This window comes from Haliotis asinina, chromosome 12, assembly GCF_037392515.1.
Source record: "Haliotis asinina isolate JCU_RB_2024 chromosome 12, JCU_Hal_asi_v2, whole genome shotgun sequence".
Taxonomy (NCBI): Eukaryota; Metazoa; Mollusca; class Gastropoda; order Lepetellida; family Haliotidae; genus Haliotis; species Haliotis asinina.
In genome coordinates this window covers 31747681-31819769 of record NC_090291.1, presented here as the reverse complement: position 1 = coordinate 31819769, position 72089 = coordinate 31747681, and the positions used below count along the sequence as shown (strand labels likewise).

Below are 72089 nucleotides of genomic sequence, written 5' to 3'. Positions count from 1 at the left end.
GGGCTGGGAACTTGAAATATTACCACAGGGCTGCTAACATTTCGGCTGGTAACTTGAAATGTTACCACAGGGCTGGTAACTTGAAATGTTACCATGGGGCTGGTAACTTGAAATGTTACCACGGGGCTGGTAACTTGAAATGTTACCACGGGGCTGGTAACTTGAAATGTTACCACAGGGCTGCTAACATTTCGGCTGGTAACTTGAAATGTTACCACAGGGCTGGTTCAACACTGCTTTAGCAATATACCACCAATATCATGGATGGGGACGCCAGAAATGGGTTTACATTATTGTACCTATGTGGGGCATTGAACCCGGGTTATCAGCATGATGAGCCTAAGATTTAACCACTAGACTATCCCATCACCCCAATCATCTTGTAGAGGTTCCTTGTATAACTGGCCCTTTTAACCTCCTTAGGGTTCTTGGACAGAGTCAGTTCCCAGTACTGACTTGTTTCTCCATAAGGATTTGAAACTTACATGACTTACTTGCTTGCACGCTCACTCGGCCATCCTCCGATCCACTCACTCGCTTACTCTCCAGTTGGATATTTGTTCACTCACTCACTCACTCACTCACTCACACACTCACTCACTCAAACATGTAGAGCATCTCTTTATCTGAGTAAACACACTTGGAGTACCTTATGTCTATGCATGTATTATAAACAGCATCATAAATTCTTACTGTTTTGCACTTAAACTGAGCGCTGTTGTAACATTTCCTATTTCTTTCGAACTTTTCATGGAATGTTGAAGCAAGCACTGCTCATTAATTTTCTACAAGGCTCTGCTCTGAATAAACTTTTTTTGATGTCAAAAATAATTGTATTGCAATCTCCCACTGTGCAGCACATTGAGAAAATTTGCCACATGTGGAGGAGTTGTAACAATTGTTCATTTTTTATTAACATTATACAAACAAAACCACAAAAAATGACAGTCTGACTGTCTTCAAGATTGTTAACGCCAGGAAGCTATATGGATGATGTACGTCATGTTGTGAAATTCATGAAAACCTAACGAGAAGAATGAATGTTTCAATTTACTTTTTAAAGTGAAATGTAGTTTTCAGTAGCTTGGATATACTTGTGCAAGTATTAGTCAGCTGATCATCTCTCTCACTTCTAAGAGTAAGTGAGTGAGTGAGTGAGTTTACTTTTATGCCAGCTGTAGCAATATTTTGTAAATATCATGGCATCAGACACCAGAACTCACTACCATGACGAGAGAGTGAGTTTAGTTATATGTCACTTTCAGCAATAAAAAGATATGTATATCTTTTAGGCATTTTTAGCAAAAACAAGACTGTGAGGGACACCAGAAAGGGGGCTTCATGGTTCCTTTTAGGAACTGAACCCAAGCCCCAGGCATGACAAGCTGCACCATCAACCACAGACCTATGGGTCACCCCCTCTTCCTAGATTTAGTTTTGGTAATTATCACTGAATACGTTTAAGGAGAACTCTTTGGTAGGGTAGTATATTCACTCAGTATTGATAAATTGTTCACTGACAACAAACCTGGGTCCACAGAGACATCTAAGTACTATTGCAAGTGAGTTTAGTTTTATGCTTAATATTTCAGCAATATCATGGCTGGAGACACCACAAATGGGCTTCACATACTGTACCCATAAGGGACTCAAAAGCCAGGACTTCAGTGTGAGACCACAAGGCTACCCTGCTGTCGCTTCTACTGAGAGGTGTGCTGTGAAGCATCAACATATCTCAGACTTTCATAACTTGAGATATGTCTGATATTAGTGACCACATATGAGGACATACTCATAATTATGTATCAAAATCTCATGCAAAAGGGGCATAGATCACCAGTTAAATAACCAAATCAGTATTCTACAGAGTTATGTCCCTTTGTCAAGTCAGAATTCGATGAGCATGGGTTTGAACTCAAATTCACCCAATGTTTCTGTCACATAACCAGGCTCATATACTTCAGTAAGGTGATAAACTGTAAATCTTCAAAAGACATGATGGTTGTTTGGGGGAGTTCTGCAAAGAGTGAGTATGATTTTTCACCGCATTTACAATATTCCAGGAATATCAAGGCAGGGAGCACCAGAAATGGGCTTCACACATTGTACCCATGTCGGGAATCAAACCTTCATCCTCAGTGTGATAAGCAAGTGCTTTAACCACGAGGCTAACTCATCATTCCAGTTCAGCAAAGAGCCAGTTTCACAAAGGACACGAATTATAATTTTATTTACATGAACATAGTAACAATAGCTGGAAATACCACAGAGCCTGTACAACACTCTGGGGTCCCAAGCTCAGAAATAACTTTGTGTGGAAAGTTTAAACCCGACTGCCAGTCATCGTTGTTTTCTACAAATTTAACAGAAATGTAAACATTATTTGATGATTTGCTACTGCAAAATAATTGGAAGTGATTTACAAGTGGTGAATTATTGTTTCATCGTTATTCTAAAAGTTGGTGAGACAATGATAAACCATACAACTTTGTTCATAACCGGTTGTTTTTTATTGCATAGAGTGATGTTTCTGAGTAGAATCTTACACTGTTTTCATGCTGCATTGTAGGTTTGCCAGTTTTCAGAATGTGGGAAAAAAATATAAGTTAATAAGACATCTACATGGAGATATGACAGTCAACAGCATCAACAGATTGAAAATGATGCCTGAAATCTACACACAAACATCACATTGTGCAATAAACAAGAAGTTGTTATCCATATACTTGTATACGTTATAAATGATGAATGGCTAGACAAAAGGTGTACTTGAGCTGCTCACTGAATTGCCACTAATCTAGTTAATAGCATTACTAGATGCCTGGAAGAAGATTGTGATATATACAATATACATGCCTGTATTGGGGCTAACTCTAAATGAGTCTAGATTGAAGTATTACCTCACTGACATCCTAATAAAGGTGGTGAAAGGTTTACATATAGATAAAAGACCAGGGCAATTTATTTAATTATGTAGCTTTTGCTACAATGGGATGGTCTACAAGTGTATGTTAAACAGTGTAGACAAATGTTTGTCCTTTTGAATACACAGAAGGGTTCCTGTACCTTAGACTAGTACTTTATCTATTTGTCTACTAATGAAGATCCAAGTTAGAACTGGTCGTCAGCAACCCATGCTAAGTAAGAGGCAACTAATGGGATCTGGTTACGTCAGGCTTGCTGACTTGGTGAACACATGTCATTATACCCCAGTCAATGCTGAGATGCTATGGATCACTGGATTGTCCAGTCTAGACTCAAATATTTACTGCTCACTGCATTTGTCTGGGAATATTGGTGAATGTGGCATTTAACATTGACGAAACCAAACAAAAATCTGTTTATCACTAAGCTGAACTTAAAGAAACTATTTTTGGTAAACCCTCGCTCCCCGCCCCTCACCACCATCACCATGATATCTTAATGTTAATATGTCCTTTATTATGAATTCAATTTTCATTGTTTAACGATGAAATTTGTATAAATGTAATGTTACTCACTCACTCATGCCATGCTACTTAAAAGAATTTATGGCAGCATGATAAAATCAAATATTCATTCTTTTTCATTTAAATATTTTTTGAAAATCCCTGTGTAATCAGCACCAACATAATATTTCATTATGTCAAATTAATACATGAAAAAATATTTTTTGAAGTTGAACCATATGAATAAATTAAATGTTGCATAATTTTTTAATAATATAATATGTACTTTATGAACTCATTATCACCTACAGTGTATATTTCACACAAACGTATGGTGTTCAACACGCTGGCGATTTACCTGTTATGCCTATGTCGAGTTAAGCTACTTTCAGGTGGCTTATACAATTAATCAACACGTTATTACCCAGATGTGCACACAGTAAGTAGATCAGAGACACAGAGCTGAGAGGCTAACCCGTAAGGCAGTTTATGTTGAGCAGTCATAGACAGCCAGATACAGCTATAGCACAGGAACTGGATGCGTGTAGCCCTCTAACAGGATTATTTAGATGAGGGATATTTCTGTGAGTATTTTCTTTCATGTTTGAAATGACTTTGCTAAAGGTTTTCCAGCATTTAGGTAAATTTATACTTTGGTGTTGTTACCAGTAGATTTTAGTCTGAAATATTTTAACTTGAAATTCAGCAGTATAAAGAATTTGAATGTGAGATAATATTGGTTGAAGAGTCTAAATCATACAGTTTGTTTCCTATCAATATAACTGAAATTTAAACAATGAAAAGATGAGTTGTTTCAGAGGCATTTAGAAAACACCTCACCTGAAGAAGAGACTAGAATCTGTCTCGAAACGTTGTGACCTTGTATAATAAAGAAGTTGAACCATAAAGCACTTTTAGAATAAAAAGATGATTCAGTAGTTGCTACATAATTGGATGTGATCTACAACAGATCATGAATGATTGTTTGGTCAGCGTTCTACAAGTTCTTGAGTAAAAAAGAAACACATGATTTTATGGAACAGTTTCTTGTTTATTGTATATAACATTATGTTTCAGTGTAATACAATATCATGGAATGCTAAAATAAAGTTAAACAACAACCAGTCGTATTAGTATCATAGAATCACGCATTCATTAATTTCATTTAAGCTGTAAATATTTTTAGGTTATCAGCCATGATATAGGAACAAGTCATTATGTGAAATAGATACATTAACATGAAAATACATTTTCCTTAATTATAGTTAAACAAAATGAATAAATTAAACATTATATGATGTTCTTAATGATTAAATGTTTACATCATTACCCCATACATAATCAACAAGGTGTATATCATACAAATACATGGTTTTCATCAGACTGGAGATTTACTTGTTTATTAATGGCCATATTAAGTTAAGCTTCTCTCAGTGTTATTACCAGTAGACTTTAGTATTTGTTAGTGGATTTGTATTACCTGATGCTGAAGGACAAGAAGGAACTTGGTACCAGACCTCTTGTCTTGAGGCTTGAGACCTCTGGATAAAGGTACAGAGGGTTTAATGGTCATCTTAGTAATAATTGAGACCAAGGTGAATTCTTGATTGGAGCACCCAGTTGATTAGCCTCTTAACTTAAAAGCATTAGCATGTTCACTTACATTATTTTTGTTTGTTTGTTTGTTTGTTTGTTGTTTAACACTCAGCAGTAGTTCAGTTATATGACAGTAGACTGTAAATAAGTAAATCTAGAACAGACAAACCAATGGTTGACATCACGAGCATCTGTCATTACATTTGGACTGAAATATAGCACTGAAAGAGTAAAGAAGTTTAAATCTGTAAGAATGTTTGTGAGTGTGCGTATGAGTGTGTGAGTGTGCATGTGCATGCATGCATGCATGCTTGTTATATGCTGGTTTTTCTGTATATAACATCAGTGGGGTTAACCTCAGACATAGAAGCTTGCATAATGAGGTGTGATATTTCCTTCCTTTCTGCTGGTGTTGGTCATGTCAAATGGGGTGGCAAAACCCATGACATAGTACATTTTGTACAGGAAGATAATCAGACAAAATATATTAACTGACCTGCTCCTTTGGCAGAAACTCTGCCCTTGAAGCAGATGATGTTTATCAAAACATTTATTTTAGGTTGCATTTAGCACTAGCAAGACCATGAGGAACACCATCAAGAGGCCTCTATGTACCTTTTAAGGAACTGAACCGAAGCCCCAGGCATGACAGAGATATGGGTCACCCCCTTCTCTCTAGATTTATTTTAGATCATTATCACTGAATATTTGTAAGCAGAACTCTTTGTTATGGCAGTATATTCACTCAATATTGATACATTGCTTACTGACAACAAACCTGGGTCCACAAAGACATCTAAGTGCTATTGGTTGTGAGTTTAGTTTTAAACTTAATATTCAAGCAATACCAGAAATGGGCTTCACACATTGTACCCATGTGAGAAATTGAACCCATGTCTTCAGGGTGATGAGTGAATGCTTTCACCATGAGGCTACCCCACTAACAGTTAAAGCACTTTGTGTAAGTGGAGCCAGAATTATATCATGTGTTTTTTAATAGTAAATATCCTGCATTTGGAGCAAACATTGTATTAAGCATGCCTTTACTCAGCTTTTTAGCCATAGTGAGTGATTGATTGAGTGAGTGAGTGAGGGGAGTTTAGTTTTATGTCGCACTCAGCAATATTCCAGCTACATGGTGGCAGTCTGTAAATAATCGAGCCTGGACCAGACAATCCAGTGACCAGCAACATGAGCTTCGATCTGCACAATTGGGAACTGATGACATGTGTCAACAGACTGTAACATAAGCTATTAGGCATGCACATCTGTTACATTACTGTAAGCAAGCAGTGACTATGGAGGTATTATACAAGACATTGTTTTGATTTGGTTGTTGTTTAATGCCAGACTCAACAATATTCCAGCATGATGATGGTGATCTGTAAATATCAACCCTACACCCAATCCAGTGATCAAACAGCATGGGCATCAATCTACGTAATTGGGATATGATGACATGTGTCAGCCAAGTCAGCAAACCCCCATCTGTCCACCCTGGTAGCTGCCCTTTACAACAAGCATGGGTTACTGAAGATCAAATCTTACCTTGTTCTGAAGACACTGACCATGCTACATTCCAAACACTTAGGAGTCAGGTGTAAACCAAACTTGCCAGACATTTTATAATTCCCCCAGGGAGTGGGGAATGAATCGAGAACATACTGATCAATTGACCACAGTGAGAATGATATAGCAACATGAACAATCACTTAGCTTATTGAATTTGGTGGATCATAACTGCACACAATATAGAGCCCAGGGTGCTGTTGTACAAGGCAGCCTTAGCACTATGACATTTTTAGGTCTATGTTAATGACCCATGAAGGTCCGGGTTAGAATATTTGCCTTCAGTAACCCATGCTTATCGTTAGAGTTGACTAACAGGATCAGGTGGTCAGTCTCACTGTGACTTGGTTGACACATGTCATCAGTTCACAACTGCTCAGATTGATACTCATGCTATTGATCACTGGATTGTCTGGCCTAGACTTGATTCTTTAAAGACTGGTTCCATATAGCTGGACTATTGCTGAGTGCAGAATAAAACTAAACTCACTCACTATGTTAAGGTATGAGAGTTGCGTTCACCTTAGCCCTATATTATACAGTGGTACCTAGGTTACAAATCATTTGAAATTAACCAAAATTGGTCACAGACAGTCCTTGGATGGGTGACCATGTTTGACAGCTTGGCTCCTTAGTGTTTCTAGGACTTCTGTTCTGACCTACAGCAAGCACACAGTACATGTGGTCTCACCTTAAACAAGTGAGCTTGTTCATAAATTGCCTCTGTTCACCCAGCAGTGAAAGGGTACCCAATGGGATAAGTCATATGACCTTCTAGCACCTCACAGGGGAGCTGGTCTATCCATGGTAATTTGTTAATGCTTTGAGCATGCACCAATGTGTGGAAATAGGCACTTTATAAATAGCCTTTATCGTTATTATCAATTATTAAATGTTTAACAGAATATGCAAAGAGACACATTTTATCTCCTACATGACATTGGGTGGTGGGGTAGCCCAGTGGTTAAAGCACTGGCTCATCATGCTATAGACCTAGGTTAGATTAACTAGTTGGGTAAAATGTGTGAAGCCCATTTCTGGTGTTTCCTGCCATGGTATTGCTGCAATATTTCTAACAGCAGCATAAAACCATATTCACTCACTCTTAAATGACCTACACTGGTACCATAGAACAGATCATCTTGGTTTGAGTCCATCTGATTCTATCCAGCTGTGCCTGCAGATATGGTTCTGTAGCAGAGTTCAGGTCTCATGTGGAGGACTGATTGATTGGGCTACATTCCTGTTGGTAATATATATCTTGGCCATTAATTTGTCATATGGCATAAAATCAATACAGTTTGACACATGTCATGAATTCTTTAAAAGCACTACCTGTTCTGGAATTTTGATCACCTTCAGGAACTGAAACAATGCCACTCTACATTGAGAGAATTAAGTGGACACTGTTTATGGAATTTCCAGAAAGGGACTGTATTCTTGGAAAAGATTTTGCTGACTGCAAGAGTAGAGGTGCTGCCATTCATAGTATAGAGTTATCTCCCTCAGGAATGACAGGATTCTGATATTGAGTTTGAATCACTTAATGTGTGAAAGTGAGGATTTGTTTTATTTTATTTCTTCACACTCACTGGATGCAATGTAAGACCATATTGACCGAAGGTCGTGCTGCCAAGTGGGTCGGTAAGGTAGCCTGCTGGTTAATGTGCTGTTTTGTCACGCTGAAGATCTGGGTTCAATTCCACACATGGGTACAATGTGTGAAGTCCATTTCTGGTGTCCCCCTGCCATGATATTGCTGGAATATTGCTGAAAGCATGAAATCATACTTACTCATTCATCATGCTATGAATATTGCTCATACTTTCATCCACTGGTTTGCTTGTCCCAGACTGGATTGTTTACAGGTTTTCATTATGTAGCTGAATATTGTTAACAGCCAAATAAAATAACATTCACTCATGCAAAAACACTAGTTTTAGTTGATCAGGTGACTTTCCTTTGCATGTGTTAACAACTGGTTTGAATCATGATAGCATTTGTATTTTATCACAAATTCATGACATGAAATCAGTTTAATTCAAACTCAAGTACAATTTTTCAGTTACCGGAATGCTTTTTTTGATTGTTTGCTGTCAAATGTTGCTAGATGTATCCAAGCGAATAATTCTTCATTGTGACATTTGCTTTTTTGTGGTAACAACATTATGAGGTCATGCTGGTAATGTGAGACCAAAATATACCAATGTCCAACTAATGGACAAGCATGAAACAATGAAGACAAAATCCTGTAGTTTCAGCATGACCTGTATTTACATGTGACCTGTTTTGGGATTGATTGTGGTCACACAGATTTAGCATAAATCAGAGTTATGATCCTCTACCACATTGTTTATTACATGCCTGGGGAAATAGTCGACGCCTTGTTTGTATGTCCGTCCGTCCATCCATCCGTCCGTGTGTACGTAATCATTTTGTTTCCGCAGCATAACTCAGAAATCGTTCAATATTTTTAGACCATAATTGATAGATATAATAATGATAGACTGAACCAATGGTTGTGCCGTTTGCTATTTACAGATTTTTGGCATTTTTATTTTTTTTATTTTTCCATGGAATGTTTTGGTTGTAGTCTAATGGTGGGGTGGGCTTCATTTCCGGAGCAGAACTCAAAAACTGTTTAACTTCTTTCAGCAAAACTTGGTAGATATGTGTGGTAAACCCTAAAGTGGTGCCTTTTGCTACTTACATGATTTTGTGATTTATCATTTTTTTTGGTTTCCATGGAAACATTTAGGACTTAGTCTCAAAATGGACGGATGACTTTCGTTTCTGGATCATAAGTCAAAACCTTCTTAATATTTTTCAAGAAAACTTGGTAGATTTGTGAGGCAGAACCTAGAGTGGTGTCTTTAGCTATTTACAGGTTTTTGTGATTTATGATTTTCTCAGTATCCATGGAAACATTTCGGACTTTGTCTCAAAATGAAGTTATGGGCTTTGTTTCTGGAGCAGAACTAAAGAACCTTTCAATGTTTTTCGGCAAAACATGGTAGATATATCAGTCAGAACCTAAAACAGTGCCTTTTGCTATTAACAGGTTTTTGTGATTTATGATTTTCTTGTTTTCTGTGGAAACAAATTGACAGGTGGTTTTCGTTTCCAGAGCACAACTCAAAACCTTCCTAATATCAGTCAGCAAAAGTTGGTAGATATATGTGGCAGACCTCAACGTTGTGCCTTTTGATATTTGCAGGTGTTTGTGATTTATCGCTTTCTGGGTTTCCATGAAAACAATTCGGACTTAGTCTAAAAATGGAAGAATGGGCCTCATTTCCAGGGCACAACTCAAAAACTGGTTTATATCTTTCAGCAAAACTTGGCAAATATTTGAGGCAGACAACAAAATCATCCCTTTTGCTATTTACAAAGTTTTGGCATTTTTATTTTTCCTGGTTTCCATGGAAACAATTCGGACTTAGTCTTAAAATGGATGGATGGGCTTCATTTCTGGAGCACAACTTGAAAAGCACTTCATGTCTTTCAACAGATCTTGGCAGATATATGAGACAGATCTTGAAGTGGTGCCTTTTGCTGTTTACAGGTATATGACATTTATATTTTTTATGAATTCCATGGAAACAATTCAAACTTAGTCTAAAAATACCTTATGTAACTGTCCTTTGATGATTTGTCCTTTCAAACAAGAGCGGGCGGGGGATATGTCATCTTCTGATGACTCTTGTAACTCTGTGACCTTGACATTATCATCCAGTTGTGTTAATTTATGCTCATGATATCAATCACTAAGAATCCTAAGATATCTTGTATCATTCACATATATACTGCCTGTACAAACCATCTCATATAAGTGAAGATCTGGGTTGGAATTAGTCTTCAGCAATCTATGCTTGTCGTAAGATTCGACTAACGGGATTGTTTGGTCGGACTCACTGACTTGGTTACCACGTGTCATTATGTCTGAAGAGCATAGCTTGATGCTCATGATGTTGATCACTGGATTGTCCGGTCCACACTCGATTATCTACAGATCACATGATCACCTCCATACAGATGGAATATTGCTGCTGCAGCATTAAACAACAAATAAACAAACAAACAAACTGTCTATGTTTAGTGTCTCACTCTATTTATATGCGATGTCAGTTTAGTGCACATCCTTGTCTTCCTGACAAAACTAAATTTCTCTTTTAAAAAAGACTTTAAAAAAACAATATGTGGTATCATTTGTTTTAATTTTATAAAAAGATATGACCAGTTAAAATTTCTGTGGAAACAGATTTTTAAAACTAAATCATTCTCTGCAATGTCACTAAGAATTTTTCACCAACCACTAGAAGTTTCAGGTGTGAGAACTAGAACCGCAGACGGAAATTTCATCTCAATTTCCAATAATAATTTCCTTTATCAGAATAAAATGTTTACACATATTGTACACACATAATGTATTCGCCAATAAAATATTTGAAACAAAAAACAAGATTAGTATAATCTATGTTTCAACGTTTGGATGGACTCTGTAAACTCATTATCAGAAATTCTTGGTAATCTCCCTTTGATTCTGCAGAGATGGGCAGCACTTGGTTTGGTTAGAAAATGACACTTATGACAGTGTGGATACATATACTGTACAATATGACGGACATGAATTTCTCCCAAATGTTGAACCATGAGTACACTATGTCCATTACAGGCATTAAAATAACATCTAATATATAAAGACCCGTGAGTACCTGCTTCAGTCGCTCATGCTTGTCATAAGAGGTGACTAATGCTTGACAATGACCTTTAACCCCAATATGACCTTAAATGTAATTTTTGATATACATGTATACTTTAAAAATATAGGGGAACCTGAACTTTGAAGTCTGGAAGAAAGAAAACTCATTGAGGAAGATTATTTCACAGCATCATTTGACGTTATCTACCATCACTGCAGACCATTTTTTAAAATAATTTTCTTGCATCTGTGCATGGTGAGGGTTTTCAGGGTGAAATCACACACTACTGAATGAAAAGTGTAAACCTGAAAGTTTCATGTCCTACTCCAGTCACCTAACAAGGGGGATAACTGAACGATCAGCTTTGCTTTGAATGAAATCCATGTGGTGATGCATTCCCAAAACATCCATTATTATTGCATCAACATTGATTCAGTCCCATATATCTCCCAATTTCGACAATCGTACATTGAAAGTACAGTTCCCCTACATTTTTTGAAGAGTATATGTAATATTTTCCCTTTTCCATTGACACCCGCTGTGTCCACTGAGGTGATGAAGCTTTAAAGCTAGTGTTTTCAGTTCTGATATACCATTCCCAAAAAGGAGTGGCTACTGGATGTTCAAGATTGAGCAAATGCAAATGATGAACACAAGGATGAAACAGATGATGAAGAGAAATTAACTGAAAATGTGACAATTTATTTGATTCCTTGGTGGATAGATATTACTTTTTCTCATATGCATAGGTATTGGCTAGGTGTATGCTCGCAAAATTGATTATCCCCTGCTTTCTTAAAATGCTATATGAGTCATTCTCAAGAGATGCACCTTTTTCACATATCAGGATTAAAACTTCAATATAAACATCAAATTTTATCAATGTGTTAAAAATCTGATATCTCCTTCATTGGCAATATCTAATCTGGCTTGGGAATTTTTTATTACAAACAAAAGGACCAAATACTTTATGTTTTATTCCTTTTTGTAACATGGGATATGCATTTTTTCATGTATCTGGGTGCAAAAACCTAACATCAGGTGTCTGCTGTTCACTAAATTTCAATTAAGAAAATATTGTTTGTGGAATAGTTGAAAAAGAATAGGTCTTTTTCCTATTCCTGGTAGAGGTTTATGATTTTCAAGCTGAATTTTAAAGTAATTAAAAATAAACAACCTTTTTCCCTTGTATACAAGAAAAATGTCTTTCCTGTAACAGGAATTAATGAATCATCTCTCATCCTGTGAAAGTGGAACTCCCTGTCATACTCCTTAACAGCTTCTGGTTGAGAGTGATAAACCTGAGGTGTTAAGTTCAAGATAAAATTTTCCAAGAAAATCAAGTTGAAAAGGTAAACATTTGCATGTATTTTGTCTCGGCATCTTTTAAGTAACGTCAGTTAGCAAAAGAAACAAGTAATTTAAAAAAAATATGTGTTTCTCTTTGCATTTGGAACCATAATTACAACACAAGGATGTTGTCTGAAATGGGAAAGGGATTAGTCATTATTTTTTTCTGAATTTACTTTCACAATTTGTCATATAACAGTCTTTTCTGTGTCATTTATTTCTGTATGTTTTTCAGAACTGGCAAGATGGGTATGACAGATACAGAGATTAATTTGGTTGATTTATTTGTTACTTTGTCAGCTTGGGGAAGATGATCAAAACTTTGATACTTTTGTTAGCAGCAAGTCTTTTTAACTGTTTGAGGCAGCAAACTTAGATTCTTTTGTTAGTTGTGAACTTGTTTGACAGTTTGAGGATGGTAATCCAAATTTGATACTTTTGTTAGTTGTAAACCTGTTTGACAGTTTGAGGCTGGTAATCCAAATTTTGATACTTTTGTTAGTTGTAAACCTGTTTGACAGTTTGAGGCTGGTAATCCAAATTTTGATACTTTTGTTAGTTGTAAACCTGTTTGACAGTTTGAGGCTGGTAATCCAAATTTTGATACTTTTGTTAGTTGTAAACCTGTTTGAAAGTTTGATAAATTCATGACAATTACCGTCAGCTTCTCGTTATATTTTCTCCTATTTTTTTCCTAAAAGAAACAAATTTCAAGATGGTAGCTGCTACTTTAATTGTTGTTTATTTAAAGCAAAGTGTCTATCATTTTTTTACATCAGAATTCAATTCTTCTTTGTCTTCCATCAGCTTGTTCTGAAATGTCTTACCAGTAACGCTGACATGCCTTTAGGGTAACAAATCTGCAAAGTTCTAAAATATAGACTATATATTATGCACTTCAAGTATGGGAAAAACAATACTTTTAGAAAGTGATTTATATGAACCTAGCTTATCATCAATGCCACTGATGTATTCTTGTCCTAGCTCAAATATACAATCAAAATGTCTTCTCTGTACCAAACGTGTCATTGTTAGTCACCTTATTTGGAGATATGGATATAACATGTAACACATACTATACTTCTGAGGGTAGCAGGCAAAGAACTCTTTCTTCCATTGCAGACAGATTTTTGTTGCAACTAAATTTAAATTTTAAACATTTCTAACATATTTTCTTTCCAATAACATAGAGTGTCTTTGGCATAACGGTACTGTCTTTGGTATAACAGGACTAGAAAGTAAATGTTTTATGATCTAAAGAGTAAGACATTGTCAGAAATCAGTCAGAAATATCAAAATATTCTCTCCAAATCACCTGCAGTTCAATAATTTTTTATGAGATTTCAAATTTCTGTCTGACACTGTGTAGAACAGGTTTATTTCATAAACATACAATCACAGAACTGAATTTTCAAGTGTGTGTAACAAAATAACAGGTAAGGTAGAATTTACAATGCAATATCTTTAAGCATCAATGTATTTTTAAGTAAAATATGAATATTACTGTTGTTACGGGAAAGACATTGCGGCTTTGACCTAATTTGTTTAACTAGTCTTCATGACAATATTAAACATAATTAAGCCTCAAATATTATTGATATGTGAACCATGACAGTGTAACTTGCCATTTGTGAAAACAGAGATTGATTATTTTGTGTTTGAATTATGTTGTCTTTTGTACACAAAATAGCTACAACTTTTTAGAATGATTCATACAAGCCTTAGCAAGCATAGCTGATAGATGTGTGTTAAAACATCATGCTGTACTTTGAAAATACTAAAGATTTGGAAGAAATGTTTGCATTTCACAAACATGTCTTCAAAATATTAATCAGGTGTTTCAGGAAGAAGATCTTAATTTTTTCCTCTTTTATAGATCTTTTCTCTCTTATTTAATGCAGTTTTCACAACCACAAAGCTGTAAACAGGTCTGTAGAAAATGAAAGTAATTGCTGGTGATATGCTTAAGTTGGGGTTTAATGACAGCTTCGGAAGATTTCGATTTCATAGGTGGGCCGTTAATAAAGCTAATTACCAGAAACTGAGGCAGTTATGTATCGTCTCAAACACTGAAACTAATCAATTATAGTATGTTAGGTATCTGTATCTTCTTAATTAAAGCAAAAAGATTTTCTAGGCATTACTAGCTGAATAATGTAAGTCTTTGAGGGTGACTGTCAGACAGAGTTCATTAATATTGAATCAGTTGTTAGGGAGATTCTGTCCATCAGCCTAGTGGTTGTCAGTCGCTTCTGTCAGGAAAGAACAACATAATTGTGTTTAAAACTTTTTGTTTGCAGATTGAAATTATTCTGAATGGTACCAGGAAAGGAAGCACAATGTTTGATTTAACTGATGGGACCATCAACAGCGGAGACATAGCTTGAAAGGTAAAAAGATAAAGATGGAGAATGTCATCAATCAAATAATATTCTTTGGTAATGATCATGATGTAATCATTGTTATATATGTTACTCAAAAGAAGATAAGGAACACTTGACTCTCATTTTATGTAACTATTTATAGTCTGTCATGCGAGACAGGCTGTTACTAAGTGATATGAAAGAATATGATGGCCTTCAAATTCTTCAGTATATTGCAGAGAGTGAGTGTGGACTTATGTTGCTTTTAGCAATATTCCAGCAATATCACAATGAGGAACACCAGAAATGGGCTTCATACATTGTACATCAAACTCTTGGGTGTGACAAGAAAATGTTTTAGCCCTCAACTGCCCCTCAGAATAGTATAGAAACATTTTATCATCATCATCAGCAGCAGCAGCAGTGGCAGCAGCAGCAGCATGATCTCAGTTGTTGATGTCATCATCGTCATCATCATTGTTGCCATGATCATCATCATCATCATCATCGTCATCATCATCATCATCATCATCATCATCATGTTTGTTGTCATCATATCATTGCAATTGTTGATGTCATCATCATCATCATCGTCATCATCATCATCATCATCATCATCATGTTTGTTGTCATCATATCATTGCAATTGTTGATGTCATCATCATCATCGTCATCATCATCATCATCATCATCATCATCATCATCATGTTTGTTGTCATCATGTCATTGCAATTGTTGATGTCATCATGATCATCACCATCCATTATCTGTCTTCTCTTGTTAGAATTCTGATACAAAATATGCCGTCCATGTAAGCATCAACATGATTCAGCTTAAAAAATGGATCATGGCGATCACACCATGACAGCTTGCTGATTCTGGTACATGACGTGATGGTACAGATAGTTGCTAAAACATTAACCTGTGATACTCCTGGACTGCACTCAATAATTCAGAGACCCCAATGATTCATCTAGAATAATGTGTTACACAAAACAACAGTCACTCACACATCACTCTTATTGTTGTTGTCATCAGGTTGCTTGTTTTCATGACCCATACATTCAGAGAAATGGGTCAGGTCAGGCTTTGATCTTTCATTCACTAAGCTGCTGGCGTAACCATGAAGAGTTATGCCCCCTGGAGATACCATCTTTAGTCAGTGCAGGAACTCCTCGAGGACATCAATGTATAAGTGCACTAGGGATTCAGGACAAATCTTCATGTGTTATCTGATTATCAATAACAATAATAAATGTTTATGTTTATGTTTGTGCATGTGTGCATGAGTGAACAGAAGACTGACACCTCAACTAGAGACAGTATCATGTTCTGAAATTTAAACTTCCTAAGTGTTCTAGGGATGCTAACAAAATTTTGTTTTTCCATACTTTATTGTCTGACATATGATTATCCAAGAGAGTTAGGGGCAGTGGTTAAAGTGATTGCTTGTCACGCTGAAGGCCCAGGTTCGATTTCCCACATGTGTATGATATGTGAAGCCAATTTCTGGTGTCCTCAACCATGATATTTATTGACTCAGTAAGTCAGGAAAAGCTGACTGTTCTTGTTTTTGTTTATTTGGGAGGCAGGTGTACTGATTAATTGTTCTGATATATTCTTGAAATATTTCACGTAATACAGTACACAAAACAAGATTATTAAGATTGCAATCATTACACATACATTTGACCGTCTGCCACTTTCTGCATGGCCTACCTGAATGTTACATCACATAGCATAAGAGGCATGTTGTTCATCTCAACACAAAATAGAGTCAAGATGAAAAAAACATATTTGTAGCATTCCAATAATTCATTTTATTTACCACAGATACAAGCAAATCACTTCCATGTCAAGAAGTTGTTTTGAATGAACAGCAAAGGTCAAGGACTTTCCTCTGGGGATTCCAAGTGTCCAATCTGCCTCTCCGCATTCTCACAATGGAAGTCACGAGCCCGAAGGCATGTGAGAGTTTTTTCAGCCTCACATCAGTTGCCGGCAGCCGAACTCAGCTGGTCAAGGGGGCAGAGGAAGAGAGCACTGCCAGAAAATCTTCCTCTGAAGACGTCCCCCTCAAAGAGATGAAGGTAAACTCAGGTTCTACTTGTTGCATTTTCTTCTGGAATTAGTATGGAACTTAAATGAGTGGAGGATGCAAAAAGTAATTTTCAATATCTTCATGTGAAAATGCTTAACTTAATAAGGAGGAAAGCTGAGGCGGTTCACAGGAATTTTCTCCAAGGCTATTAATGTTGAGAACATTTTGTGAGAGCTTAAGAGATTTTGATAGAATCTGTGGAAATAACTGTGGCACAAATTCTTGATGTTTTCACCATTTATGTGCCATTTTGGTAGATCAAGGACCATGTACAGGTATTCCAATATGCCAATCTTTTCACCAAGACAACTGAAATTGTTTCATTGATTTATTGATTACAGATAAGGTATTGCTTACTATTATGAAATGGAATGACAATTTTTATGACATTGTTTTGAATTTCCTGATTTTTTGTTTTGATGGAGAATGTAGTTGTTGTTCATACAGATACAATACAGATATATTATCTGTGTTGTGGTCGTTAGATGTTTTAAGTAAACAACATACTCAAAGACTGCTAACTTAGAGGGACAGAACACCCAGTGATTGACAGCAACCCAACATCAAACTGTTCTATCAATGTGTTGCTCAATGACAGATGGTGAAAAAGGACTCATTTGAGGTTTCTTATGGAGGGAGTTTTCATGTTGACTTTTTATTTTAATATGCAACAAAATCCTCTGAAATGGGAAGAAGTCTCTACTAAAACTAGTGTTTGTTGTGTGACTCCTTTATACATCACACACAAGTGTTCATGAATCACCATCAAATAGTGTTTGTTAAATAAGGAGTTTATAATGCCTCAAATGTCAGAAACAGATACCAAGGAATGTGAAGTTTTCACTTGAGCAAACACACGGGCATTTCGTACGAGTGAGTGATCAAGTGGGTGAGTTTAGTTTTATGCCTCTCTAAGCAATATTCTAGCTATAACGCGGCAATCTGTAAATAATCAAGCCAGACCAGACAATCCAGTGATCAACAGCATAAGCATTGATCTGCACAACTGGGAACTGACAACATGTGTCAGACAAGTCAGCAGACTGATCACCTGATCATGTTGGTCACCTCTTACAACAAGCATGGGTTACTGAAGGCCAGTATTCTAACCCAGACCCAGATGACAGCAAGGGTTTGGGTCAGTTGTTCATTTACCTCAGCTGAGTAGGCCAGTGGTTAGAGTGTTTACTCATCATGCCAAGGACCAAGGTTCGATGCAAAGTAATAAACACATTTCTGGTGTCCAAGTAGTCATATTGCTGGGAGAAATTTGTCAAGCAACGTTAATCTGTAATCATTGACTCATTCCTGATTGCACATGAAAAGTTTGGAAATGTAAACACCAAAATTTGGAGCCCTTGAAACAATGCTCAACTAGAATTAAAAGTCTGATATTGGAGTTCATCGTTCTTGCTGTGCAATGTTGTCATAGCTTGTGGTCACTGGAAATGTTTGAGCACCAATTTAAGCATGTTTCTTTATTGTTTAATGCCGCACTCAGAAACATTCCAGCTACATGGCAGTAGTCTGTAAATAATCGAGTCTGAACCAGACAATTCAGTGATTAACATCATGAGCATTGATCTATGCAACTGGGATATGATGACATGTTTCAACCAAATCAGAAAATCTGACCACCTGATCAACTGATCCCATTAGTCGCCTTTTACAACAAACATGAGTTGCTGAAGAGCAGTTCTAATACAGATCTTCATGAGTAATTTAAACCGGAAACAGATAAGCTCATTGCTCTTTTTTTTCTTTTGCATTTTGGTAAATCAATGCACATAAATGACTATTTAACAATTACTAAACAGCATCAGGTCATTAATATACATCATTAACTTCAACTCTGTTGTGAAATGACCGTGTATTAATTTCCCACCCTAGGCAGAATTTCTGTTTCGTAAATGATGTGGTATTATTTTAATTTCTAATTGATGTAGAAATTCTGCAAACTTCATGCTACTTGTGTTGCTTTTCTACAATGAAATATCACCATGTTTTCTCACAACTATACATGTTTCAGTACATCAAAGGCTACATACAGACCTGTGAATATCTGGCCTAGAGTTAGTCTTCAGTAGCCCATTACTTGGTTGAAACATGTCATCATATCCCAGATGTTCATGCTGTGATCCCAATTGAGAAGACTGATGCTCAGGCCAGACCAGTTTTATTTCATGTTTTACAGATCCGCCGGTCATATTTTTCAAGAATGAGTTTAAGAATAACCATTAATTTTCCCCACTTAAAAAATAAAATCCTAATGTTAATGTGATATAGGTGAAATACTCTTGAAAAAAGTGTGAAACCTAAACTCACTCAACCTATTTTTAGTTGATATGAACAAACCTATAGAGTCAACATGGAAACCTCATGTGGGTTTTTCCTTTGACTGGTGATTTTTTATTTTCTTTTTCCACCCTGCGTTTAGGTTTTCTGAGGACAAAAATCCCTCAAACAAGAAAAATAATTGATGTGGCCTCGTGATGTTGATCACTGAATTGAGTGGCCCAGACTCAGTTACTAAGAGGCCATCACCATATACTTGGAATATTGTTGATCGCAGCATTTAACACCATACCAAACTGTGCACATGGTCTCTGTCCTTACACATTGATCCAGAACATTTCATCGCAGGTCACATCCTAACGACCTTTACAACGTTTGATTGACAGGCTGTAAATGTCAATCAGAAAGCCTTGAGGTTGAATAATTAGAAAACACAATCACACTTCGACTTTCACGATCCATGACTGGTCAGATGACAGGTCATTCTGACGTTGCCCATGTAATGAGATCTTTGTGTAGCGACACAGAACACTGCAATGTGATTTTAATGAGGTTGCAATTTGTGCATAGTCTTTGATATACTAAACATGTATATTAGCAAGAAAACAATTGATTTCATCTGTAAAGTGATGAATTGGTGGTATGTCAATTAGAGGTGATGCACATTAAAAGGTGAGAATATACGGACGTCAGTTTCTGTTTTATGATGGCAAAGATGTTCTGGGGTATATTTTCACTCATTGACCTGAATGCAGGTGTAAGAATATACTCAGGGTATAAGAGTGTACTCACCATTTGTCAGTAAAGTGATGCTCTAAAAACTTTAGCATCAACAGAGAGCACTGAGATTGTGAAAATGAAATATTTTTTGTTAGGTACTCAGCAAGATTTGCAAAGTTTGTGTGTGGAATTGACCTCAAATTTTTAAATCCTTCATCCAACTCAATACTGAAAATGATGGGAAAGACTTTTTTTATATAAATTAATTTTGTCTGTTTTCATCTTATCATCACTATATGAAGAAACTGGGGAAGTTTTGGAATTTGATTTTATGTCTGAATGATTGGAAACATTTAGGTATAAAATTGTAATCCCCTCCTTCTATTAATCTCGGGAGACTTCAGAGGCCACCATATCTATGAATCACCCCCACTTCTACTGACATTCTACCCTGCTTCTAAAACAACCCACCCACCCCCTCTACTGATCCTCTCTTCAACCCCTCCTCTTTTAAGTAACAAATAAAAGTCAAAAGATCAAACAAAGATCATGGCTTTGGAAAAATGCATTTGAGATGAAGGACATTTCAAATGAAAACAATTTGTATTGATATAAAAACTGAAATTTCTAATTGTCTGTAAAACTGGATATTAAAACAAGTGACAATGCTGTGTAACATTGCGAAAATTTCATTCCATAGGAACCATTTTTTCTACACATTGCATTAATGTATATTACTGTTTCTTATCATAATTCCACTTCATTTCCTAGCAGCTGCAATTTGATATAGATTAATACCTGTCATTATGAAAACATGTCATAACACAGGAAGCAGTGTGAACAACAACACCCTGAAAAGTAAATTTCTTTCACAAATTTAAGAAACAAATCTAACACTGACTATACTAATATGGAGACAATATATCAGGACACAGTCATCTCAACAGCAGCATGTTTCGTGTATATACACTACCTATTGATAGTATAGACTCACTTAAAATGCTCACTTTATCATGTGTATGTATGTATATATGGTTAGACCCATAGAAGGTCCAGGTTAGAATAGGGCTTCAGCATCCCACGCTTCCCGTAAAAGGCAACTATGCTTGTCATAAGAGGCGACTAACGGAATCAGGTGGTCAGTCTCACTGACTTGGTTGACACATGTCATCGGTTTCCAAATGCACAGATCAATACACATGCTGTTGATCACTGGATTGTCTGGACTCGATAATTTACAGACCACTGCCATGTAGCTGGAATACTGCTCAATGTGGTGTAAAACTAAACTCACTCACTCGTATATATGGTTACATCAAAGATGAATTTCTCCACTAATGTAGTGGAACCAACTGCAAACATTAGGCAGATGAAGTGCAAAAGGACCATGTATCAAAATGCTGAAAAGCATGTGCAAATATCATGCATGTGTACAGCTGTATTTTGAAATAAATTTTTGTAAAGTATTGGCCAATTTTCACAGGGTTTCAACATTTTGAACTCATGACAATAATCTTTTCAACATTACGAATTTGGTTTTACAATGTATCTGCTGAGTTGATGTGTAAACAGCACCTTCACCTTCAAACACCTTGGAATAATTTGTAAAATGAAGCTTAGAAAGTTGAATGAAGTAAGCGGCTACATTTACACTAGTGGGTTAAAACTTTTGATTGGAAGTATATTTTGTGCATATACCTTGCACATAATCGTCTTCTTTGAGGATAAGTATACAGTTTGATAATAAAGCTTCACATTGCCATAGAAATTCGATCTAGAACATAAAACATGCATTTCTTCCTGGAGAGGGGAATTTAGAGTTTGATCTTGGTTAGGGAATATAAAATGTTTATATCCTACAGGAGACCACAAATAGTATTGAATTTTGGAGAATTTCAGCACAGGCCACTGCAGTTCTTAGTGTTGTTCACAGTTGGAAACAAAATTAAAGCTTGTGGCAGTGGTCACAAATGTTTCTTTTATGCCTTGGAATGCCAAGATCTGGTTATTTATATTTTATAATTCATGGTCTATATTGAACAAAATATTACAGAAAGATATTTTAGTATTTTATCCCAGACAGAATATTGGAGCTTTTATTGGCAGTCTGAGATGTTGGTAGTTTGTGAACTTACCGATCTAACAAGGAAAATGATATATGTCATAATCTAATTCTGTCATTCATTGTTGCCTTTAATTAAATGTCATTAAGATCTAATCAAGCTTTAAATTATAATGTTTTTTTGTTAGTTCTATGATTAGGCACTAACAGAATTGTTTAAATTAATTCACAATGATTAAACATTGTAATTTCTATATTTGGTTCTGATAGAACAGTGTGACAAAAAAGTCTGTTGCTATTTGGATTTAAAACCGTAATCTGAGTCACCAAAGAGGATTCCTAGTGATCGATGTCATGAGCATGAGTCTACACAGTTGGGAAACAACAAGTGTTTGCCAAGTCAGCAAGCCTAACCACCCCATCCCATTAGTCACCTCTTACTTGACACTTGAATATATTTAAGATATGCTCATTAAACAATGTTGTTTATGCATTTATATGTGCTATGATTTATCTGAATCTGATGGTTTATACAGATCAGAACTGGATAGCCTAACTAACCATTTCAACAATTAGACAACAGGCATTACACAGCTCAGTAATTAATTTTTAGTAATCAGGCATTTGAAATTTGGCGGAGAACCCTAGTGATTACAATATTGCTCAGGTTCAATTGCCTACATGGGTACAATGTGTGAAGCCCATTTCTGGTGTCCCCTGTGATGATATTGCTGGAATATTGTTAAAAGTGGCTTAAAACTAAACTCACTCACTCTATGCATTCCATGGCAGCGTTAAAGTGTGATCACCTAATCTAAATAAATGATGAGTTGTTTCTTGAAATGTTAAAGTTCATAAATTTTCCACAATTTTTAAGCATCTTGATTCAGAAGTTTTAATTTTATTAAATTAATTTCATGTTGCACTAAAACATGATTTCAGTCATACAGCTGTTTAGGTGTATGAAATGGCAGGGTGTGAAAATTGTCAGCAGCAAAATAATACCACAAATTCTGTCACATGCTCTCATGGTCAGTCATATAAACTTGAGGTAGTCGGAATCAAATATCTGATTTTAATGACACTGTACATGAAACTCACTTCTGGTGGCTTATGAGTCTCTAAAACGAACTCCCAGAAATACTTTGTATATCTATTAATAACCCACATAGTATCTAAAATAGTTTCCTAAGATGTTGCCCATATTAATCTTACTAGTAGGGTCCAATTTGGGGCCAATAACTATGATTTCATAATATTTCAGCAGGATGATTAGCACTCTTGGATATGTGCAAGATACTCCATTTAAATTTGGCCAATTTTTATGCTCACATCAAACAGACAGGACTGCAGATGATAGGTATTGATCTTAGACAGAAGTCTTCAGAGACCTAAAGCTCAACCCAGATCATGAAAATGTCAATTCCAACTTAAGCAATATCATTCTAAAAGCTGTTTTTCCCAGATAATTGAAGGTGGTATTTTATTGATATTTTAACCAACTGGGGTCTTTCAGAAATATGATGAAATATGATGCAGCTGCCAAAATGTATTATGCTACATTTTTGCTTCTGACATTTTAGAAGGTATACTGGCATTTCCTATTCTCTCAGTACTTACGGATATCGGTTGAAAAAAAAATACAAACAGTTCTTATCGTATGAATGCTTGTTGTTATTAAATAAAGAGATCCCCCTCTAACATCTGCAGCTATCAACTGCTTGATTCATCAATTGTATTACTACTCTTGAGCTCGATGAAAAACAAAAAACAAGGTCATCTGCCATTGATTTTATGATCGAGGTGTCTCCCATTCTCGCGCCATAACAAGGAAGTAATGTTATAAAGTGTAAGGAAGAGGAATACTGTCAGAAAGGGTGGGAAAAAGTTATGTGCAAGCTGGTAAATACTCACCAATATTCATTACATTGCAAAATTTTGATCATTCGCAGATTTGGGCCACTTCCTAGTTGCTGGTCAGTGATGTAAACAACCGCTAACTATCACCCATCGGCGATCTCAGCAGAAAACATGTATACCATGAGAATAGGAGAAAGCCCTATATTTCAAGATTGTTATGTTATAAATAACAACATGTTACCAGTGAAGCGCTTTGATATTTGTAGATTTAACCATGTTTAATTTGAAGTCTTTGAAGTGCATTTAGAAGTAATACACATAAAAGACTTCCACGATCAGATGTTTTGGCTGGTTGATTTTTTTTATCCAAATTGTATATTTCAATGTTCATGATGTCAATCACTAGGTTGCCCAATCCTCCATATACTTAGAATATTGCTGAGTAGAATGTTTAAACATAAATTAACTATTTCTTAACAGTTGACACAGCATTTTAGAGTTATAACAATGTGCCATACATGAGGAATGCCTATTGTAGCAAGACATCTTACAGTCACAGGGGCTAGGCTCATCGAGGATGACGATCTTGAATCTTGGATGCAAATTCAGATGATGATGATATTGTTCCAGGATGCTAAATGGGATACCACCCTGAAAAACACATTATGAACCCAGAAAACACTATATTCTCATCTGATCTTTTACAAGGTCCACTGTTTAGTTGTCAAAATTCTAAGATCATAAATTGTTGTGTGTTTTGTCTGTTATTTACCAGCTTTACTGAACTGTGATAAAAATTCAATATTCTCTCACATCAATTTTTTAACACATTCCTCGCAATACACACCTGACAATGTCTGTATCATTTATATCTTGCCAACACTCTTTTTGCAGACTGAAAATTCTGTAGATACATACATGCTCTTCCAAGGTCTAGATTTTCTAAGCTCTCTTAGTGCTAAGATAGCCATAAGTGCCATATGTTAACATTAACTTACGACTAACTTAGCGATAAGAGAGTTTTGAAAATCTAGGCCCTGGACAGCAAAAGTGCAGAGACTTGTGAATTGTTAAGCACAAAATCATGGCTATGAGTTGTAAATAAGTCATTGCCTGACAGTATCTATAAGCCTGTCAATAGACCACAAGTCAATATTTTAATACAAACCCCTAACTGATTCCTGACATTTGTTATTGATCTTCAAAAACACAAATCGCTCACTGTGCAAATGTCACATTCGTGTGATTGTATAGATCTACAGCATTATCTATCATTTATAGTGCAAGTGTATTTTAGGATGGTAAATAACAAGAATTAGGATTTGACATTTATATTTAACATGCCATGTTGTGTTTATTCCTAATATTTACCCATTCAGACTGTATCCCATAAATCACTTGTGTGATAACATTATTATCATCTAATGTCATTTTGATTTTTTGATTTATGTTTAACACTACACACAGAAATATTCCAGCTGTTTGTATATAATCAAATTTAGACAAGAATGAAATCATGAGCATCAATCTACACATTTGGGATACAATTTCATGCTTAAACAAGCCAGCGAGCTTGAGCACCTAATCATGTTGTTCACCTCTTAAAACAAGCATTGGCTGCTGAAGACCAAAGGTACCTGGTTTTTCACAGAAGAGTCAGGTTGAGACACAGTTGGCATGATTCCTACAGAGTAATTTCCCTTTGCTAAAGGGAGGCTACTCTTGTCTATGAGATGTCTGTATGTTTGAAATGACTAAGACTGCCAGGCTGTCATAACTTTATGAAATGCAATCAGATGTGTCACAAATCAGCAGAATTGAAAAATTAAAATATTTAAACCAAAACAGACTATTATAAATTCTAGAAAGGATCCTTTACTGCAGAGGGCTACATCAGTTCAGTTAATATTTATGAAATCAGATCCCTTTGTCATCCTCACTGGCAGTGCTGATAACAATTACAATTTTCCGAATTAAGAATGTTCGAATGTACTAAAATTAACAAACCATTTGTTATCTAAGATCAATTTCCATAGAAAAGATCGTAGGGACTGTACATAATTGCTAGGGGGGTAATGGTGACATTTATGGAGAGGCCTGTACAATTTGAGGTGCTCCCACCCCTCCTAAAATTATGCACAAGGGACCCACACTTCACATAAGTTTTAAGTATAATTTTTAAATATTTCTATGTACAAAATTGTTAACTCACCCCCAAACAAACAAACTAAAAATTAATGACACCCATACCTCCCAAGAACAAAATGGATGAACCCCCTTTAAAATCATCATCCCCGGTTATATATTGTCAGTGGTCCCTCAGCTCAAATTAGGATGTGATGATGATGATGACAACTAAGCTTTAACATAAAATTATAACAATCCAAGCCCCAAGATCACTTCATGGTAGATGAATTTCTTTCCCAGTTTTATAGACTTACAGCAGTTTTCCACATGACAAAGGACAGAACACATAAACATGGTGTCATCATTATGCAGTGGTAGTTGTACTAGAGAACTTTTTTATTAAACTCTCTTGAACATGTCACATGAATAATTTATCAAAAGAAACAATAACAATTTGTTGAAAAATATTTTCAGAGTAACAAATCATATTTATTCTTTGATTCCATTTAAATGATTTCTAAATGCATAAAAAATTTACGATCTTGCGAAAATTATGCTTGATGTCAAGGAATTCTGTCAAATTCTGTGACACTTCAAACTGAAAGGAGACTGGTCTACATTTTAAATTCCCAGATGACGTCATATCCTGAAAAATAATAATCACTAAATTTACATAAAGCCAAAGAGCTTACAAGTTCCTCTTGTAGTTAGGACCAAAGTTATCTTCAAGGGGAAAAGGCTATTCTGAAGTATATCATTCTCTGTCATCCATGATTATAAATGTTTTATATTTCTATTATTGTATTCCTATTAGGTCAATCCACTTAGAATCAGAGCCATGTTTCAAGAATGTGTCTCTTCTGTCTATTTGTGAGTGCCATGACACATCAATGGCTGAAAGTCTTGAATATTTCACTTAGGGAAAAAGAGAACAGGCACTGACATCAATGGCTTCTCTTGAAAGTTCCTAGTTAGGTGTTATGGCAATTTAAATATTCAAAACAGATGTTGTTTTAGATGTATTGTTTGAAATGCTAAATGAAGAATTTGAAACGTTGCAAAATATCCAAATTATATTTAAGAAAAAATGGAAATTCTGCCTTTGTTGTTTTAAGTAGTGGAATGCTGCAAGTCATGGTGCATTGGGGTGAAGAATGACTGTTAGGGGTTAACATTTAAATTTTCTGTGGGGGCTTGGGTTGTTGGTGAGAGATGGAGTGGTGAATGTTATGAATTTGGTTTTAGTATCCATGCGCTGACCCTGTAATTGATGGTTTTCAGTCAAAGAAAACCAAAAGCTGTGAAATGAAAACAAAGCTTTGGTTTGTTGGTTGATCTGTTGTTTTAAACACTGCATGATGCAATATTCCAGCTTTATGGCAGTGGTCTGTTCATGATTGAGTCTGGACCTGACAATCCAGTGATCAACAACATGAGTATTGATCTGTATCTTTGGTATACAATGAAATGTGTCAAACAGGCAGCAAACCTGACCATCGGATACCATCAGTTGCCTCAGTCAATCAATCAATTTTATTCCTTTACAAGGTGAATGAGATTATCAAGGAGTAAGTAGATACTCCTCAAATGAGAATAGAGAAGGTAACACCCAAACATTCTCACCTTTTATCTCTAAAGTGATGTCCTCAAAACTTTGCATATCAACAGAAATCACTGAGCACAGCTTTCATTTTTGATGGAATCTTATTATAAATTTAATTATGTCTGATATCCCCTGACTCACAACATTGAGTAAATGGACCTGACAAATTCTTAACCCCGGTTCCATTTATCTGTTTTGATAGCTCAGTAACTACTCTTGTACACAGACAGATGAGATAGTACTCTCGTCACACTTTAAGGATTTGTGGTAATGATTTGTGCTTTCTAATTTGTGAGAGCCTAGAGATTTGTTATCATCCTGTGATGCATGTTGCTTTGAGCAGAATATATGTTCAATGAGAGCAAAACAATTAGACAGTTGTGCCTCCCAATAACACTGTGTACAAGATTGCAGATTAAGTTAAACCATGGGGCAATGATAGGCTCCCATAAAAGTCCTGATGTTTCTCATGTGATTAAATGTTGATTGTGAGAGTATGGCGATGACCTAATAAAATGAATGCCCAGTCGACTGTGTACACTGTTTGTTTTGTTTGTTAAAAAGCAGATCTCATTGGGATCTGACTCATGACATTGTCAACTGAACTTTAATTGTTGAACAATTATTTGCCATATTGATGTTTCATATGTTGACACCGAAACTGTTGTTTGAGTAAATACATGAGATCAGCTCTGTGAGATTTTAAGAGTATCATCTGAGGATTATCATAATTATGGCTATTATCATAATCATCATCATAATCAGTTTTCCTGTTCATAATAATAAGAAGAATAATAAGTGAAGCTAGCAGGAATCAAGAAGGTGATAAATGGAAAATCAAAGACTACCATTACTCATGGTACAGGGTCCTGTGAGCCACTCTTAGGAGTTTGTGGTAGAAGCGTGTAAAGCTGAAGAGATTTCTGCTGGAGGCTGAAGACATTGTATGTCTTCCCATGAAGAAGACAAAGGCGATGTGTGATCAGACTTTTTGCGTGGTTTACACAATCCTGACATGACAAGACAGCCATTTCTGGTCAGATCATGGGGATTCAAGTCCAAGATTTCAAGGATATTAATGGACTAGATGATCTATTCAAGGCCATCGCAGACAAGGGTGCTTTCTACTGTGTGTTGCAATGAAGTTACACTCTTTAACATTTAATGAAATGCCAGCCTGGGAACCAGGAATTCTGATTTGCATCAACTGCATGACCTGATCTGGTCTAATCCACAAAATGTTCATAGCACTGCGCATAAGTTGATGATAAACAAGAAAGTTATATAATGTTACACATGCTCTGTGAACTGGGACCCTGGACTTGAAACATGTCAACAATTTCAGAGACTGACCTGTATTTCCAGATGCTGCCTAGGAGGGCTATGAAAATGCCTGAAGACAAACCTTAATTAAACGTGATCTGTCAACTACATTAAACATGATATGATTTTCCAACGGCATTATGCCTTGATTGAACATTATCTGCCTACTGCATTCCAAGTAAATTAAACATTATCTGCCAACTGCATTCTACTTTGATTAAACATTATCTGCCAACTTCATTCTACCTTGATTAAACATTATCTGCCAACTTCATTTTACCTTGATTAAACATTATCTGCCAACTGCATCCTACCTTAATTAAACATTATCTGCCAACTGCATTCTACTTTGATTAAACATTATCTGCCTACTGCCTTCTAAGTTAATTAAACATTATCTGCCAACTGCATCCTACCTTAATTAAACATTATCTGCCAACTGCATTCTACTTTGATTAAACATTATCTGCCAACTTCATTCTACCTTGATTAAACATTATCTGCCAACTGCATTCTACCTTGATTAAACATTATCTGCCAACTGCATTCTACCTTGATTAAACATTATCTGCCAACTTCATTCTACCTTGATTAAACATTATCTGCAAACTGCATTCTACTTTAATTAAACATTATCTGCCAACTGCATTCTACCTTGATTAAACATTATCTGCCAACTTCATTCTACTTTGATTAAACATTATCTGCCAACTTCATTCTACCTTGATTAAACATTATCTGCCAACTGCATTCTACTTTAATTAAACATTATCTGCCAACTGCATTCTACCTTGATTAAACATTATCTGCCAACTGCATTCTACTTTAATTAAACATTATCTGCCAACTGCATTCTATGTTGATTAAACATGATTTGCCATTTGTTGGAGACCACCTCTTCAGACTGTGATAGACCATGTTACAATAACCTACCTATCAGACTAGGATAAGATTCATCATTATTTCTGACAAGTAGGCAATATTTTGTCATTTCATTAAGCTCCAGTCACTGAGTCAAGTAAAACACCATTAAATTGCCCATTGTTCATGGTCATGGGTTATTGACCTTTGGCGATGGTCATGGGTTATTGCCCTTTGTTCATGGTCATGGGTTATTGACCTTTGGCGATGGTCATGGGTTATTGACCTTTGGCGATGGTCATGGGTTATTGACCTTTGTTCATGGTCATGGGTTGCATAAAAATTGACAACAGACACAGCAAAATAGATTAGTGCATGAACAGGGATGTAGAAAAAGTCCAAATAAAAATGTTGATCATGTAACAATAAGTTATCACTGAGACTGCTACTAGCAGTTATGCAGTTTAATGACTGTGATGGTAATGATACACAATAACAGTAACTGATCTGCAACAATATCATAACATGGTATTAATAATAATATGTAAGTGTCTGGGACACCCATGTGGTAGTCTGAAAATTAAGAGTATGTGTCCCAGAGACCCTTAAATATAATATTCAAGGTGAATCCCTGGAACAGTGATTGTACAGTTAGTTACATAGTTTTAGCAATGCTCAAACAATATCTTTTGAAGTCACCAATAATCACAACACATGCTGAAATGGAACCATGGTTTTGTATGCTTGATATTCTGGGATAGGGTCCTTGAATTCACTTTTACCAGTAGCAATTTGTCCAAAAAAGAAATACTGGAAAAATAAACTATTTGATTTAAAATATTTTATTCGAAAAATAAGAGAATGTTTTTTCATGCCCCAACTATGACAAATATGGGTGGCGACCAATTCTAATACATCTTTAGTTGTCATTTTTCCATGTTCATCTCTTCTGTATTTTATTTCTGTATCTTTACTTGTGGATATCCTGAAAATGTGGCTCAGCTTGGATGTTGGTATGATGACTGCAGTGAGTTATTTAAATTTTGTAGAGCATACAACAAGCTTCTGTTAAGATTGTTATAAATGTGTCACAAGGTTACAATGAAAAAACACTTGGCTGACAGAAGACTCCACAGCACTACTTCCATTAAAAATATTTTTTTGTTGCAAAATGGGGTTCAGTCTGTTGTCTGACATGTAACACCTCGTGTTTGATAATTTGACTTTTAGCATGTGATTCTCAGCTGTATAGTGTCATGTTCATAAAGGATAGACTATGAAAGTATCTCAGTGCCCAGAAGTTGCACAGTCTATACATGATCCTTGACAAATGAGAGTATTACATCTCTATTCTATAACCATGGGCATTAATTATGAATCTAGGTTTTGCAATAATGTTTAACCTATATTGTTAGATGTTCATAAAATGCATATGCATGAAATATTTGAATGTATCAGTAAAATGGTGTCAGGCAGAAAATAATAAACCATATACACTTTGTTGCATAACTAAGTCGATAACTATCTCATTCATGCAATGTCTGAACATGTAACCAAATAACCAATGTAACCAATTTGCATACATCATTATCCAGTGATATAAATTAACATTACCCTAAAATAGCATTGTCTACACTACTTAATCATCTTCAAAAGATAGTAACAGCATAATGCACATATATATTCTTCAAAACAAGTCGGGAAGCCTGAATTTTCAATTGGATAGGATGTATAAGCATTAAAAAACTTTTCAAAGACAGACATCTAATTAATGTACTACCATTTCTTTTCATCACCAACCCTAAACACAATGAATGCATTCACAACGTGAACAACACTGCAGCCCCCAAAATGTGCATGGGATGTTATTCTTGATTTAGACATTTTTCAAGAGGGTTGATAAATCACCGTAGATCATTGATTTTGGCAATCATCTTACATTACAAGTTGTTAATGTTGGTTTCTTGCAGGTTTTTTTTTTGTTTAAAAATGAAAATCTTAAGAATGAAGATTTTTATGGATATCAACTTCTTCTCTCATAAAGAAGTTGATATCCATAAAAATCTTCATTCTTATGTATTTTCACTTCTAAATGACATTCAAAGACTTAATGAAAATCTTACACAAGCAAATTTCATGTCATACACCAATCGTATATTTTCTGAAACAACCAATTGATATTCACCAGTTAGTAGGGACTTACAGGAAAAATACAACCCTGTGTCCTCCTTCCCATATCGTAATAAAATCCAGTGATCAACTGCATGAACATTGATCTATGCAATTCAGATATGATAACATGTGTCAAGCAAGTCAGTGTGTCTGACCACCTCCTGTGTTTCATGTCATGTTACTGGTCTGACTGAATGTGATTGAACTTTACTCTCAATAGACGTTTGGTCCAAACAGGTTATTATAACAAAATGTCACCGAATACCCTCAGGTCAGTGATGATGCCAACAAGTTACATCTCTTTTCTGGTTGCAGATTTCTTTCAAGGAGTTAGACTTGGAGGAGATGTACCATCAATACAGTATCCAAATCAAACAGCCTCTTATCGTTATGTACCTCGGCCTGGATGTTGCAGTGTCTATCATAATGATCATCATCCATCTAGCACACGGAAACGTCCACGAGGTAGGGGAGACAACCATATGTCAACCAAAATATTAACTCTCTGAGATTGCTCAGTTAAAAAACAACATTGACAACTGATCATTTAACCCCTAGTCTATTGACAAACACCTTCAGAGGGAACTTACACAGATGTCACTTCAAAAATGTATTGAATGTGTTCATCAACTTCCTAAAGCAAGGGAGTTGACTGATAGCAAAATTTCCTTTTTTGCAATTGCTGTTGATGAATGCTTAGTCCATGCTAAAAACAAATTCCTTTTAAATTGAGAAGGATAAGGTGTAAAGGACTGTGAAACTGACTACAATTGCTGAATGTTGCAAGAATTTTATGGCATGATTGTATTGTTATCAGAAAGCAAAACTAATACAGTCAAGGAACTGAGAGACATGAAGCATTAACAAAATCGTAATATGGATAAAAAATGAATCAGTGATCCAGGGCAAAATTTTTTCAAGCACTCTTTGTGTTAAGATAGTCATTAAGTTAATGTTAATGTATGGCATATACAACTATCTTAGCGCTAAGAGAGTTTCAATAATCTAGGCCCTGATGTGTACCTCTCCTATTTCTGTTTCAGAGTCCTTCCCAGACTGCCCAAGTGTCCATATTAGGCTGTGGTGTTCTGTTGAAGGTGTTCCTGATTGTGTTCACCACCCTGAAGAAGATCTACCAGCAACACACCTCTCTCCTTTCAGCTGCTGTGTGGCTCTCCATACTATCACTCATGTCCCTCTACTTTAGCTTCAGCCCCCATCGCACCCCTGCTGATGACATGCCTGTCATGTTCTATATTACCTTGGTGGGCTATATGGTCCTGCCATTGTCCAAAAAATGGTCGTTTGCAGTTGGATCTCTGTCTTTGGTCCTGGAGCTTGTATTGTCCGGGGTTCTGTCTGATAGATTGACTCAGCATCTACCACAACAGGTTTGTAGGACAATGTCTACCAGTGAGTGAGTGAGTGAGTGAGTGAGTGAGTGAGTGAGTGAGTGAGTGAGTGAGTGAGTGAGTGAGTGAGTGAGTGAGTGAGTGAGTGAGTGAGTGAGTGAGTGAGTGAGTGAGTGAGTGAGTGAGTGAGTGAGTGAGTGAGTCACTCAGTTTTACTCTGCGTTTTAGCAATATTTGAGCAATACCACTGCTGGGGACACTAGAAATGAACTTCACATATTTTTCCCATGTGGGGAATCAAACAGAGGCCTTCAGCATGATATGTGAACATTTCAGTCAACAGGCTCTGGACATATATAATTTGAAAGAAACAAATAATTCCATTCAAATTGAAAACGAGCCCCAGTGAGATGGGAGATTCAGAACCTGGGAACATCAAGACTTGATCATTTAGGGCTTTAATTTTGCAGAAGTGGTTGAGTGGATGGATCAATGATGCAGTTCAGAGACTATGAAACAAGTGAGAAAGGCAGTCATATTGTAAATCTGTGACCTTGACCTCTATCATTTCATTAGTTGTCATGGTAACTATATTTAAAATACTACCTACCTACGTATATTGTATAACTAAGCTATGTATTATCATGTTATTATTACTTATAGCACATTATGTTTAAGATTTCTGGCGCATGATTCAAAGGTGATTATCTTCCATTTTCATCCTCAGCTTGTTGCTAATGCTGTGATGCTTCTGTGTGCCACGCTGGTTGGTCTGTACCACAAGTCGCTGTCTGATCTGGCTCACCGTCGGGCATTCCTTGATGCCAGGAACTCTGTAGAGTCAAGCATCAAACTGGAAAGAGAGAAGAAACAGCAGGTGAGGAGGTCTAGTGACATCAACATAGAACTCATGTCTTTGTCATGTTATGCTAGGGTTAGGGAATCTTCATAAGCAACACATGGCCAATCTGCCATGCTGGGTCAGGACTTAAACATGTGCAGTGCTAACACAGGGCTAATTTCTTTGTCATTTTATTTACCAGAAAAATACTTTAAAAACAAAAGACTTTTAATGTCAGATGGTCTCACAAAGCCATTTGAAATTCTTGCCTCTGAATATTTTGAATGCTAATAATGTTATTGGAATAATGTGATCCCTGGACTTCCAGTTTAATGGTTCTGAAATGAGGTAACACTGAATTGTCTACAAAGAGTATGCGTAAATATGATAGGTAACTCATGGTTTTGATTTTTGGCCTGAAAGCATGAGTTTGTTTTGCTTTAGTTGGTACCAGAATTGGCAAAGTCTGTGTTCCTGGAATGGTTGAGATGCTGATGTTTGTGGTCCTCAGGAGGAGCTTCTGATCAGCTGCATCCCTAGCAATCTGATGAACCAGATGAAGGAGGATCTGCAGAAGCAGATGATGAGCAAGGCACCCAAACCCTCCCCCTTCCAGGACTTATATGTGCAGCACTACACAGATGTCAGGTGAGTCCTGCACTACACAAGTGTCAGGTGGGTCCTGCACTACACAGGTGTCAGGTGAATCCAGTACTACTTGAATGTCAGACGAGTCCTGCACTGCACAGATGTCAGGTGAGTCCAGTACTACACAGATGTCAGGTGGGTCCATTTCTATACAGATGTCAGGTGAGTCCAGTACTACACAGATGCAAGTGCCACACAGATGTCAGGTGAGTCCAGTACTACACAGATGTCAGGTGGGTCCATTTCTATACAGATGTCAGGTGAGTCCAGTACTACACAGATGCAAGTGCCACACAGATGTCAGGTGAGTCCATTACTATACGGATGTCGAGTGAGTTCAGTACTACACAGATGTCAGGTGAGCCCTGCACTACAAGGGTGTCAGGTGAGTCGTGCACTATACACATGTCAGGTGAGTCCAGTGAGTACTATACACCTGTCAAGTGAGTCTTGCACAGAAGACATGCTAGGTGAGTCAGTACTATACACATATCAGGTGAGTTCTGCACTACTCAGATGTCAGAAGAGTCCTGTACTTAAATGATGTCACACAATTTACACTCAAGCACATCGCTATGTGAATGCAGTAAATGAAAATCCCACTACACCTCACCAAACCCCTTTACATATTTACCTATCATTTCATAAAGTGATCCAGAGCCCAACAACCTTTTTTCAATAGGTACATACTTTCAGAATTAAATTCTTAACATTCCATATCTGAAGAATTCTAATTCTGAATAGTTAAGTTTAAAAAGAAATCTCCAAACTTCACATGAACTAAATCCCGTTAATATCTTTCCCGTAGAATGTCTCCAAAGAGAACCGTTATCATCAGCAACCCCATTACTGTTCCAGTCAATCAATAACTGTTCCAAACCCTCGAAAGAACCTATTGTTTTACTCCTGGATTGGACAAACACTACTTCATCACCTTTATTTACTGATGTGCACCACATAAATGACCTGTACCAGTTGGCTGATGCACATGTCACCAATATCTGCTGACTGGTGTACATTGCACCAATACCCCTGTCTATATGTATTGTATCAGCTGGCTAGTGTATATATCTATTATGTCTGCAGATGTATATTGCACTACACAACCCTACAACACAAATCGGTTTCTCTAACTAGGTCAGTGAAACAATAGCTCCACCATGTACTGCAATATCCCCCCCCCCCCAATCTTTCCCCTTCCCCCAGGGGGATGTGGTATCTGTATCTCACCAACAGCTTGTGAATCATCATTAATTCAGTGCAGCGGTTGATTACAACCACACCTAATTAGGCTAGATATATTGCTGCTGTTTCAGGTAGACTTCTCTTTTTGAAGTTTACAGATTCATTTACAAGTAACTAACTAGAAACACAGAAAATGACATTTTGTCAAAATGAATACATATACATTGGTTGAATGGAGGTTCTTTCCATGAAAGAGTTATTGATTTTGTAAACCACACTCCCTATGCCATTGTGATTACTGTAGACAGCATGGTTGATTTGTCTAGAAAAGACAAAGAGGAAGTACAGGAGCACATACATTCAGCAGGATCTAAGCCCATGTAACTTGCCAACCTTGCTCTTGATAATATCAGAACTATGCAAGTGGTCATGAATTAGATCATATGAATTATACAGATGGAAATTATCTTTTCCTATCATTCTGACTACTGGTATGCGCAGGATTGTTGCTTAAAAAATATTTGTGACAATGAAAGTCCTTGAATTTATTGCTCTCTAAATCATCCATTTATACTAATGATCAGTGTGATGTTAATTGATAGATAATGAATGGAAACTTGTAACAAATGTCTGTTAGGAATTGGTGATCTATAACTGGGTGTTGGGGCTGTATTATATTTAGGTGATGTCCCTTTCCCACAACATTTTTTAAGCCTGCACAAAAACATTCTTCTTTTTGCTTCCTCTTCTTGCCACTTCTTTTTGTTTCTTCTTCTGGCTTCTTTGCCTTCTTTTTGTTGTTTTTTTTCTTCTCCTGGCTTTTTTGCCTCCTTCTTGCTTCTTCTTCTTCTGGCTTGTTCACCTTCTTCTTGTTTCTTCTTCTGGCTTGTTCACCTTCTTCTTGTTTCTTCTCCTTCATGTTTCTTCTTCTTCTGGCTTCATTGTCTTCTTACTTCTTTTTCTTCTGGCCTTTTGTCTTCTTGCTTCTGCTTCTGGTTTCTTTTTCTTCTTATGGCTTCTTCGCCTTATTTCTACTTTTTTTACTGACTTCTTTGCCTTCTTCTTGCTTCTTCCTGTAGCCTCTTTGCCTTCTTGCCTCTTTTTGTCTCTTCCTTTTCTTCTGGCTTCCTCACCTGCTTCTGGCTTCTTCTCCTTTTATTCTCTGCCCTTCATATCCTTTTCTTCTTCTTCCCCTTATTTTCCTCTTATCCTCCTGCTATATCTTCTTCCTTTTCTTCTTCTACTCCACTTTAATAAACTGTAAGTAAAGTTTACATTTATAAAAATTTCTATAAATTTTTACTGTCCAATCCCCACAGGCAAATATATATAGTGAATAGTCTTTGCAACTACATCCTTTTGCTGTGCTCTTTTGTCATGATTTCAATCTGTCTAATAAAATAGCACTTACAAGCTATTATCACTTCTAGACCCATGAAGATCTGGTCTTTTGCTTGTCATAAACAACGACTAATGGGATCAGGTGGTCAGGCTCACTGACCTGGTTTACATGTGTCATAGTATACCATTGGTGCAGATCACTAGATTGTCTGGTTGAGACTGAATTATTTACAGCCCGACACCATTTATTTGGAAGATTGCACAGTGAGGGATTCAACAACAAATAAAAACATCTGTATTACACTACTTAGTGGATGCATGTAGATATACATATTCACAGATGATGACGGAAGGTGGTATATATGTTACAGTTAATCTGTCAAACCGATCATTTGATCAAAGGGCTGAAAGAAAAACGATCAGTGATTTGATCAAATGACTGAAACAATTAGTGATTTGGTCAAAAGACTAAAACAAACAGACTAAAATTTTGTGACCAATGATTTGACCAAGTGACTAAATCGTGTAAGTTAAAAAATGAAACCCACAAAAATATAAACTGAACACTTTATTTATCCCGTTTCAGCAGAGAGCTTTGCATTACTTGTTTTGACAAGTGAGACTTGAATGACACCAGCTGTTGTACAGAAGACTGTTCTTATAGCATTTCTTGGTTCAACATCTCTTGCTACCAGTACAGTTACACTTAATGAAATCCTGGCCTTTACCATGGCACAGTTACACTTATCGAAACCCTGGCCTTCTGATACTGAAGTTTCAGTGTTGGCACAAATCAAACTGGTTCCCCGAGAACTTGCCTCAGAGTGCACCAGAAGAGCAGCGAATGTATACTGACCATTCCCACATACCTGTGAAGTACTGATGACATCCATTTTTCTTGCAGTATCCTGTATGCAGATATTGTCAACTTCACTCCGCTGGCCTCTGACTGCACGGCAGCTGAACTTGTCAAGATGCTGAATGAGCTGTTTGGCAGATTTGATCAGTTAGCCAAGGTATTGATTTGTATTTCATTGATTGACTCAAGAACTGAGCAGTATTTCTTTAAAATCTTCAACCACAAAGATTGGGTGATTGAATGTTATGCCACTTTAAGCATAAGCAACATTCCAGCAATATCATGGCAAAGATGATGCTTATGCTGTTGATCACTGAATTGTCTGGTCCAGATTATTTACAGACCCCTACCATATAGCTGTAATATTGCAGAGTGCAGCGTTAGACAACAAACCAACCAACCAACTATAACTGTGCTTGTGGTTTCTTCAGAAGTTGATATGATATGATGATATTATACAGGATATTTATATAGCACACATATCCACGCACTAGTGCATGCTCAAGGCGCTGGTATTTGCCCCTTTATCACTGGATGTCAACATCAACAGTACATCGCATTTCAACCTCAACTCCCTGGGGAGTATACAACTCTTGCTGCCACTTGGCGCATTGAGGCTCTCGCATCCTAAAGAGGTACCCATTCACAGCTGGGTGGACTGGGACACATAGTCACAGTACTTTGTCCAAGTTCACTGCACATTGCTGTACCCACAACTAGGTGTTTGCATGTATTCATGTGGCCACCATCTGGTCATATACCAACGGATTCATGGGTTCTTTTAAGTGCACAGGGTTGTGTACTGCACAATAGGGGTTGTGACAACACGGAAAGAGTCTGCACACAATGTTGACTCCAAGGTTTTTACACAGGTGGGCTCGATCCCAACACCTCAACCTCGCTGGATCACTAGCCTGGCACCTTAACCAGTTTGCCCACCACACCCCCAAGTTGTAAAGACTTGCATCACTGCATCCTCTTGTTCAAGGTCAAGGTGAAACTAACTACAGCAATATCACTGATATCACATGATTCCAAGCAACCTGATCACAAAACCACTTTCTCATTTCAGAAGAGCAACTGTATGCGGATCAAGATTCTGGGGGATTGCTACTACTGTGTGTCTGGCATCCCCTCTGCCGACAAAGACAACGCTGCCAACTGTGTCCGTATGGGGCTACGTATGATTGAAGCTATCAGGTCAGGAGAAATGATGAAAATGTTAAATTTGTAAATAGATAGTGTTGTTTAGGAAGTGGTCAAATGTGAAACATGTTAGATTTAAGATTACAGATGAGGTACAGATTCAAGATCTCTTGAGATTTCAGTCTCATATGGGATTTGAACCCAGACTCTCAGAATTGTTGCAGACCAAATTGCTGATTGGATCACTACGTTCATTTACCCCAGAGTGTGGGTTTGAATCCCAAATATCATACTAGCAGCTGTACTTCTCTGAGAAAGTTTAGCATGTGTGACATAAACTGTGTACCTAAGCGGAGCTAGGAATTTCAAAGGGTGGTAATGGGGCGACGTATGATTGGTTCAAACCACCAATGCAAAACATTAGCTTCGATGTGGCAAGACAATGGTGAAATGTGAGCATAACTTTTACTACGTACTTCATTTTCAAACTCTGAATTGTTTTCAATGCCAGTTTGAGACAGAGTTTCAGATATACAGATTGTTCAGCTTGATTAAGCAAATACTTATGCATTGCTTGACCGTGTCACAACTGGTTGGGTCTATTATTGTGAAGGGGTGCGCCTTGTCAGGTGATTGTCACCATGTCCAAACAGCTGAGACAAGGTGGCCATTTGACATCTCAGTGTCGAGAAATCGTCAGCAAAGTCCTTTCTTTAAACAATTAGCAACAGATGGCTTTCTGAACGTTGTGAAGTTAGTAAACAAAATTAGATAGCTTAGGACTGTAAACACAATTCAATTAAAATATGAAATGACAATTGTTTTATAAGAGTTGTTTTCCAGGTCAAGTTCTGTAACCAATCTATGTATGCATGTTTTGCATGAATGCAACAGTAACAACATTCTCTGCTCCTCTATTTAATGAAGTTGACTCGACCCAATGTTTATGCCATTTGACCTCTTGGGTCATGCATATGCAGAGTAGCTCAGGTCAAGCTGGACAACCTGTACATTGGTGGTGAGGTAGAATAGAGATTAAAGTGTTTACTCACCATGATGAAGCCCAAGATCTTGCTGGCATGAAATCATAGCCGGATCCAGGGATTGGGTGAATCTCAAAAAGCTGTATCTGGGCCTGGAAAGCATTAAAATCATTGAACAGGGTGAAAATGTCAATAGAATGGATGAAGGTGATGTAAAATCATCCCAAGGGAGATAACTCTTCCAAACCCTTCTGCACAAACAAGCATCCTTTCTTATCATGAAAACAAGACACTTAGATTGCAGTCCCCAACTTTCTAGCATGCAGTATGGCAGGTTACAGCAATAACACTCAAGGATGACAATATGTTAATAATTTTTGTTTATTCTTGGGGATAAAGAGGACATGTTACTGCAGTGATACATCACAGTTTGTTGGTGAATAAGAATATTTAAAGTTAATCTATTGTGATACATAGTAAATACAATGGGATATTGACTAATACAGTATGACTGTGTAATAAGACTGGCATTGTGACCAGAATGTTGCAACCTTTTCATATTTGCATTTTATTAGAAAAAAATTATTTTATTTGATAGCAAAAATTAGAAGGTATTTTTGTGCTAATGATGGTAATTTTCCTTACAGGGAAGTGAGGGAAGCAACCGGTGTGAATGTAGACATGCGTATTGGGGTTCACACAGGAACAGTGCTGTGTGGAGTTTTGGGTCGGAGGAAGTGGCAGTATGACGTGTGGTCTGATGATGTCACCATCGCCAACCACATGGAGTCATCAGGGGTGCCAGGGTAAGGAGACAAGCCCACATACAATTATGTTTTCACAGAAGTGAAAACAAGCATTCGTGAAAACAGGTTTAACTTTTTCGCCATTTTGGGAAAAAGCTTTTCAGTTGACCAACGCGATATGTAACCAATGTTGAACAGTGTACCGCCTTTGAAGTACAAACATTACAAAATGAGCCAAAAGTTTGCTAGCGATAAGAAACATTTTGCGCCATGTGCTGAAAGAGACGACATGGTGCCAAGGGAGATAACTCTCAACTTAACACAAATTTTTAAAAATAGCCACAGTCAATCCTACTTGGCTGAAACCTATTTTTATAAAGGTCCTCTGATATGAAGCATTTTTCATTGTTTTCAATGACCTCAATGGATTTTTAAAATATTTCTTTTCAATCAAGGAGACTTGTTATGTCAGAAGTTTGTGTCCCTCCAGTGTTAACGTTCTTTCACCCCCAACCCCCAGACGTGTTCACATCTCCCAGCAGACCCTGGACAGCCTTGGGGGACAATATGAAGTGGAGCCAGGCAACGCCCACACTAGGAGTCGCTTCATTGCCGAAAACAACATGAAGACCTTCCTTGTTGTGCCATTTGAAAGGAGGGTGAGTAATGCCTTCATCAATCATTATACCCTATATAAATATATATGTTAGTTTAGAGTATACAATTTAATTTTTAGGAATTCTTAAGAAGACATCTTGATACTTTTAAGAAGCTATTGTTGGAAAACACCTTTTGCAGTCATTATTCTTTATCAACAGATGTACTCGTAATTTGTTTTTGGCGCTAGGAATCATTTTAATGTCTTTGATTTACGGGAATTATTGTTGACAGGCGGATGAGGAATTGTTCGACAGGGAGAGTTTGGAAGATTCTGTGAGACTGTCAACTGTCATCAATGTTTTTCAGTTTTGGACGATAATACACAGCACTCTGCCACACAAGTTGTTCGTGTACATTTTGTCAATAGCAATAAAAATTCACACACTGTAAAAGCACACATCTGAGTGATCACAGTAATCTCTTTTGAAAGATAACCTTCTGATATGTTCACTTTGCTGTGTGGATAAATTCCTATATGACAAGTGGACAATCCAGTGATCAACAGTATGAGCACTGACCTATGGTATTGGGATATAATGACATGGGTCAACCAAGTCAGTGAGCCCGACTACTCGATCCCTGTAATCCTCATACGACATGCTTGGGTTACTGAAGATAATTTCTGTCACGGGTTTTCATGGGTCATCTGAGATACGATGACATGTGTCACCCAAGTCAGTGAGTCTGACCACCCGATCCATTCAGTTGCCTTGTATCACAAGCATGGGCTGCTGAAGACCAGTTGTAACCCAGATCTTCACGAATCATGTTAAACTGTGGCACAGTTCCCAAGTATCACCATGAAAGCAGAACATCACTTTGTATGAACAGTCACATACAATGCAATGATCTTAAATATGACTTTAAATTCTCCTCACCTCACCTAAAGATTTCACTTGTGTCTTGCTGCATTATTCTTATCACATACTACAATGACTGCCATTACCGGTACATTCTCATATATTACTACAGTAACCATGGTTACAATGAACACAAAGGGGGCACAAATTTTATTTTGTTTTTACTGTATGTAGATCATAAGGAACTTTCATGTAAAATAAAAACAAAGTGGTTGAGATGGAAAAAAAATTCATTTCATTATGCAAATATTGTTTACTGATCATGAATTACCCTGAAAGCAAGTCACGCAATGTTTGGTGGCATCTGAATCATTATGTATTTCAAGTTACATTCCACCTATTGATTAAAATATTGCTCTTCTATAAATGTGCGTGCTTGTAGATATGACAATAACTAATATGAATCAAAAAATGATATTTACTGTTTCCTCTAATAATAAAACTGAACCAATCATAGTTAAATAATCATTTATGAAAGCATGTTATTCTTATCTATATTAACAAATTATTTTATTATCTGATTATGAACACCAGGGTCAAGACACTGGCTTTGTGAAATGGTTTTATAACAACTACTGATTTTTCAGCCAAGAAAACAGAAACTGGCACGTACAAGATTTGAACACACAATGCGAGCCTCATTGAAAGTCACGAAGTACTTGGAGACTTGGGGTATAGACAAACCCTTTGCCAACCTCCAGTCTACGTCCATGGTGTCTCGTGTCCTGAGTCTCACAGTAAGTATTATTACTAGTCATGACCAAATGGATGCAGAAACTGGTGGCGATTGGGAAGAGGGGAAATACACACATATGATGGTGGTAACTAATGAATCAATGCTTCTCGGCTTAGTAAAAGATAAATAAAGGGTTTTTTTAAAGCGAATTTTAAATGTGTACTGTCATTTAGTATTGTTTAGTTATTGACACTGATATGTGTAAGTAAGATCTAGCAGGGCAAGTTTCAATTTCTATTTATCTTTTGCAAATTTCTTATATTCAAAAGCTACGAACAATATTTTATTATGAGGCATAAAGTGCCTTTTTTTTATTCAGCATTCAGTGGAATCATGTCATTTAATTGACTTAAATGGGTTAAACTGCTTTGATGTTGTTATGGTGCCTTAGATTTAAAGCACCAGTGGCCTAATGCCCAGTCATTATAGGGCTTCGTACAGATCCAGAGCTGCATCATTCATGCATACTTTGTTCCAAATGAAATGCAATTCACGTAACACTATGATACAGTAGCAGTTACAGATTGATGTTTTTTGACATACAAGTGACATATAAATGATCATTATTCATAACCGGACATGCTTCTTGATAATGTCAAAGAGACATGGCTAGCTTGGGTAATGTCACTTAAAAGTCATGGAAAATGACATTACAGTATTGAATATAGCCTCCAAAGGCAGACACTCATTTGTCATCAAAACAAGAATGGCTATGAAGCTCACACCATTTCACATTGATTTATGTCTCATGCAATGTATTTTTCAACATTTGGTGTATTTGTGTTTCATTTTGAATTCCCTGTATTGCTAGGTTTCAAGGCGGTAAACATAACATCTAAGAATTACATCAGTTTGGATCTTTATCCCCCATCAAGCAGACGCTTTGATTTAACTGAAACATTGCCACAAAGCAGCATTGAAGAAAATATTTGTCATCTAATGATAGAGTTTATGTATGACCATAGTTTAAAAGTCAATGTTTGCTTTACTTTCAACAGAGTCTGGCCTTAGTGGATACAAATTTTATCATTAATTCAAGTGGACTGGATCAAAGGTATGTCAGGAATAGTCTCAGTTTGACCCATTATTTTGTGGCATGATATTCAACTAATTCCATATCCTTTTGTTACTATCATAGATTATTAATGAAATTACGAGACTTTGAAAAAGTGTTTTCATTAAAAATGATAAAAAGATTTTTTAAAATGTATTTAATGAAAAGTATTGCATTTTTAGTTCTAAGATCTTAATTTCTCTTTTAACTCTTAGATGAATATAATTTCTTGAAAACACATCAAGGGAGTTAGCTCTTGTATACAAGACTTAAGTCAAAGCTTTTAAGTTCTTTCAACCCATTTACTGTCAGCAGAGATTATGATGTCGGCTACTAACTTACACATGTATGGGTTTGTGACAACACATCAAGGGAGATAACTCTGAGGATGGTCTGTTGCAGCAGCCTTCTTTCAGGAGACATGTACCTACAACAGGAAGTGAAGGTGGAGCTGGGTAAACGCCTTGAAGAACTCGGTGGCGGAAGGTCAGTGTCTGGTAGTACCATATGTTGGTCATTCTGACTGACACAGACTAGGGACATATGGTTTATTTTGTAACAAAACCAAATATTATCCTGCTGACTGCTATAGTAGTGTTATATATTATAAAAATAACCACATCTATGTGTCCATATTTTGGCTTAAAACATCAACAAAAAAATCACTACCTCAACCCACTTCTTCTCTGAGTAAAACAAAACAGTCAACCCAATTTCTGCACCATGCCTGTTTGAAAATACCTGGGGTCACATTCAGCTTATTAGCCATCAAAAGTGACAAATATAAAAAAAATGTTCAGTTCTAATTAATGGATGGATGTACATTTGAAATCTTACACAAAATCAACCAGTCAAAAGTGCCAGATAATTAAATCCATACAAAAACTCCCTGGTAAGCTACAGATTCCAATTTTGGTGTAGTGTAATCTTAACATATGTCTGCTTTGAGAGTGTATGTTCATGTGCAGCTAATAAGCGTGTGATTCAGTTTAGTTTTATGCTGCACTCAGCAATAGTCCAGCTACATGGTGGTGGTCTGTAAATAATCGAGTCTGGACCAGACAATCCAGAGATCAACAGCATGAGCATGGATCTACGTAATTGGGAATCGATGACATGTCTCAACCAAGTCAGCGAGTCTGAACACCCGATCATGTTAGTCACCTCTCATGACAAGCATAGTTGCCTTTTAGCATATTTGCTAGACAAAATAACCACAGAGGCACGTCTGCACAGTAACCAGTAATAACTCTTGTGATGATTAAATTAAGACAGTTGCTCTAGAGATATTAATTTTGGCTATGCAGTGTATGGTATATTTTCGTTCAATGTCAATGATTAAGGAATGCTATGTATAGTGTCTTCCAGTCACAACCTGCAAGAGATCAGCCTCTGTCATTCATATCATTGACCTGCATTAGGTTCAGCCATCTGTTCATTGATGCAGGTTTAGATGAGTAGGCGAGTGTTAATGTTCCTGTATGACCACCAGGTGTCTCCCCAACAACACCGATGTGAACCGGATGTTCCTGACCTTCAAGCAGAGACAACAAGAACACAGTTACATGCATCAGGCTGACCTGATGTTCAAGTACCAGGTGGCGTGTTGCGCCGTCATCTTCCTCTCGGTCATCATCATTCAGGCCATCATGCTGCCCAGGTGTGTCCTTGTCATCATCACATTCCTCGTCCACATATAACATCAGTCATTTCAGGTGTCAAGACTGGAAGCTACAGACAAGTCTGTTATTGTGTACAGTCGGATGTTCAGGACACTTTCACATCTCTGATCAGCTAATAATCATTTATTATTTTAAACCTATCCTTAATCACTTTATCTTTGCCTTATGTTGGTAGCAAGTAGTTTATTTGAACAAAGATTCCACATTAGAATTCATTAGATGAATGCTTAGAGATTGAATGGGTATAATTAGGGGAGAATATGCATAATTTGGGGACAAACAATGTTGGGGTTTTTTCATTGAAAAAACCCTAGTGAGATGGAGGTTCAGAATCTGAGGTAGCTTGGCTTCTTTCAGAGGTTTAATGTTGCAGAAAGGACAAAAGAAAGATTGTGTCCCCCACAGAAACACCACTGTACCTTTCACTCTGGAAACGTTATTCAAAGTTCACTTTCAGTGACATAGTGTCGCCATTACTGTCAATACAAGATTCATATTGCTCTTCTGTATAGATCCTATGTCAAAGACATCCCATTTATACAAGTTACTTCTCTTACTTTCAGAGATATTCCTCTCCTAGTGGTTGGAATTGTAGGGATTGTGACCTTTGTGCTCATATCTGTGATACAGTTTGCCGAAGTCTGCATTGTGAGTGTTTCATCCATTCTCATTTATCAAATTTATCTCCATGCTGTTGTTGGGAGCGATGAAAATAGTGCCACTACCTGTTTGGTGCTTAAACAGTCTGCTGAATAGAGGTCCTTAGAGGTAGTGTAGAGAAATATTGATGGGTGGATTCATGTCTTGATCAGTTTGAATTTGGAGTGGAGTATGGTGGAAATATCTCTCCTGACTTAGTGAGATACTGGTTGAGGGGGTGAAGGCTTGCTGCAGAAAATCATCATTTTAATGGTTATTGTTTTTGAAGTGGATGTTCTTTTCTTGTTGGACTTGATTTTATAGGGATGGTTAGAGTTGAAATGAATGAATTGGTCAGAATGGGTGCTTTTGGTTTTTTTTCTGTAGACTATAGTTTAGATCTTTTCTTCAGAAAAATCTTCAGGGCATCTGCAGGAAGGGGAATTTCTTGTCTCGATGGAGATGTTAGCTGTTTACTCTTAGAGTATTGAGGTGGAATCGGGGTCTTTTCTGAAGATAAAAAATGTGTCATCCACCTGCTTACACCAGCAGACATGTTAGCTTGGGGATCTGGAGAGGTATTCTCCTTCAAAATGGGTCATGTAGATTTCTGTAAAGATGGGAGAGTTTGACTCACTAACTTCCAGAATAATCATCAAACAATTGTTGTTTCTGCTTGTACAGTCCTTAGGCAACAAGTTGGTCAGTGTGTTGGTCAAGTTCAGCCGATGCATCACCTACAGCACCTGTCTCCGTTTGGTCATATCTGTCTGCTGTACCAGTCTCATCCTCTTTGCCTCCAGCATCAGTCTGGTGAGTACTTTCATGGCGTGTTGTCTTGTCATCGTGTTTTGAGTCAGTGAGTCAGAGAGTGTGTGAATGTGGTTTTATGCCACATTTATCAATGTTCAAGCAACATTCACTGTTGGGGACACCGGAAATTGGCCTCTCATACTGTACCCATGTGGGAAATCAAATGTGTGTCTTCAGCATGATGAGCAGACACTTTAATCACTAGGCTACCCAACACCCTTTTGTGCATGTTTCACAGCTTGACTTCTGAGAGTTTCTACAACTCCTCCCTGCCCACAGTAAACCGGTCTCACATTAGTTTGTTCAAAATTGCCCCTGTTCACCCAGCAGAAAATGGGTACCCAGTGGGATAAGTCATGTAACTTTTAATCACAGGAAACTTGAGTTAATTATGTCCATAATATGCTATACTCGCTCAGAACATGCCAGTGCAACATGAAGTTCAACTATATGTGTGACCTTACAAAAAGTCTCATAATACAACATACAAGTATTGTTGTCCCATAATTACTCCAATATCAGTAATGATGAGGAATGTAAAGGATATTCTATCCATCTAGTATTAATCTTCTTTATACTTACAATCAAGTACTAAAAACAGTATTCATCTGCCCATTTTAAATTATTCTTTTGTAGTTGAATCATGCAAGACTCTCATGTCAAATTGTTTCCACATTTCATCATTGATGAAAAGAATCAATGATACCTTACCAATAATATACATTTTATTATACTGAGATCCTAATTTCTCACATTAGCGTTAAAGCATGTTCTGTATGTTCTTCAGATCTCCTGCAATACAGAACTTCACATGCCGCAGTTGGAAAACACTTCCTCCACGGTGCCATTACTTGGTGAAAGCAGCTGTGATTACCCACTTGTAAGGAATTCTTTCGCTGTCATTTATAGAATTGTTCTTACATGAGTGAATGGAAATGGTTTAATATTGCATTTTGAAAAGTCAGTCCATTATACTTATTTAAAATCAGATAGGTGTTCTCACGACCATGAAAGAAACATTCCGGAACATCTGATAAAATTGAGTGAGTGAGTTTAGTTTTACGCCGCCCTCACCAATATTCCAGCTATATGGTGGCAGTCTGTAAATAATCAAGTCTGGGCCAGACAATCCAGTGACCAGCACAATGAGCATGGATCTGCGCAAGTGGGAATCAATGACGTGTGTCAACCGAGTCCGTGATCCTGACCACCTGATCCCATTAGTCGCCTCTTACAACAAGCATGGTCACCTTTTATGGCAAGCATGGGTTGCTGAAGGCCTGTTCTACACCGGAACCTTAATGGGCTACATCTGTTAAAAGGTTGCATCAGAATATTATGTTACAAACAAGCAGCTTTCTTGAGCTTTACTCCAAAACCTGTAACATTATTCCGTGATCCAGAAATGTTGGAGAATATCCATTTGGATTGTAGCATCTTTGTTGTCTTCCAGTACTACATCCTCAGTTTTATGCTGGGCTTGACATCATGCAGCGTCTTCGTCCACCTCAGCTTCATCATCAAGTTGGCAGAGATGTCAGTGGCGCTAGTTGTGTACTTCCTTATTCTTCATCTTGGAAGACAGGACATCTTCATCAAGTTCAACAACTTGGTTAACAAGGATACACAGTAAGTGAAGGGCTACTTAACTAGGAGTCTTCCTAGTAGTAGACCAGATGTTAAAGCTCAAATGGGTTCAATGTGCGGAGCCCATTTCCAGTATATACCCCGGGGTATTGCTGACAGTGGTGTTAAACCATACTTGGTTATGTGGACAATTGACTTTCTGCATGTAGATATTACTGAGAGTCACATTTTTCCTAATGGAGTTGAATTAAACATTTTAATTGAACAATTAAAAATCTGTGTTTGACTTAATTATGATATTTTTAAACATACAGTGGGGGTTGTCTAAATTGGCACTCACTGGGACTGAGGAATAATCCAGTTTAGATAATGTGCAGGGTTATGGAGAAAGAGTTCATGTCTCCATTCTCAAGAACAGTTATTTTATTTTGCATCATTATTAATTTCAGACCCAATGAAATGCAGGCTGATTTAAGACTTATGGCGTCAGTCCATCTAGCTATAATGTTTATAGCTCTACATGTGCTGGACAGACAGGTATGTGATGACTCTACCAGCTGGATATTTGTGTCTTACAAAAACTGACCGTACAAAACTAAGTTTGAGAATCCATGAGAGTGAGAAATAATACAGAAGCTAAATTGGCATCTCAAAATCAACTCAAGTTCAACTTTCTTAACTGGAAATCTGTCGAAAATATCAGTATTACATAAAAAACTCCAGCACAGTAATTAATTCCTTTGTTTAAGATGTTTTATACGTTTAAACCATAATAAGAAAAAACGCAATAAAAAGAAATTTGAATCCAATATACTGTGCAGTAATGCTAAAGATTACTAAACTTTTTCACATAACCTTAATTAACTGGCTCTGACTAAAGTACTGTTAGAAATGGAAAATAAAACCCCAAAATACCCTTTTTCTTTCACAGTTATATTTACAGTTTATGTAATTAATATGTGTAAGTGTGAAATATCTGTTAAACTAAGTTTGGCCTAACTAACTACCGTCTCATTTTTAGGAAGTAAGGAAACTTACTGGGGAATGACTCAGCAATGTTTTATTTTTCAAGTTATTTTTTTATATTCAAAGCGACTTATTTGGAACAGACCATGGCTTTATACAAATTAGTGAGCGATATTGTATTTCAATCACAATTTTTCATTGTCCAGTTTTAAATTAGACATAGTGTCTCACTATCACTATGAAAACAAGCATATAGGAGGGGTTGTCTGAAAAAGCAAAACCAGTACGGGTGTTGCAGGTGGTGGTTGGGGTCAGATTGGGGAATAGCAACATCAACTGAAACAACATAGTCACTCATTTCATTACTTCATGTCATATCATACAGACAGAGTACACGCAGCGAGTAGACTTTCTCTGGAAGACAAGAAAGGATCCCGATGAGGTCAAGGTCACAGCTGCCATCAACAAAATCATCCTGGAGAATATTCTACCTGCTCATGTGGCAGATTATTTTCTGAGGGCATCTAGAAAAAATGAGGTAAAAAATTTAAATATCATGTTGACTTGTTTCTGCTCAAGTAGACCCTGAAACAAATATGGGGCGGTGGGGTAGCCTAGTGGTTAAAGCGTTCGCTCATCACTCTAAAGACCCAGGTTCGATTCCCCAAATGCGTACAATGTGTGAGGCCCATTTTCTGGTGTCCCCAGCCATGATATCGCTGGAATATTGCTAAAAGTGGCGTAAAACCAAACTCACTCACTCACCCTGAAACAAATATACTTAATGCAGCCCAAGTCTAGAATATGTTGCAATCTCAAATTACCACAGTTTCTGGACTGAAGAAAGTCTCTGGGCTCATTTTCTTTTGCCTGAAAATTGTACACATGCAAATTTTATGTCGTACACCAGTCATCTTTCAAGAGTGATTACTGTACAAACAACCATGGTGATAAGGAAGTGGACTCTCAAAACATTCATTATTATCACAGAAAATGTTCTACTTTTTTTAGAGCATGTATTTAAACCCGCCAGTGCGTAAGAGGGTCCTGCACTGTAATATTTATTAATTAATGTTTCTCTTCTACCTATTCCAGGATCTGTATCACAAGTACTACCCCAATGTCAGCGTCATGTTTGCATCTATACCAAACTTCAAGGACTTCTACCAACAAAACGCTGCCAACAGACATGGCCTTGAGTGTATACGAGTGCTCAATGAAATTATCTCTGATTTTGACACTGTAAGACTTTACTTTGAAACAATATACAGGCACGTCTCATTAATCCAACATCCTCTGTTGCACAGCAACTTGTTGGATTAATGAGAATGTTGGACTAAATAAATGAGACTAAATTATGTATATTTAATTTGTTACTAACAAAAGTGTTGGATAAAGCAGATTGTCGGTTAAATCTGATAGTCAGATAAATTGAGGTTGGATTAACGAGACTAGACTGTACTAGAGTGTTAGACTGACATAATGTGAGCATGAAAGGTAGGTGAAGTAACAGCAGTTGCAAAATTAATTAACTAATTAATTTATTTACTTACTTACTTACTTACTTACTTACTTACTTACTTACTTACTTACTTACTTACTTACTTACTTACTTACTTACTTACTTACTTACTTACTTACTTACTTACTTACTTACTTGGGGCAAAGGGGATGTCCACAAACCCTATTGATTATTAACAAAATAAAAACGAATTATTTACAAATCCATACATTACGATATATTTTATTCTTGATTTTCAAACTTTCAGCTTTTGACCCAGTCAAGATTTCACTGTGTGGAGAAGATAAAGACAATCGGCAGTACATATATGGCAGCCACCGGGCTTCAACCAGGCATGGAGGATAAGGAGGTAAGGCACCATCTTATCAAGGAAACTGGTATAGTACTGCTTAACATTGAATACACACTACCTTTCAGAATGTGGTCAAATGCAGCACATTATATTTGGGATAACACTTTCTCAGAATAGTACAGATTCTAGTATTTTTGTTGGGTTGAGTCCCATCTGGGATTTGAACCCACACTCCAAGAGTCAGACACCTAATCACCAGCACACAAAGCTATCATACCCACTCAGCCACTGCAGCTGAAAATGGATGTAGGCTGACTGGTAGTCCTGACCACAGACTTTGTGTACCCTTCTGATAAGTGTGAATTTGGACAGCTTTCATGTCCAAAAGTAATGTATCTGCAATGCTATTTTAAGTGGTTGAGTGAGCGTGCTAACAACTAGATGCCTCATTCTGATAATATGGCTGCAAATTCAATATGGAACAGCCCAACCCAGAAGAACTAGAATCTGTACTTAACTAAGAGACTGCAATGTATAAAATAACACATGCTGCTTAACATGATTTAGGTAGCAAAAGATATGGTAGCTTGATGTGCAGGGACAGTCCAAAGGGTTAACGTTGTGAACAGTATTCCATGGCATTATGACATATAATGACATATAATCATCCATGAACCAATTTAAAAGCAATAGACAGGATGGAACACATTGCCTATGGTTCCTCAAGGACACTGGACAATGATAGAGAATAGAATGTTCAAAATTGTTTAAGACAGCAGGACAATTCAGCAATTATTATGTTTACTACATTATTTTTGTGTTTCATAACGTTTACGACATTAATGTTACACAATGTTTACCACATTAATTTTATGTGTTTCACACTGTTTACTACCTTAATGTTATGTGCTTACTACCTTAATGTTATGTTTTTACTACCTTAATGTATGTGTTTACTACCTTAATGTTATGTGTTTACTACCTTAATGTTATGTGTTTCACATGTTTACTACGTTTTATGTTTCACAATGATTAATACACTATTTTTTGTTTCAGGATTCAGTGGAGAATGAAGCAAACATTGTTAAGATGACTGACTTTGCGCTTTCAATGATAGAAAAGCTAGACAATTTCAATCAGCATTCTTTTAATCAGTTCAAACTCAGGATAGGTGAGTGTCCCATCAAAGTCCTTTCAGAAATACAATATTTCTCTATCAACATTCTATTTGAGCATAAACGTTTTGTAACCGTGGTAAATATCAAAATTGTTTCAAAGATGTGTACATCCACAATTCACTTATGAAGATCTGTGTTAGAATTGATCTTCAGCAACCCATGCTTGTAAGATGCGACTAATGGGATCGGGTGGTCAGGCTCGCTGACTTGGTTGCTCACTGACTTGGCTGACTCAATGCAAACACTGTTGATCACTGGACTATCTGGTCCAGACTTGATTATTTACAATCCGCCATCATATAGCTGGAATATGGCTGAGTGTGGTATAAAATACAACTCACTCACTCATATCCAGTCATAATCTGTTTCCCATGTAAGGCTGTAGGATCATTTCAGACTTGTGTGAAAGACAGTCTGTACAATTAACCACACAACAATCTCTAATCTGCTACATGTCACATTTTATCAAAACTAAACCATTATGAACATAGAAGTATATTTTGAGATATGTTAAAGATGTTATGAATTCTTTTGTTTCACGCACAGGTTTAAATGATGGTCCAGTCATAGCGGGAGTTATCGGTGCTCGTAAGCCTCAGTATGATATCTGGGGTGACACTGTCAATGTAGCTAGTCGTATGGACAGTAGCAGTGAACAGGGTAAAATACATGTAAGTATCTAACCAGCGACGGTGGTGCTTGTAGTCTCGAAAAAACAAAATGTACCTATGAGCTCATTCTTGCTTCATACGTGCCCCAAAGAATATACAGTATTGTGTTAAATATAGATTGGACATCCCTGTGCCTCCCTTGTTTGTAACTTAAAAATGTAAAAGTCACTTTTAAACAAAATTTCCACTAACATATTCTAAAAGATATGCAACTGTTTCAAATGCCATCCTTATTTCATTTTATTTGAAATTTTTCTCTATCTGCCATTTTGACGAAATGAAAAAGTATACTTGAAGTAGAAATATTTTTTTTATCTTTTCTTCACTTATCTTGAATCTAAGATGACAAATTTGGAAACCCTCACAAACGTTTTTAACATGACAAATGATCAAATTTGTTTGCCCTGTTGGAGGCATTGGTTGAAAAAACATTCAGTCAAAAATATTCCAAAAATGATTTCAGAAGTTGTGCCACTAAAATGTCAATAGTGACTTTTTAAAGTTTTTTTCCATTTGCACATGATTGTAAAATTATCCTCAGGAATGTCCTTTTTATTCTTTTCAGATGGCAGAAAAGACAGCCCAAGTTTTAATCAAGAAAGGATATGAACATGAATACCGCGGATTAACAAATTTGAAAGGCAAGGAACCAATGAAAACCTATTTTATACTTCCACATAATGTAGTGACACACTTATAGCAATAAAGGACTGCTCTTGCTATGCTGGTATCAATATTCTCATCATCGCTTCCATTCCTACACAACCGACAACACCTTATTCAACAAAGTGGCACGATGATGATGTTTGTGGAGTTGTTGACCTGAAAGGACAACTGGCCACTCTTTACAATGCAAGCAGGCCTGGTGGTGATTCTTGCGGAGATTCTGAAGAAAGGATATTAGGTCTCTCCTTATAATACAGGCAGGCCTGGTGCTTCTGGAGTTCCAGATCAGCAAGAACAATAGACCACTCCTTACATCACAGGCAGGCTTGGTGGTGATTCTTTTGGAGATCCTGGCCTGAAAGGAGAACTGGCCACTGCTTACAACACAAGCAGGACTGATGGTGAATCTTGTGGAGATTCAGATTTGAAAGGACAATAGACCAACCCTTAAATCACAGGCAGGGCTGGTGGTGATTCTTTTGGAGATCCTGATCTGAAAGGACTGAACTGACAAATTATTACACCACTTAAACTATTGGTAGTCCTGATGATGATGCTTCTGAACTTCCACATCTGGAAGGACAATTGACCAATCCTTATATTACTGGCAGGTGATTGTTTTGGTGATCCTGATCTGAAAGGACAACAGGCCACTCCTTACTTTACTGCTGGGCCTGATGATGGTGCTTCTGAAGTTCTAGATCTTAAAGTACAGCAGATCACATAAATTATAGGCACACCTTAAGATGATGCTTCTAAAGGTCTGGATTCAAACTGACAAAATACAACTCATTACAATACAATCAGATCTACTGGTGATGCATCTGAAGTTCCATATCTGAAAGAAACAGGAACTGAGAAACCTCAGTGGAGATGAAGGTCCTCCATCAAGACTGTAGATACATGGTCATGCCAGCCATATAGGCAGATCCAGAGGAGAGGTGCAGAGGGGTGCACTTCCCTTTTATCCTGAAAGTTAAGTAAATGACCACTGAAATTCTCATGAAAGTGGGTGAAAATGAACTGTTCACCCCCTTCATCAAAAAGCTGTATCTGAGCTGAGCCTGTCAGGCTCTGGCGACTACATCAGATTGGTGCCACTGGCTATGAGAATGATAATTCTGAATGAGTCCTTTGCTGTTCATGAGTAAACTGACTTGAGTTGCAAGGTGTATCTGCTGAAGGTGTTCAGAGCTAGCAAAGAAACAAACACTTCTTTTGCTGCCTTGGTCCCTGAAAGGTTACACACATCTCTAAAGTAATACAAGGTGTTCCTTGAGAAAATGTGATAACTAATTTACATAGTCTGACTGATGTGTGGTGTATTGGTACTGAAGGCAGATGTGCTGTTGATTGGTATATATAAAGATCTGTTGCACCAGTATCTTGGCATTAGTAGGACATAATATGGATGATAAGGACAACTGTGAACTGTGCTAGATGAAATTGGAGGACAAAAGACAACAAGCATATTATGCGTCAACTGTACGTGATGAGATGGGTTGACAACAGAGGAATTGCATATCATGGCATATGTGATAAGAACCTGATGGATTAAAAAGACCACAAAGGTGCGCATTTCATGGTGCATGAATTGTAGCAGATGGAACAAAGGGCTTCAGAGGACAAGTAAACCGTCCCTGGTTGAATGGAAGGACGTGTCTCTCATCTCTGAAGTAGAAGGACAACAAAGGACATGTGTACTGTGGTGTGTGACCTATACCGGTTAAAATAGGACAACAGAGGTCTTTCAGTGTGAGCTGTACCAGACTGAAATGGAAAAATAACAGAGGAGATGTAAAACTTGGTGTGTGAGCTGTACCAGATTGAAAGGACTGCAAGCAGTCATCAATTAAAATGTTCCAAAGAAGTTCCTTTTCCTGAAAACATAATATTACTGAATATATATTTGTTGGCAAACGTGGAACAGTGAACTTGATTGATATATTTGTCAATCAAAGGAAATATTTAATTGTTGAGCTGAAACCTTGTGATGATGCCCACCATAGCATATCTGTCCCTGACTCTCCTCTCTGAGCGTATAGTCTCAAGACAACTATGTTAGGTATGTGTCATCCTGTAGCTGTTCATCAGTATCTCCAGTTTACAGTTTACAGGTAACTTGGTACAATGAACTCAAGTGATATCCTTCATCACAGAATATGTCTCAGCAAAACATCTGACTTAGATTGTACTCTTGGATGAACTTCATGATTTAAAGATCACATCTTGATTCCAATATAATGGTCACAAACCAATGATGAAAATGGTGAAAACGTTTTCCAGGAAGAGGACATTGTCAGAGATACTACATTCTGTGACTGTATTACAGAGAATGATTAAAGAATGATGAACTTGCACTGACTGAAAAGAAGCACAGGAGGTGATGCATCACCAAGAGGGTCAAACATCTTTCATGTTTGTGCCAAACTGTAGCCTTTACATGTTCCAGAAATGAATCATGAGGCTTCTACATAATGTGTTTGCAGACACTCTTAGCCAGTGAAGACATAGTGTCTGACATGGATACTCACTGTGATAGATGCATGAAGAATGTTGATGGCATGACAAAGTTGGGCAATGCATCTCTGAATGTGAATGATTGAGTTTAGTTTTATGCTGCATTTTAGCAATATTTCAGCAATATCATGGCAAGGGACACCAGAAATGGGCTTCACACCTTGTACCCATGTGGTTATTTGGCATGATGAGCAAACACTTTAACCGTTTTCTCCCCCTTTGTACTCTCTCTGAATGGACTTATATTGACATGGCATGTCAGCTTGTGCTGGAGGAAATACATTTAAGGAATTGATTGCTGAAAGAGCTTGGTGCTGATAGATCAAGGATGTTCCGTGGTTTCAAACCCATTGCCATCAGAATCATGACATGTCTCACTGGGACTGGTCATGCAGAGCTGATAGTGTGTGATTTGAGGTCTTGAAGGCATAAAGCAGCAACAACAATGTGCAGATTGCACTGAATGAATTCAATACTCTGATTGTTTCTGCAAAACTGAACCCCAGGTTAAATCTTTTCAGCATTGTGTCAAGCAGTGCGAACTCCAACAGAAACTGAACCCTGGATTTAATCTTTCCAGAATTGTGTCAAGCAGTTTATATTCAAACAGAAACTGAACTCCGGGTTAAATCTTTTCAGCTTCGTGTCAAGCAGTGTGAATTCCAAGGTAATATATAATGTCATTGTGTCAAAAGGTTCAGAATATATCATTTCCATCATTTGTTGAGAAACCAATGTTACATCTTTCCATTGTGTCATTAACTTCACATTCAAGGTCAGTGAAAAAAACTGGTTTCAAATGCATCCAAGTATGCCTGTTATTCATTTGAATTTTTGTCCCTTCCTTGAAGGCATCAGTTTGACATTTTCATATACATGAACAGAATTCATTTGTACGGTATCACACTTTGGCAGACAAGCTAAACAGTAACAAGTTTCCCCTTAAATGCATTGGCTGTACATTGAAAAAATATGAAAATAAAACTCTCAGTTTCAAGTATCTTTTTCAATTTTCTCAAAAGTGTAACAAAGTAGGCAGGACATGTATACTGGGAATTGAATTCTTCTTTTCTCTTACAGACATGGCTCTGTCTTTGTTCACTGTTCTTAATTTTTTTTGCATAATTGTTTAATAGGTTAAAAGAACATTTAAAATAATTCATTTTTATTGATAGCGACTTTCAAAGATGTATGTCTTGACTTACTTATTGAGAGCAATATATCAAAGCTACTTACTACAAAGTTGGTTATTTTTAAGAAAAATAATGGCCTGAAATAATATATGAATTTGTGATTGTGTCATATCCCCCTTCTGCTGTTATTCATAGCCGTGTATAAACACTATAAAACATTGAACATCTAGCTCTACGCACATGCATACCACTATCCTTGTTAATGAGAACAAAATGGCTACATGTATACAATGGAAAGTGAGTATGATGTACAGTTTTTACTGACTGAATAAAATGCCATTTCTTATATGTTATGATGTTTACGTCTTTTCCAGTGTGAGTGAGCGAGTGAGTTTAGCTTTACGCCTCTATTAGACAATATCGCAGTATCACAGCGGCGGACACCAGAAATGGGAAAGTGGGCTTCACACATTGTGGTCATGTACAAAGTGTGATGGAGTGAGTGAGGTAACATCTGTGTCAGCAACATCCTCACACTAAAACAAATGCTCAGTTCTTAATGGGTCTGTGGAGGTTCCTTATCAAGGATTTGATTTGATCCAGAGTGAATTTCGTGTTGATTAAAACTCTGAGCTCTATTCTGTGCATGAACATTGTGTGCACTTTATTGTTTAATATTTTAGCTTCATAGTGGTGGTCTGTGAGTAACGGAGTCTGAACATTCTAGTGAGCAATGTCATATGTGTCGATCTTCACAATATGGAAACGATAACATATCTGGATCAAGAAGATTGAAATGCACATGACTACTTCTGCTAAACAATCACAACCTAAAGTTCTTGAAGATAAACTCAGAAACTAACAAGCAAACTGTTTGGTTTTTTTTTGACAAAATAAAGTTTATTGGTGATACGATATAACAAATGTACATTGACTGTAAATATAAAAATTGAGGCTCAAAGTTCTGAAGCCTAACTGACATATCACAAAATAATGGCCGCCATGTTTGCAAATGGAGGACAATTATGTGAGGAGCTGATGACATCACACTTGGGATCATTCATACAAAGTTCCAGCTGCACATGAGTGATTACGTTTTGGACAGACAAACACCTGAGCAACCAAATGATGGACAATGAGACATCCAATTCAGATGAGGTCAAAATCTTGAAGGATCATTTCTTTTCTGGCATGAGTATGGCTTTCTCAGGATGAGGGTAGGGCACGCCAAACTTCTGGCACAATTTATGAAGAGCCTTCTCATACTCCTTGTTGAGCTGGGCTGACTGCTGAAATCCAAACTTTATATCTTCGATCTCGTCAAAGAAACTCTGAAAGAGATCATTTCTGAAAATCATCAAATGTTCCACAAACTCTTTATAATGAGATCAGATACACAAAATGAAGGTCACAAAACCCCTGAGTGAGTGAATATGGTTTTAAACCACTTTTAGCAATATTCCAGAAATATGACTGCCGGGTACACCAGAAATGGGCTTCACACATTGTATCCATGTCTAATGTCAGCTTAATTTAGACTGGAATTTGTTGATCAATGCCACTAATTAAATGTTCCATTTGACTATCCTACAAATGGTTTCACATTAGCCCCTTGATAGAAATGCTTTACGAAACTTTTTTTCCTCATAATTTGTCAAAATTATGTTGAGGAAAAAGAGTGAGCGTACATTAACTTCACAGTCAGCAAATTATTTTATCTAGGTAAAAGGCTGAGCCAGGCAGACCATCTCCATCGTTTAGTAGAATATTTGCACATAGAGCAGAAGGTGGTTCAATTCAAGAAGCTCAAAGATGGTACTTGTCTATGATCTGTCTCATATGGACTTTGTGGAAATAACGCAACACTTTCAGCTCAGGTGTCATCTGACATCTCCACAGGTTATGTCACAGTTACCTCCCTTGACATGAAAACGACTATCCAGACTTACCTCGTCAATACCGTCCAACTCTTCCCTCAGTTTCTTGTTTTCTTTCTTCAGTTTGTTCCTCTCTCGGACAATATCACGCAGCTCAGAGTCTGAAAGTACCAAAATACTTCTGTGTGTTCATCTTCAGGCTTTCAAAATCTCTTTACAGTTGGAATCAGATAAATAACAGATAAATATATTGACGATCTGCCAGAAGGGGCACATGGTTTATCTGTTCTAACACTTGCTGCCACTTTGAGCTAGCAAAAGGCACAGGATCATATTCCCATATTTAAAATCTGTCATATGATATTCTTCAACACTGAGATGTTGGAATGAAGTTTCTATTTCTCTTGATGTGTTGATCCCATCCAGATCAGTTCATTACCAAATGTCCTTGACCCAGCATGACCCCTGACGCCAGCAAGATCAGCCTCAAGTCTCAAGGCTTTTTCTTTCTCTTCTTTAGCCCTGGTCTCCATTTCCATCAACCTCACCTAAAAAAAGCAAATCTAAAAAATTAATCAAATAATGTCCTCAATACAAAATGTCATTTTGCAACATATCAAAACACCCACTAAAATCATAAAGATTTGAAGAGAAAATGATGTCATCATATTCATCTACCTCAGTTCAATTCAGAGATGCTTACCACATCAAAACATATTATGACTTTTCAAACTCTGCAAAAACAAGGAGATCAAAGCCCACTACTAAAGATACTGTAAGCCATCACTACACTGAGAACTAAATGGCGAGTAATGGTTATATCTAGACATTTCAAGATGGCTGCACTGACTCAGAAAGAAAGTTGCTACACAGAAGTTACAGAGCTGATATTAAAATATTTTCTCTGATCAATATTTACTCACATTGAGGTCAGCAATGCTCTCCAAGTGAGCCATGTTCTGTTTCACCTCCTTTTCATATCTCTTCATCAGCTGAGAGTGCATCGTTAGCATCCTGCAACACAGCATGTCCAGAAGCTCTACTACCACAGGTACAGAACCTCACCTCACCTCTAAGGATAGAGAGTTTGTGGGACAAAATGTGCAAACTAACAACTTTGCATTTAAAAAAACTACCCATTTCTCAAAAGGCAGCTTCTGAGATGTAGACCCAGGTGGTCTACCTTGTTTCATACATGATTATTATTATTAATATAGGATATTCACATAGAGCACACATCCACAATACTAGCACATGCTAAATTTGCTGGTATTTATTTTCCCCAAGATCATTGGATGTCAATCTCAACTGCACATTGTATTATCAATCTTAACTCGCTGGGGATCATACATGTACAAGGGCTTCAAAAATGTTTCTAAAAGCCACTTGTCTCAGTATACAACAAAATGTTATGGGTGTCAACTTTTTCTTTATTGTTTTCACAACGTTTATGGGCTATTCCTTGCCCCTTCGTCAGATGGGTGACCGACGTTTCTGGGCTATTCCTTGCCCCTTCGTCAGGTCACCCACCTGATGAAAGGGCAAGGAATAGCCCAGAAACGTCGTGGAAACAATAAAGAAGAAGTTGACATCCATAACATTTTGTCGTATATTAGAATACCTACTTCTAAATGCATCTCAAGAACCTAACTTGTCTCAGGGCAAGTGACTTTGAGAAAGAAACTTGTCCTGACTAATTTTCCACTCGCCTTGATTTTACATCTCATTATGTTAAATATGTTGCATTTTAATTACAGCTGTTTTCTAATTCAGAAATTTATTTCACTGAAAAACAGTTCTTCAAGGGATACCATGGTTACAATTTCCTACATCATAAATACACACTGAATATCATTAAGTACAAACTGAGAACAGACAATGGAGATATGTATCCACAATATTCCCCCAAAGATGCAAATAGGGGTTAAAAAAATGTTTAAAAGCTACTTGCCACAAGGTAACTGACTTTAAAAAGGTAACTTGTCCAAACTAATTTTCCACATGCTCTCATTTTTATGACATGATCATGATGATGTAATTATGAAAGAATATATCAAAATGGCATTTGATGTTAATGTTTAGTGGACTATTTATTAAGAAGTGATAAATAGCAAAGAGCGATAACCCTACTTTATCACTACAAAACTTAAGAGCTACATTTAGCGCTGATATAACATGAAACCCAAGTATATTGGCAGTTTGAAACCATAAGTTGAAATTATCTAATAGACAATTAAGATGCCATTATTTGATTCTTCGAAATGAAAACTGACTTATCCCGGGCGTCGGGTGATGGGATTTTTGAACCCTTGATGCCTATAGATGGCATGAACACAATATGGACTCCACCTACTTGTTCAGCTTCTGTGACTCCTGATCTGTGGGTTTTTTCTCATCCAGCTTCGAAGCGAGCCTATTGGTGTGCCAGGGACGAGGGTCAGTCTGTACATACACACTGTCAACAGAAGAAGGACATTCTTCACCCAACTTTTCCTTGCCTTGCTTTTTATCCTCTTTTTCATTGAGATTGACAACATTCTACTCAAGTTTCTAATTTCCATGTTTCATGCATGAATCAATCTCTAAGTAAGTATGTTTATGTATTTGTTTTAAATCTTTGAAATCATGTTCATTTTCCTAGAGACAATGAGAAAATGTATCACTGATTCCAGAAAATATATAAGATTTGGGGGTACTTTATTCAAGATACTTTAAATGTGCTCTTAAAGCACAAACGGAACTGTGGTATAGCCAAGAGGTTAAAAGTCTTTAAAGACTCTTCCCATAGGTAAAACATGTGAAGACCTCTGGTGTTAACCACTGTGATATTGCTGAAATATTGCTTAAAAAGGAGCAAAACCTCACTCATTCAAACACAAAGAACTTAATATAACTGTGTTTTATTGATTTCTACACAAAATGTTTACTGTTTCTGTTTGATCTGTCAAGGAGACATACAAATCCTCAGTTGACAAAGTAAGGAGGGCAGACAAATTCTCACCCAGACAAAATCCCATAGGACTAAATTTCTTTGGACAAAATTCCACACCAAAACGGCCACAGAAAATCCCATTTTTGATTTAATCATGTTTTCATGACTGTGGCCAGTAGCATATTTTGATTATCATGTGTTGATGAGCTGAACGAGAGTTATGAGTTGTTAATTGTGCTCAAGCACATATGGTCAATTAAGATGATTTATGAAGAAAAATATATATATCTACATCTATTTAAAAATAAAGAATATGTCATTCTGGGAGTACTCTTTAGCTTTTGGTTGTTGGTTTCCATCAGAAGAATATGTTTTCAGGGTTAAGTCTATTGCATATATATGTACTCTTCAATGATCTCACTCTCTAGTTGTGACATAGTTTCGGAGTAAATCTTCCTCCTTCTTTCTCTCTTTGAGGACATTCAGCTCCCTCTGTAGCTCATCTCGGTGTGCCCGAAGTCGATGAAGGCGACGCTTCAGCTCCACATTTTCAGCTGCAGACTGAAGACAGATAGGGTTTACTGATACAGAGTGAAAATGAACTGAGTTCACTGACAGACTGATGTGGTTCACTGTTGCAGACTGACGAATGATTGGGTTCAATGATAGTGCGTGACAAAAGACACTGACAACAGCCTGCATTCACTGATAGAGAATGACAACACATCAGGTTCACAACAAATATGGTTTACTAATACAGACCGATTACAGATTGTGTTCACTGACATATAAAATACTGGGTTCACTTACATCTGTCAAAGATGCTCCTACCTTTGAGGAGGTGACTACAATTTCATCAATAACATCAACTTACAAAAAAACAAGAACACTGTACTTTTCCAGGAACACTCATCAGACATTGATGAGGCTTGAACTCAAGTCTGTAATCAGTTAATTAGTGATGTGATTAGCTCTATCTCGGGTCAAAGTTAATGAGTGCTTGTTAAACAGTCATTAGTACAGCAGTGAGGCTGAAGCACAAGAAATGAGCAACAGTTTCTTTCTCATGCTTCTGTCTCACTGTGTCATATCCTTCCCAATTCATTTTTTCACATGCCACTGTTTTCTTGGATTAACTCCATTTCACTGTCCTAAGTTAAGGTCTGACCCCAAACAAATGGGTTATTCACCCCTGAAGACATGTTAGCTCCACAAGGATTGGAAAGGGTACCAGACCCATACCCCTAATCCCTAAGGATCGTAAAGGTGCCTAACCCCAAGTCCTAACCCAAAGGATTGTAAAGGTGCCTAACCCCAAGTCCTAACCCAAAGGATTGTAAAGGTGCCTAACCCCAAGTCCTAACCCTAAGGATCGTAAAGGTGCCTAACCCCAAGTCCTAACCCTAAGGATCATAAAGTTGCCTAACCCCAAGTCCTAACCCTAAGGATCGTAAAGGTGCCTAACCCCAAGTCCTAACCCAAAGGATTGTAAAGGTGCCTAACCCCAAGTCCTAACCCTAAGGATTGTAAAGGGTGCCAAATCCTAACTCCAAAAAAGTATAACTGGTTGTTTGCCTCTAAAGAAGAGATCAGAGGAGCATATGGCACTAAGCGATATAGCGAGACACAGAGGCACTATAGTGAGAAAATTGCTCTGCAGCGCTGGGTAGTGCTGAACCTGGTAAACTGCATTCTAGCCAAACAGAGGAAGCATCTGTAATGTTTAGTTCTTTTACCATATTGATTTGAACAATGCTCAGAAAGATTGTTTTGTTTAACACCAATTACCTTTTCACATAAAGAAACTAGGCAAATTCCGGTTTTCAAGAAAATAACGATTAACGCCTAATGTGCCTGCAATTGCCATGGATACATCCTTGTGTACTGCTGATAAATCTCGTGCAAAAAATACATGGATCTTTCACAAATATTCAAGCTGAAGTAAACATAACTGAAGTTTGCATGTAGCGTTACAAATGCTAATCTGACTAAGAGCATCATGGTCAAGTTTGTCTCAGTGTTTAAACAGAGCGAGATATCGCTGTTTGTTTATATATGATGATCCAGGCTACACTAGCCTACAGCTCTCAGGCGAGTATTTAGAATCAGAGATCGGGTCACGACAGGAAGTGTGTCTGTAGGCTAGGCTACCTGTGTACACGAGTGTATATCAGGATATGACATTGTTGAGGCGTATATCACGTGGGCAAATCAACTGCTGATCCGGAGACAACACGGATGTCATCTGTCACATGACGACAAGAGGATGGGTTGTTGATTGTTGTCTTGTCGCAGCTGATCGTGTCGTGACCTGACCGAATGTCACGTGATCAATTGTTCGGACTTGAAAACGAAACGAAATAATCTGTATAGAAGGGACCATTCATTGCAGTGACACAAGACATTATAATTACTCAAATTTGAATTTCTGTTAGCTGACCAAGTGTTCACTTTATCCCGACGGTCATCAACCAATGTAGATAAGCATTTTGTTGTAAATAATATTCATATAAGCAGGGATACTCTATAACACTCTCTATATAGGTTCCCTGATATAAGTTACATGGATAAAATGTCATAGATGGCGCAACATTATCTCGCTTGAAATTTTTTTTATTGGAATCAGTATCTGTCTATGTGGAAGCAGAGACCATATATGGTTATAATTTGCTTCTTGTGAAACATTGATTTGTCTGTATTGTCTGATCCAGGTTCAAGTTCTTTGTCGGTCATTTTTCTAGCAGAATTTTGAGATAGCTTTATCAGAGGGTTAACTGGACTTGACAATACTATAAACGTTATTTAATTCAAATCATGGCGAGGTCTCTTAAAGCAGAGATAATCTACATCTCTATATGGTCTCCCCGATTAAAGTAGTCGGACGAAAGTCCCGAGGCAAGTATTTAGCGTTTGCCATGACAACGTCCGTGCATGGGTATGATGCTGGTAAACCAGGAATCATAGTCGGAGTAAATTAGGAATTTGAACACACAAACACAGGATTCCGACACACCTAAGGCACTTTACTCTGCACAGGGAAATGCTGCCCGTGGTTCTTACAGGAGTTTTAGAATGAGACAGTAATAGAAGTGGTGATGGTGCTTATAAAAGAGGGTTTTTTTAAATACACATTTAAATACGTTTGTTCACTTTTACCGCGCCTTTCAAAATTATCTCTAGTGTAACGTCCACTAGCTAATTTTAAAGCGTTTAGAAGTTCATATTTTTTCGAAGTCCGGGTTCGATTCTAGAGAAGAGTTCAGTGTGTAATGGTCACTGCTCGTGTCCCTGGGAAGATATAGCTGCAGGAGACGCAGGACCATACTCATACAACCACTGTGATATCACATTCACCGTTAAGTCCGGCATGACGAGCCACCGTCAACAGTCCATTGATCCACCCACATGGCCGAAGTCCGCTGAGACACAAAAATCCAGAAATGATCTGTGCAATGAAATATTAATAACATCCCTTTATCTCCACGCAATGCCAATATTGATCAAACAAATGCAGGCATTGATCCGTAGAGCGCTCACCTAATTGTGCGCTTAGCATCTATTTGTACAAGTAAAGAACGCCAGTGACAGCGATTGCAGCTCCCAAACATTTTTTATGCAAAGTCTTCTTCCGGTCCTCTTTTTTTACCAGTCTTTGTGCGCTTTGCGTGCATCAGCATACTGATTGGTTTGGATGTTTGCTTTCTTCTTTTCAACTTACCTGGCAAAAAAACATCACAGGCAGTGTTTGCCCTTAAACTTGAAACACTGCAGGCCCTAACTATCCAGAATATGAGTGTCCTGATCGGAACGTGTAAGAACCGACGTTAATTTCGAAAGATGTTCACAGATTTACGGGCGTTACGTTGATATGTCTTGAACAAGGTGGTCAGTGAAAGGTATTCTGGACGAGAGCTTCGACTTCAACTGAAGACCACAGATGTTTGAATCTAGCTCTTGTTCTGTGGACGACCATTTTGGAATGCCAGTCTGCACGAACATTTCATTGTTGTTTGAATTTAATAAAATTTATAACAATGACAAAAATACCACAAATGTGCACAACTATACAACTCAGTTCAACAACTCCTATCCTTCTCTTCACATGGATTTGACCCTGGATCGCCCAAAATGTTATACCTGTCAGCACCATACCAATTCTCGTGGGTTTCAGTAACGTCCGAGACCTGCATCACTCAGGGCTTTCTTCCTGCAACAAGCTAATACGCAAAGATCTGACTGGAATACCTCTCATAGTAACGTTGACTTCATCTCATTATCTTCTTCACGTCTGAGGGTAACGGACCAGATGAAATGCAATGATGTCTTTTAGGAGATGGATTTGAATGATATTCTTAAAAATATGAAAGTCCGACTGCTTAAATCCCAGTAATTGTTGTTATTTCGTCAAACAGAAAAGTTCATATGGGCGCCAACGCGAATGTGTCTCCTGGATTTTAGCTCTTTGGGCAAACAAGGACAACGTACGTCGTCTTCAGTTCTACGGAATGTTTAAAGCACAGTAATTAACGAATAGAAAATGAATGGAATACGCGCTCCGAAATCATAAGGTCAGCAATCAGGAGTTTTACTCGCAGGCCGAATGTAGAGATAGCATCGAGAACAGATAATATTATACACCCAGCCTAATCACACATACTGCATACACATGGATACGGCGTCTTTGTGAAACGGTTGTAAAGGAGGTCGGAAGAGGTCGTAAACAAGGTCGTATGAGTTACGACCTCCTAAAGTTAGGAGACTTTTGTGAAACGCAGTCCTGCTGTCTTAACATCCGGCAGGCATCATCTGGCAAACTGTATAGATGTAAACATGTATTATAAGAATGAAGATTTTTATGGATATCAACTTCTTTATGTGAGAACACAACGTTTCGGAGTTAATGCTTACTCCTTCATCAGGTGATTGAGAAAGGGGATACAGAGGTGTACTTATATGTACAGGTAAAACAATAACAAAGTAACAAGTGGAATGAGTTAACGAAAGCTGGAAGCCAGTATAAACACTGTTTATACTGTTTTACCTGTACATATAAATACACCTCTGTATCCCCTTTCTCAATCACCTGATGAAGGAGTAAGCATTAACTCCGAAACGTTGTGTTCTCACATAAAGAAGTTGATATCCATAAAAATCTTCATTCTTATGTATTTTCACTTCTAAATGACATTCAAAGAATGTATTATAAGGTAATGATAAATGTTTGTATAACTGCTCCTTTTATTCCTCTCGTGTTTAGATACAGACTTCCGTACCGTTGTCGAGCAGGAATGTAACATGAACAGGGGAAGTCGTATGTTGACGGTGTGCAAACAAAGCAGATGCACCAATGGCATAATTTACCAGGCAATAAGCTGGTGGAAGCCAGAGAATTAACAAAGGTATTAGAGGTGGAAACCTGAGACACAGAAATCAAGGGGATCGCCGCACAGGGGTACACGTTTTATCAGGTGATTAGACTGGGTCTAAAATGCATCATATGCTGTTGGAATGCGATACTCATGATCTCAACTGATGGTAGGTTTTGTCGTCGAATGTCGTAGTTTTGGTGGGTTTACGTTTGCTGAAGTCAGTTTAATTACTGCAAGAATGGTAACGTCTGTCCAGTTTCTTTGATGGCTGAAGCTTGATTTGAGGAAAGTAGAGATGACTGAACTGCTGTCAGAATTAGTTCATGTCCTTTCATTCAGGTGATGATGGGTCAGGATGTTTCGCCTATGTACCTCTGTCCACAGTCTCATTGTATTTCATTTAATAACATAGTATGTTGTTGGCGATTGATGTTTTTCATCTGATGGCAATAAGAAGATCGTTGAGGCTGGATGATGCCTACCTGTTCTTTTAGAGGTCTGGCAATGCAGAGATTTTGGTTAAAGTCGTTTGAATGAAGATGATAGAGTTGTTGCAATGGTTGTGGTCAGGATGAAAAGAGGTTTAGTTAAACACATCGACCCGTGAAGGACAGGGTTTGAATAGGTCTTCAGCAACCCATGCTTGCCATGAAAAGCGACTATACATGTCGTAAGAGGCTCCTAACGGGTGGTCAGGCTCACTGACTTGGTTGAGACGTCATCGGTTCCCAGCTGCCCAGATCGATACTCATGTTGTTGATCACTAGATTGTCTGGTCCTGACTCGATCATTTTCAGAGTGCGGCGTAAAACAAAACTCACTCACTCTAAAACACATCCTTGAGGTGTTCACTTTCTTGTACATTTGTCAAGCAGACGTTTTTAGCTTTTTTGGTTTTTGTAGAGATGATGCCTGGCGTACTTCTTAGAATGGGATGGAATTCTGTAGACAGTGGTTTGAGGTTTGTGGGAGGTACTGGGCAAAATGGTTTGAAGTCCGCCACTAACACAGCTGTTGCTAACCTCTTCAACGAGCAACTTACCAATCACTTATAAACATTGTCTATCGACACAATTTAACCATGCGCAAGAAAAGAAGTTTACTTTCGTTTCTGATCCTATTGAAATTTTATCGATCAGTATTTATTTTTTAGCAGTGATATCTGCGTCATCAATGATATCATTTACTGATGTATCGTCCCCAGAGAGATGGGTGTTACTGTCAGTGCCATCATGGTCGATACTACCCTTAATGTATAAATTATAACTATGAGTTGGGATCCTATGTCCGATCATTGGGGAACCTCTACCGCAACATGTTTTAGATCTGAAGTACAACCGTTGGTAAATACTTTCTGTGCCCCGTGTTCGAGATAGCTGTAAAACAGCCCAAATACCCTTCCGTGGATGCTGCAAGCTTTTAGTTCTAATAGTATCCCTTTATGTCATATTTTATCAAAGAGACGGCTCTCATCGCTTGCCACTTTCTAATGCTGTTGGGATAGAATCATACAGATATATCAGTTGGTATTTATAAGCAATAACTTCTCCAGGCACAAAGCCTGATTGTAAATTTGTTAATATGTCATTGTCTCTAAAGATATTTGAATCCACATTCTTAGAGACAACTTTTGCCAGACGGCTTGTGCTACTGTTCTATAACTAAGTCATTAATGTACACTACCCGTCTTGTCTATCCCTGTTGGACATTGTCTTCAGCAATTCATGCGTGTCGTAAGACGCAAATATTTGGTGGCCTACCTCGCTGACTAGTTGATACAAGTCATCGCATCAAGATGCGTAGATCGATGTTCATGCTGTTGACTACAGGATTGTCTACTCCAGACTGAATTAATGGGCTGTGGGGTAGCGTCGTGGTTGAAGCGTTCGCTCGTCACGCAGAAGACCCGGGTTCGATTCCCTACATGGGCACAATGTGTGAAGCCCATTTCTCGTGTCCTTCGCCGTGGTGTTGCTGGCATATTGCTAAATGCGGCGTAAACCCATACTCACTCGTTTGTACGTAAAGTGTCTACTTTTCCCCCAATCTCTAACTACATTTCGACGTTTAGCGTTCATGTGCTGACGCTCCATGTCGTAATAACCTTTCAGATTGTATTTTACTGTTTATCCATATTCAATCTCTCCAACTAATTGATACAGTTTTGCATACTAGTGTCACATGCATTAGTGATGACGGAAAGAATGCTTCCTGTTGCTTTGTCAACACCGTTAGATGACAGAATGGCCTTCGAGTCTACATTGATAACGCTTCTGTTTATTTCCTCAATATTTAAAGTGCGGGGTAGAGTAGCCCTTCAGCAACCCATGCTTGCTGTAAAAGGCGATTATGCTCGTCGTGAGGAGCGACTAACGGGATCGGGTTGTCAGGCTCGCTGACTTGCTTGACACATGTCATCGGTTCCCAGTTGCGCAGATCAAAGCTCATGCTGTTGATCACTGGATTGTCTGGTCCAGACTCGATTATTTATAGACCGCCACCAAATAGCTTGAATATTGCTGCGTGCGGCGTAAAAATAAAATCACCCACTCCCTCACTCAAACCGTAAGTGTTCTCAGTACTGCCAGGGGTGGAGGTATCCTGATGGTAAAAGTGTTCGCTTGTCATGCTAAAGACCCGGGTTCAAATCCCTATGTGGGTACAATGTATTCAGCCGACTGCCTATTTTTACCGACCTTAACACTGCCTGAATTTTCCTAAACGCAGTGTAAAACCATACTCAGTGAGTGAGTATGACTCCATGAGGCATTTCGCAATTCTTTGTTTGAGGTTTCGATTCCCATTTTGACCATGATTACGTTTGTTGTGTAATTCGTGATGTATTCAGTGTGCAGATGTTGTAATAATACTATGCTGACGGGCAAAAGAAACCTTCCCTTAAAAAATGGCACTCTGAAATAATCTCCCACCAATTTTAAGCGTACATAGTCGAAATGATGGTGGTACAGCAGGCAGTGTGTTTTACTCACAAACGCGCCCTGGTTATAGATTTGTGTGGGAAATTTTGAAAATGACGTGCATTGCGGGTTCATGAAAGCTCAAGTGCAAAATGGGTACAAATACGGTGACACGCGACAGAAGGACATACGACGCAACAGAAAAACACAAAAGACATGCCATGGTTATCAGCAGCACAACGCGAGAGAGGTATTGGTATGATGCAGGTGGGAGCCACAGCAGGCCAGGTAGCAAGAACGTTTGGCTGCTCTGTAGTCACAGCCAGGAACCTTCGCCAGCGGTATCAGCAGACTGGTCAGGCGTCAGACAGGCCTCGGTCAGGAAGACCACGGGTAACAACGGCGCAGGAAGACCGGCACCTGAGAACCTTGTACCTGCGGAATCGCTTCCTGACGGTGACGTCAACAGCGGCAACGGCATTAGGTCACCACGTGAGCCGAAGGACAGTTGCACGACGACTACGTGCCTATGGTATCAGAGCCTATCGACCATACTGGGGTACATTGCTGACGGATAGACATCGCCAGTTGCGACTAAGTTGGGCCAATTAAGTTCGACGCTGGTAGTTACGTGACTGGTGGGGGGTATTGTTTTCTGACGAAAGCAGATTCTGTTTGTCAAGGGGCGATGGAAGAGTGAGAGTGTACAGAAGGAGGGGTGAACGTACAGCTCGATGTTACATGCAGGAGGCGGAGCTCTACAGTGGAGGGAGCATCATG

At 37.6% G+C, this 72089-nt stretch overlaps 2 protein-coding genes across 3 annotated transcripts; one reads left to right on the top strand and one right to left on the bottom strand.

The window, feature by feature from the left end:
• Positions 1 to 14964: 14964 nt before the first annotated feature.
• LOC137257670 (adenylate cyclase type 2-like) lies at positions 14965 to 58561 on the top strand. Of its 2 annotated transcripts, none has more exons than XM_067795030.1 (25): positions 14965 to 15036; positions 16843 to 17099; positions 32449 to 32598; positions 33177 to 33524; positions 34213 to 34362; positions 34838 to 34974; positions 38405 to 38516; positions 39432 to 39559; positions 41136 to 41294; positions 41755 to 41893; positions 43342 to 43491; positions 44489 to 44544; positions 44950 to 45030; positions 46037 to 46204; positions 46790 to 46874; positions 47550 to 47678; positions 48466 to 48558; positions 49132 to 49307; positions 49715 to 49802; positions 50617 to 50769; positions 51327 to 51473; positions 52001 to 52102; positions 53102 to 53216; positions 53770 to 53894; positions 54460 to 58561. In XM_067795030.1, exons 2-25 carry the CDS (start codon positions 16953 to 16955, stop codon positions 54592 to 54594), a joined length of 3273 nt encoding a protein of 1090 aa, XP_067651131.1. In that variant the 5' UTR covers positions 14965 to 15036; positions 16843 to 16952; the 3' UTR covers positions 54595 to 58561. The 2 variants fall into 2 exon arrangements, with proteins under 2 accessions (XP_067651131.1, XP_067651130.1); XM_067795029.1 differs by having other exon boundaries at positions 44947 to 45030.
• Positions 58562 to 59091: 530 nt separating this feature from the next.
• On the bottom strand, positions 59092 to 65378 carry LOC137258064 (centrosomal protein of 290 kDa-like). Its single transcript, XM_067795612.1, has 7 exons — positions 65174 to 65378; positions 63444 to 63583; positions 62444 to 62545; positions 61014 to 61104; positions 60530 to 60638; positions 60163 to 60251; positions 59092 to 59544 (listed from the first exon to the last, which is right to left on the bottom strand). The coding sequence occupies exons 1-7, from the start codon at positions 65204 to 65206 to the stop codon at positions 59389 to 59391; spliced, it is 720 nt and encodes a 239-aa protein (XP_067651713.1). The 5' UTR covers positions 65207 to 65378; the 3' UTR covers positions 59092 to 59388.
• Positions 65379 to 72089: the final 6711 nt, after the last annotated feature.

Coding starts and splice junctions, on each gene's coding strand:
- LOC137257670 (XM_067795029.1), top strand. CDS start 16,953: ATGGAAGTCACGAGCCCGAAGGCATGTGAGAGTTTTTTCAGCCTCACA. Junction 34,975..38,404: donor CAGCACTACACAGATGTCAG/GTGAGTCCTGCA, acceptor TTTTTCTTGCAG/TATCCTGTATGCAGATATTG. Junction 44,545..44,946: donor TCAAGTGGACTGGATCAAAG/GTATGTCAGGAA, acceptor GGTCTGTTGCAG/CAGCCTTCTTTCAGGAGACA.
- LOC137258064 (XM_067795612.1), bottom strand. CDS start 65,206: ATGTCATATCCTGATATACACTCGTGTACACAG. Junction 62,546..63,443: donor AACTATGTCACAACTAGAGA/GTGAGATCATTG, acceptor TTCTGTTGACAG/TGTGTATGTACAGACTGACC. Junction 61,105..62,443: donor GAGTCACAGAAGCTGAACAA/GTAGGTGGAGTC, acceptor GCTGTGTTGCAG/GATGCTAACGATGCACTCTC.